Genomic DNA, 72,089 nt, shown 5'->3' on the forward strand with positions numbered 1-72,089 from the left:
TGATAGGTTTGAATTCTGACCATCCCACATTATTTTTGGGCTTTTCCAGAACTGGAGTGCTCTTAGTAATACAAGGGTCTTCAGCTGTTTTTTTTAGCTCCGCCTCCATTGATTATTAACACCTGCTTTGCCTCTGGGTGTGCCCCTGACTCCCTTCAACTTGGGCAAATCACTCCCATTCTTAAAAACCTAAAGGCCGACCCTAATGATCCTAATAACCTCCGTCCCATCTCTAACTTCCCACTCCTAGCCAAAACCATGGAGAAATGTGTCTTACATCAACTCGACAGCCACATGGGAAAATGCAACTTACTTGACTAATTTCAATCTAGTTTCAGGAAAGGCTGTAGTACCGAAACTGCTATGCTGAACATTGTCGACAACATTCCCGCATTCTCTCAATTGTTTTGCAGGCTCCATGCTCTTCAGGCTTGTATAAAATTGATCTGATGATGATCCTAATATTGTTGTAGTAGGATCTGTAGTGTAGTTCCTATATTCCCAATAGGCTCTGCACATTGGAATAACATAAACAATAGTTTAGACGTGGGACTTAGGTCGACTAGGTCTCTATTGAATATGTTAGACTTAATTATGAATGCCAGCTAGCTCAGAGGTCACTAGAAACTTTCTCGAGTAAACAAGAAGGTGTTAACTTTCCTGAATAGACAAGAAGGGATTAGTTTCTGACAACCGCATAAACATGACAACTTTGCTCCCTCCAGAATAAGGAGTATATCTCCAGAGTCGCGGAAACAATAGATAACTATTTTACTCAGTCAATCGTGCATGCTTAGTTTCACCAGAAGTGCAGAGAAACAGAGAGACGGGCATCATACTTTGGACGATATATAAAGTGACTGCTAAGAGATAGAAAAGATTAGAAGGTGTAGTTACCATGCCGTTATATCCGATTAGATCATCATGTTACATATAACTTTTGTAATCAGTAGTGTCCCATGCTACACCACCAGGTATAGGAATGGCTGTGATGTTTACAGATGATAGTTCTCTTTTTTCAATGTGAAAAGATTTGTGAGACTTTAGAACCAAGTTGATGTTCTGACTTGCTGTGTCCATTGTACTGTATTTTCCGTCAATAAATCTTCCCAAGCTTAAAACCAAAATGAGCCAGAGTAGGAGGAAAAGTACACCTAACACAATCCACAATTCAATCCACGGTGAAATCAGATATGTTTCTCCAAGTTGATGAAAGAGTTCAGTTATTTTTTCTTTGAAAGTTTTATTTGCTGGCTTTTCTTCATGTTCACTTGGATCTTCAGAAAAGTCATCGAAATTGATGAAGTAGCCAGATGCAGTTCGGTCAATTGCTGGAATTGTTTCTGGATTTTCATGAATCTTTGGATTTGTATAGTCAGAGGCTACATCATTGTATATTGGTGTTTCTTGACGAGCTGTTTCAATTTGGGTCTCAAGAGGCACAAGTTCCATGGCTTTGTTGCATAGTCCTTTTTTATTCACTGCAGGTTTATCAAATGTGATTAGTCTCTCAGTTTGAACCTCTTGAATTGTAGCAAGGTTTGGTCTTCTGCTACTTCTTGGGAGTCCACTGGGCCTACTACTTATTATTGGCCACATGATTGTGGTTTTACCAAGTCGATTGATACAACTCTGTTCTCCTTTTTACCAGCAAGGGGCGATAGTACTACTGATCTTGTTCCGCTGATAGCTAAGACAGGTACTGCTTTTCTGTAAGAAGGCCCAAATTCCTTCTTCAGCGCCATCTTTTCTCTGACCAGATCCCCAATCTTTGGAATCCAGACAGGTCTTGCTGGGACAGGAGGTTTTTCTTCAGTGGCCGTTGGCTTTAGCTTTGTGTTACTTAGACTTCTTCTTGTTTCATTTAAGTCCTGTAAAACAGCCAAACGATCTTTGATATCAAAGGTTTCTTGTTCCACCACTGAAGTCTGACAATCGAGATCTTTGATGACCATTCCAGTACCAAACAAAAGTTCATACGGAGTGATTCTGCCCAGAGAATGTCTTGGCAGATTATTAAGACTACGTTGGACACTTATTAGATGTTTGACCCACCCGTCACCCGAACCTAATACCCTCGCTGTTATAGATTGTTTTATGTCACGGTTTTTTCTTTCCACTACCGCATTTCCCTCGGGATGGAATGGACTAGAGTACCGCAATGCAATGCCCAAGCTGGCCATGGCCTCCTTGTAAGCTCGAGAGCTAAACGTAGGACCCTTGTCAGAATGTAGCATGCCAATTGCGTATGTGCCGATAAAGACTCGCAAATCTTTTATAACAGTTCTGGCGTCAGCCGAGCGCTAGGGCCACATCCTAATGAATCTCGTGCAGGAATCCACTGCGACCATGGTATATTTATAGTTGCCATACCTTTGTAAGGGACCACAGTGGTCCAGGTAAACACATGCTAATGGTTTATCTGAGATTAGAAGGGGTGTCTGTGCCGGTCATTTCACTGTTGATACTTTCATTCTTTGACATATTTCACATTCTAGAACATAGTTTCTAGTCTGTTTTCTCATGCGTGGCCACCAATATCTCTGTTTTAATAACAATACTGTGGCGGAAACACCAGCATGTGCAGAAGCGAGCCCTTCACGTGCCACTAAAATTAGTCCTAACCTGTGTTCCATGTTTGGAATTGCCCTATCCCCCACTCCAGGGGTTACAGCAAAAGGAACATTATTCGCATCAGTTTTGTATGAGTACTTTACTGGAAAGCCTTTCGGGAGTGTCTTACCACTGTCTTTTACTGAAGCACTGACAGCTTGCATTATCTCGCTGTCTATTTTTGTTTTTGACAGGGTAATGGCAGCTACGGAAGCCGTTTGCATAGCTGCCTTCGCGGCCTTATCAGCCAATGAATTCCCTGCAACGTGAACGCCATCACGTTGATGACTCAGTGTATGTATCACGTGAGTCTTCTGTAGTTCTTTCTGTAAAAGAACTACTTGTTCCCAAAGCATTTTATGCTATATTGTGCCACCTTTTGCATCTTTGAAACCGTTTTGAACCCAGTTCTGCAAGTATTCATTGTAAGACTGGATGCAATAATACGAATCGCACACTATTAGTGTGGGGAATTCGCGATCTGTATTTTCTTGCGCCATCTTGAAAGCCTGTAGTTCAGCTTGCTGAGCATTACAATCTCCGAGTGATTGAGTTTTAGTGACCAGGGGTCTACACTTTCCTTCATGCCACCGACCTTTAACGATCGCGCACGCAGCACTATATGCTTGTTTACCCCCAACTGCGGGTTGTGCTGAACCGTCTGTATATATTATACAGCCGTAGGGTTCTAGAGGCAGGATCTCAGCCGGCAGAGGACATTCATATTCATATTGGAGAAATTCTTGTGTTTTTAAGTTAGGGTCAAATTCGTATACTACGTTTGATGCAGCAAGAGAATTAACCCATTGTATCCATCTCGGATGTAAAGCTTTAGCATTCGGAATGCTGGCTCTTGTTACTGCCTCTAGGGCAGGTACCGGTGTAGCGATTATTATACGTTTACCTTGTGCCAGGGCTCTTTCTTTTGCTACAGCAGTTTGTACTGCAGTCAGAATTTTCTCAGTAGAACTGAATTTCATTTCAGCTTGTGTGTACAAGTGTGATTTATTAGCTATTGGCCCTGTTTCTCCCTCATTTGAGGTCAGGTACGTAAATCCGCATCTTCCTGGGATGACTCGGATTACAAGCTTGCGTTCGTTTGCGCGTGTTTGCAGTTTTGTTTTAGTTAACAAGTCTGTTTGTATTGATCGGAAATTTTTTGTGTGTTTCTGTGTCCAATTAATTGGTTTGAAATCAGGTTTTATTAATTCGTAGAGAGGTTTAACCCTCTCTGCATAGTTTAGAATGTAAGTTCTTCCGAAATTCAGGAAACCTAGAATTGATTGTAAGTTTTTCAGCGTTTTTGGAGCTTGGAGTACTGCACACATCTCTAAGAAGTTGTCTGCTAGGCTTTTGCCTTCACTTGATAACTCATATCCTAAAAATAGGACAGTGAGGTGGGCAATTCGTGACTTTTTAAAGTTGAATTTATACCCTTCAGATGCGAACCCAAGTATTATGGTGTTCACTCTTTTCAAGGTCATCGTCTGTAAGATAGATGTCATCGACATAAGATAATGCCTCATCATCATACATTTTTAGTATTTCTGTTACCCTGGCTGAAAATAATCCTGGGCTGTTCTTGAATCCCTGGGGAGACGACAGAAATGCCCTGAGCCCCCATACTGGAGAAAGCGGTCAAATACCTGCTTTCTGCTGCAATGTTTTGACAGAAGAAACCATTTGAAATATCTAATGTCGTTTTATATTTTTTGCGCACAATGTTATTCATTAGTGCTGCACTGTGTGAGTTTTGTACTGCAAATGTTTTGCAACAAGAGTTTAGGTGTCTGTAGTCCAAAACTAGACGATATGAATCGTCTGGCTTGGAGACAGGAAACAAAGGATTGTTCATTTGTGAGGTGCATGTTTCAATCACCCCCTGATATTCAAGTTGATCTAAGATCTCCCTGACTTGTTTTTTAGCTTCTTGCTTAACAGAATACTGTCTTAGTGCAGTAGGTTGATTTTTTAACTGAATTTTATGGTGAGGAGAATCCTCATCCCATCCTACATGATTTTTATATAATGCAGGTGCTTGGGTCACTGCCCATTTTCCAGCCTATGTGTATTTCTTATGAATTAGAATGTGATTTGAGAAGGCAGGCATAATCATTTCTTCGCCATGTGGGCACTCCCTGACAAATTCTGGTGGGAAGTCTTTCTCTGCTAGAAGGATATCATAGCCTTTAGATAGATTCTCCCAAAAGAGACCTCTTATTTTCCTAGTTTTGTCCTCCTCTATACGTAATGTTATTTCATATAATTTATGGGGTACACTAACTCTGGTGTCTGCAGTTTCCACTTGAATGTATTCATTCATGTCCACTGTCTCCAAAAGATTCATCAGGATCTTGCGAGCTATGGTCACTTCTGCTGCGCTGTCTAGCATTGTCTGGGCCCATTCTCCGTTCTTGAGTTGTGTCCCCAGAATCCTCGGCATGTTTTATTTTAATACTGGCTACCTTCTATTTGGGCAATTGTAATTTTTTACTTTGATGAGCAGGTTCCTTGTCTTTGGACTTGACGCGCTCTTCTTTATGATCTGACCGTCCTCTTCTTTCCGATTTCTGTGAGGAAGTCTGAAAAGATCAAGAGGGACGTGTATCATTATCTTGATATCTGTCAGGTTTTCTTAAATTCTCACTATATCTAAGGTTGTATCTTTTTTCAGCGGGCTCCCGTTGTGGAGACCTGCCCCCCCCTTCTGGAGATCTATTTTTCCGTTTGGGACTGGAACTGTTTTTCTCTGGGAGTGGTTTGTTTATTACCCTCCCACTTCTTTTTTGGAGTAATGAGATTATTCTTAATAAAGCTTTTTTCAGGATTTTCAGTTAGTTGTGGTTTTAGTAAATGTAAATTGATACTTGTATAGCGCACTACTCACCCGCAAGGGTCTCAAGGCGCTTGTACGAATACCGCTGTGGAACCCTTCCTGGCTTTCCCTGCGAGGTGTCCACTCCTGGGCACCCCCAAGGTGGAGGCCAGGCATCCTTAGTGTTGTGGGGGCCGTTGTGGAGATTAAGCAAGCTATTGCCCAGAGTTGCAGAGTGGGACTCCATGATTGGAATAGACACCGAGGCGAGAATTATCAGGTCCGTGGAATTTTGAGCCCAAGACCCGCCGAGGCGGGGAATTGAACCCTGGTCCCGGGCTAGACCTCTGCATCAGGGTCTGCCGCTCTAACCATTGGGCCACACTTCTCCACTGAGAAGGTTTCCCACCCAAACTATCTCTACCTAACTCTTCATAGGATTTTTCAATTATTCTGGCAAGTTCAAAAGGTTGTTCTGCTATATCTGTTTCTTTCAATTTTTGACGGATCACCACAGATACTGCTTCTCCTTTTATGTTGGCTAATAGTATAGCTGAGACTTGCTGTCAGGAAACATATCGTGGCTGCAGTTGACAATTCTGGAGGGTTTAGGCATTCTCGATTTCTGGTCAAACCCAGGACTGTCAATATATGGCATTATCTTAAGCAGTAATTGTCCTTCCCAAGATGGCCGCTAAAGTCGCCAGGGAGCTGAGAGTAGGTGTGTGGCTAGGCGGTATAGTTAATGTGGGGGGCGCGAGCCTGGCAAGCTGCGCACTTCAATTTAAATTGTTACCTGAGTAGAAGCCTGTACCCGTTCCTCCGTGCTTATATTCCTAGCGGGAGGAAACGGAATTCGTAATTTTGGAGTAGCGTTCATTCTGAGGTACGAGTAGCCTCTCGTACTATGTAGTTGAGAGAGACGTTAGAAGCAGCAGTTTATTTCCCGGTTTCGTTCTGAGGCTTTCAGTGGGGCTGTTGAAATCTTGGGGGGACCAGCTAGGGTTATGCAACCGTACTCGATCTTTGAAATTACTAGTGCCTGGACTGCAGTTTTACAGTCTGTCTTATTTAGGAAGGGTTTCAGTTTTCTACGGTAGCTTAGGTGGAACTGGGCATTTTTTGCCATTGCGTTGATATGCAACAGCATATTCAGATTTTTGTCTAGTATAGTTCCCAAGGATTTGGTAGAATCAACAATCCTCGGCATACAGTTTTGTGCTGTGATCAGCTTGGTCCACTCTAGGTCGTTCTTGTCTCTTTTCTGTGGGTGAATCATCGGGAATTCGTTTTTATGAGGGGTAAGCTCTAAGTGATTACTGGCTAGCCAACAATGGTAGTCTTTAGAGCTTGGTTCATGATATCTATCTCTTCTGTCAATGTAATCTTGATGCACAGTTGTGTGTCATCTGTGTACATGTGGAAAGAGATGTTAGCTCGTAATGTTTCTGTGAGTGGCTCTACCTACAAATTGAATAGTGCGGGTGATAGTGTTGAGCCCTGGGGCACCCCGATCGCATTTCTGGACGAAGCTGATAGTGTTTGGTTAACTGTAAATGTTTGGGTTCTATTCTCTAGGAAAGATCTAAACCATTTCAGGACTGTACCTTCTAAACCCATCCTATTTTTCATGCAATCAAGTATTTTGGCATGAATCACCGTGTCGAATGCCTAAGAGAGGTCGAGCAGGATTAAGAGACAGGTTTTGTTGCGGTCAAGGGCTAGTAGAGCATCCTCCACGATGTGCAGAATCGCTGTTTCAATACTATGGTTTGGTCTAAAACCTGATTGGCAGTCATTCAGCAGTTGAATTCAGCGATATGATGGCTCAATTGTTGTTGTACGCCTTTTTCCAGGACTTTGGCTAGCATGGGGATGTTTGTTACTGGTCTAAAATTGTTGGGGTCAGAAGGGTTCTCTGTTGATTTTTTTAAGATTGGGGTGACTTCCCCTGTTTTTAGGCAGTCCGACATTGAGCCTTGTGCCAGTGACACATTGATGATCTTTGTCCATGAGGGAATGAGCAATTGATTTATTGAAGACCAACACTTTGCAGGTAAAGGATCGTTGTAGTGATTGTTTGGTTTAATGATCAGGATGATCTTTGCAATGTCTAGATCACTGATAGGTTTGAATTCTGACCATCCCACATTATTTTTGGGCTTTTCCAGAACTGGAGTGCTCTTAGTAATACAAGGGTCTTCAGCTGTTTTTTTGAGCTCCGCCTCCATTGATTATTAACACCTGCTTTGCCTCTGGGTGTGCCCCTGACTCCCTTCAACTTGGGCAAATCACTCCCATTCTTAAAAACCTAAAGGCCGACCCTAATGATCCTAATAACCTCCGTCCCATCTCTAACTTCCCACTCCTAGCCAAAACCATGGAGAAATGTGTCTTACATCAACTCGACAGCCACATGGGAAAATGCAACTTACTTGACTAATTTCAATCTAGTTTCAGGAAAGGCTGTAGTACCGAAACTGCTATGCTGAACATTGTCGACAACATTCCCGCATTCTCTCAATTGTTTTGCAGGCTCCATGCTCTTCAGGCTTGTATAAAATTGATCTGATGATGATCCTAATATTGTTGTAGTAGGATCTGTAGTGTAGTTCCTATATTCCCAATAGGCTCTGCACATTGGAATAACATAAACAATAGTTTAGACGTGGGACTTAGGTCGACTAGGTCTCTATTGAATATGTTAGACTTAATTATGAATGCCAGCTAGCTCAGAGGTCACTAGAAACTTTCTCGAGTAAACAAGAAGGTGTTAACTTTCCTGAATAGACAAGAAGGGATTAGTTTCTGACAACCGCATAAACATGACAACTTTGCTCCCTCCAGAATAAGGAGTATATCTCCAGAGTCGCGGAAACAATAGATAACTATTTTACTCAGTCAATCGTGCATGCTTAGTTTCACCAGAAGTGCAGAGAAACAGAGAGACGGGCGTTTTCAATAAAAGAGGTTATTTATTGAACAGTCTTCTCTCTCATGCAAGAGAAGTGAGTTGCCACAATTGCAATACTTGTTATAGAGTAAAGTGCGTACAGTAAAAGGAGTATTATGAAATAATACTGTAAAAGCATGGTATGGTTTCTAAGCCATACAGTATTTAAAATAGATAAAATATATACATAGATAAAATCATAACTAAACGTACTCAACTGGTGCTTCTAAGAAACGCCTACCCCGGTGTACCTAACCTAAGCCTAATACGTGGGAAGGAGTAAGTGAGCTGCAGTTTTAGTTAAGATAGTTTCTGCCAAGAATCTGAATCAAGAATTCTCTAAGGGTCTAATCAGCTCCGTACTTTGGTTATAGAATGAAGGAGGTCTTGTATCTCTCTCTCAGGACTCGATCTTCCAGCAACCCGCAAGGGTGACAGGGAAACACTGGAGCTGGATTTCTCGGCAGGAGAAAAGACAGCGTCTCTCTCAGTGCGTCAATGGGAGGTTCGGCTTCCTTCGGCACTCGCTTCAGCAGGGCGTCGGGCAAGTAGATAGCCGATCTGCTCCAAACCTCCGTGTGTTTTGCTAAGGCAGATGCTGGTATATTTATACCTGGAAGGTGCCGAGTTTGACGTAAGGTTGGACATAAGACGTCACTAAGAACTCGCAGTTCTTTCAGGACTCCAGGAGTTCTAGGACAAATCAATACAGAAGCAGGGGGAATTCCCGGGCTGCTGGAGGCTTGGTTTGTTTCACCTTGTGCTGTCTAGGAGTCTATGGGAGTAGCCTTGCCGTATTTGGACTGCATTGGCTATGACTTAATATGAGTATGATTCTTATGCCTTTATAAGGATATGATTTGATATAACCGCATAAGGGCATAAATCGGGAATATTTAAATAGAGTCCTAGATACGTTTACAACACCCACTCCACGTATAATGTCCACCATTACTAAGTACTAAGCAATTTTAAACATAACTATGCATGTGTTTTCCATCCCACCCCAAAATACATAAAATGCATTTGAAATGGTATATACACGGAAATTGAGTATTATACTGTACGTTTTCAAGCAGTGGTATCATTCAGATAATGCATATATTGTACATTGAAATGTTGACTGAATGGATCACGAAATTTACATTTATGAAATGGCTCTGAATACAGAAGAGAAGGTCGAGACCATTTCATCACATATTTATACAAGACTGTACAAGTCAAAATATTGTCTCTAGAGCTTTCAAAAATAGAAATCTTGTTCTCTAAGAATAGTTCTACTTTAAGCAAAGTATCATGTGCCCAAAAAAGTAATTATTTTGGGAACGGGAAAAGAATTTCCCTTTCAGGGGAAAAAATAGTTCCAAAAGTTTTTATGAAGTTCTGTTTATCAAAACTGAAGACCGAATTCAGAGTTCAGGGAACGCTGTGTGCTTGTGTTTTTCAAAAGTTATTCTCGTTGTTAGGAGAGAACATTAACTCAGATAGGCTGGCAAACAATTTGTCTACAACAGTAGGTGAAAGTTGGACCATGTCCGAAAAAGTAGAAATAGTGCATATGTGAGAAGCATTGCCGTCATCGGTGTCTAGATCAGCAATGGTCACAAAAGGTTGTACCTGTGTGCCGTTTTCATCTCGTACCTCACCACCACCTAATCGTAATGGTGAGGTCTCAACGAATGTCGTCATCAGAATAGGTAGCCGCTGGGGACAACACGGTGCATGAGCTGTTACCGAAACAAGCAAAGTATCGATATCCATAGGTACTGCTGATGGTAGTGTGAGACAGACGTCCAACACGCATTCTTCTCCGTAGAACAGGTAGGATGCAATCTTGCCAGATTGGTCTGAATGAAAGAAACCTGGTAGTATTCAGATCTCTTGGCCGAGCCAAGCAGAGTACTTTATTTATCCGGTCTCTGTATCTCATCGCTAGGAGCGTTTCTTCCATGGTAGCCTGAGTTTTGTTTGTGGCTAGACTTGCCATATCAGAGCAGAAGGAACAAAAATAAAATTCCTGCTACGAGTCCCAAGATGAGAGGCAGGCCGCCGAACACAGAGTGCACGAAATTCAGGAAGATGCTCAGGACTGCTTCAAAGGGTGCTAATAGTCCCACAAAAAACTGTCTTAAATACATGTGCAATGCCATTGGTATCAGACATGTTTAAGATTTGGCTTAACATTTCTACGAAATGTACGGGGCAATTTGTTGATAATAATGCATGTATCTCTGCTGCTGTCCTTGCAACTTGCAGATCATTTGTTTCTCTAGGCGAGGTTAAAGGCACAGTTGTTTAAGCAGAATGAAATCCATTCTTTTACAAAGTATCAATTCGAATAGAAGAGATATTCAGAGAAGGCCATATCGTTGCCTCCTTGTCTGGTTTGCTGTTTGGATACAATACTTGCATACAGCAAGTGACCATGGAAGTTACACTGACGATATAGGCCCTTCCTGGCACCATGCCACAACAGCTGCGGTCACTTATTATAACGTAACTGCCGTTGGAAAGTTGTCTGAAAAAAGGCTCTATTTGTGTAGTGGGGTGCCGTGCAGGTGGCATGAAAGGTTATTTGATGAACCTTCGCAGGCTCCATGTAAGTTAATTCCTTGACCCAGAAGTGTGCCGCTTAGTGAATTTTTACAGTTGTTACCACTAAGAAACACCTTTTTCCCCCCACTGTAACATCTATGTGTATAAGGAAGATTCCAGGTCGACTTGATGTAACCTTTACCCAACCTTTCATACAGGCCTGCTGGTATGTGCTTTTGGCAATATTGAAACTGAAAAGTCGTTATTGGAATTGTGATTGTGCCATGTATTATCCATTCAATGACAGGTCTTTCAGAGACTGTCAATGGCAATCTTTCTAGTTTTTCAATGCTCAGCAACGTATAGTCTGATCCTTTTTGTGCCAAAGAGCTTTGTTTATCAGTAAGGTTAAAGATAGAAAATAATGATGTTGTGTTGATTAGACGCCATGGCATGTAGCCTGAACGGAGGTTTTGTAACGTCCAGCCTAACTGTACAATAGAACGTAATTGGGATTGGCCATGTAACATTAGCATATCCTGTTTTATTATATCAATAGCAGATGATACAATGCTGTCCAGTGAATAAATCCCGGAGGACAGAGTCGTTAACCCATTGTCCATTACAGACAGTGATTTTTCCAAATTGATACGATCAATTTCTCGTATTTTTTCAGCAGTTTCAATTTATGTTATTTTCCAAGCTTCGTTGTAAGCAGCGTATATACCGGCGTATATGAAACGTTTTTGACACTGTTTGCGAGGTCCCAATAAGAAATCTCGCAAGTCAGCACCTTCTTTAAGTAAATTCAAGTGTTGCTTAATTTCAGGTAGTGTGGATTTCAGTAGCCATTCGAGGCATAGTTTTCCTACACTGTATGTTGTTATTATCGCTGGATGTTGTCTCTGGGAATATCTTGGGTCTGGCCTGTTCTGTTTGAACCCCTGTTTGTTGTTCAGGAATCTATCTTGACAATTATGAGTGTCTGTGGGCCAGATAAACCATTTTCTCCAATCAGGATTTGTTCTGTTTTGGTGTAAAAAATGGGGTACGTCTATCTCTACATCTGTAGTGCTATTACTATCAGGTATGGGCTTTGGTATAGACGGTTTGTTTAAGTCCTTTATTTTGGCTAGGCCAAGACAGGTTGTTTGTTGAATGGTGTCATTCAGGAACATTATTTGTTCTAGGATCATGCAGGCTCTGAATAATGATTCTAGACCTTGTACCTGCCAATCTTTTGTACCCCAGATGGTTTTTGTCTTAATGTTGTTTTTCCAAAATTCAAAAGCAAATGTAGACATTCTTTCATAACATTTTGCAGAATAAATCAGTTTAGTATTTGTCAACATGTTTTTCATTCCTGTCTTATTTAAAATCTTAAAATAAAACGTTTCTGGATCAGTGATATTAAACCCTGAGAAGTATGGGAATTTCTCATAAAATGTTTTCGAGCTGCTTTTTGGTGGTGTTGGACAATGTTTCCATTGATAATAAGTAAAAACATTTCTAGGATTAGCTGATTTATGCAAATAGTGGTGACCATAATGATTATAGCAATACATTTCTTCATAATTTGATGAACCTTCTAAATAATCATGTTCTGAAAATTTTGCTGACATTTCTAAATCTGACATCATATTATTAATATTTTCAATGTCCCAATCATCAGGGAAAGTACTCGGTGATACAAAGTCACTTAATGAAACCTTGAACTGATGTAGATATTTCAAGAGTTCAACCGGGCCATAGATGTCGTAATCAGTAGTGTTAATGTATAGCTATCAAGGACCCCCTGATTGTATGAATTTTGTGATTCCTAGGTCAGGGATAAATAAACAATCAACAAGAATCAACCTAGGCAATCATAGCTAAAGATACAAAAATGTTAAATGAAGAAGAGCTACCAAAGGATTCACATACTGATATTTATTAACATTTACATTCAAAAAGACATTAATTTCATATACATAAAAAAATCCTAATCAATTCAATAATTCCCTATACATAAAAACCTAAATACAACCCACATTTGTTGACTTAAAAAATAATTCATAAAATAAGAGTGGCACAGTTATTCTCGACGCGCGTTTCGGCAACCAGCGTCTTCTTCTGGAGGAGCTACGTGATTTTTAATAAATGAATTTCTAAAAGAATACAGAAAAAACACAACAATTACATACAATTGTTAAAAATAATAATAATGTCATCTATAACTACGAGGTAGCTTCACATGAATCTATTATTATCAAAAGATAACTTCAAAGATATACATTTTATTTCAATTCCTTGTGCATCACTATAGCTAAACCAATGAAGGCCCGGGGGGGGTAAGGGGGGGAAAATATTTTTATGTGGATCTGGGCGAGAAAGGGGTAACCAATTCATCTTTATATTTTCAATTTTTATATTAACAACCCAATTCCAGTTAATGAATGGGAATGGAAGGGGAAGGAAAAGCTGGGGGGCCGTCGGTATTTAAAGTTCTTAAAGTTGCTAACCAAGATAGAAGAAAAGAAGAGTTCTATCTATGTGCTCACATGAGAGGACGATATCAATAAATTAAGAGCACGGATGGCTTTTCCTCTGTTTAAAAAGGATTGGAATGCTGGACAGTCTATCTGGTCTCAGAACTAAGGAGGATAAATGGTGGTTACAATTTCCTAGTTTACGAAACACAGTCCATGTCATTACTAACCGCTAATATTAGACATTTGCCATATATGATGAAATGAATTTTACTCCTTATTTTTAAAGACAGATGATATCTTGCTTATGTGCGTATTCGCAAAAGACATTGAATCCTTATTCACAAAAGCAAGACAAGACTACTATCTGCTTATGTCTCTTATCGTCCTACATCATTACATGAGGGGGATGTTAAGGCAGGAACCTTTCTTTATTTCAAAGGCAGCATCATACTTTGGACGATATATAAAGTGACTGCTAAGAGATAGAAAAGATTAGAAGGTGTAGTTACCATGCCGTTATATCCGATTAGATCATCATGTTACATATAACTTTTGTAATCAGTAGTGTCCCCCCATGCTACACCACCAGGTATAGGAATGGCTGTGATGTTTACTGATGATAGTTCTCTTTTTTCAATGTGAAAAGATTTGTGAGACTTTAGAACCAAGTTGATGTTCTGACTTGCTGTGTCCATTGTACTGTATTTTCCGTCAATAAATCTTCCCAAGCTTAAAACCAAAATGAGCCAGAGTAGGAGGAAAAGTACACCTAACACAATCCACAATTCAATCCACGGTGAAATCAGATATGTTTCCCCAAGTTGATGAAAGAGTTCAGTTATTTTTTCTTTGAAAGTTTTATTTGCTGGCTTTTCTTCATGTTCACTTGGATCTTCAGAAAAGTCATCGAAATTGATGAAGTAGCCAGATGCAGTTCGGTCAATTGCTGGAATTGTTTCTGGATTTTCATGAATCTTTGGATTTGTATAGTCAGAGGCTACATCATTGTATATTGGTGTTTCTTGACGAGCTGTTTCAATTTGGGTCTCAAGAGGCACAAGTTCCATGGCTTTGTTGCATAGTCCTTTTTTATTCACTGCAGGTTTATCAAATGTGATTAGTCTCTCAGTTTGAACCTCTTGAATTGTAGCAAGGTTTGGTCTTCTGCTACTTCTTGGGAGTCCACTGGGCCTACTACTTATTATTGGCCACATGATTGTGGTTTTACCAGGTCGATTGATACAACTCTGTTCTCCTTTTTACCAGCAAGGGGCGATAGTACTACTGATCTTGTTCCGCTGATAGCTAAGACAGGTACTGCTTTTCTGTAAGAAGGCCCAAATTCCTTCTTCAGCGCCATCTTTTCTCTGACCAGATCCCCAATCTTTGGAATCCAGACAGGTCTTGCTGGGACAGGTGGTTTTTCTTCAGTGGCCGTTGGCTTTAGCTTTGTGTTACTTAGACTTCTTCTTGTTTCATTTAAGTCCTGTAAAACAGCCAAACGATCTTTGATATCAAAGGTTTCTTGTTCCACCACTGAAGTCTGACAATCGAGATCTTTGATGACCATTCCAGTACCAAACAAAAGTTCATACGGAGTGATTCTGCCCAGAGAATGTCTTGGCAGATTATTAAGACTACGTTGGACACTTATTAGATGTTTGACCCACCCGTCACCCGAACCTAATACCCTCGCTGTTATAGATTGTTTTATGTCACGGTTTTTTCTTTCCACTACCGCATTTCCCTCAGGATGGAATGGACTAGAGTACCGCAATGCAATGCCCAAGCTGGCCATGGCCTCCTTGTAAGCTCGAGAGCTAAACGTAGGACCCTTGTCAGAATGTAGCATGCCAATTGCGTATGTGCCGATAAAGACTCGCAAATCTTTTATAACAGTTCTGGCGTCAGCCGAGCGCTAGGGCCACATCCAAATGAATCTCGTGCAGGAATCCACTGCGACCATGGTATATTTATAGTTGCCATACCTTTGTAAGGGACCACAGTGGTCCAGGTAAACACATGCTAATGGTTTATCTGAGATTAGAAGGGGTGTCTGTGCCGGTCATTTCACTGTTGATACTTTCATTCTTTGACATATTTCACATTCTAGAACATAGTTTCTAGTCTGTTTTCTCATGCGTGGCCACCAATATCCCTGTTTTAATAACAATACTGTGGCGGAAACACCAGCATGTGCAGAAGCGAGCCCTTCATGTGCCACTAAAATTAGTCCTAACCTGTGTTCCATGTTTGGAATTGCCCTATCCCCCACTCCAGGGATTACAGCAAAAGGAACATTATTTGCATCAGTTTTGTATGAGTACTTTACTGGAAAGCCTTTCGGGAGTGTCTTACCACTGTCTTTTACTGAAGCACTGACAGCTTGCATTATCTCGCTGTCTATTTTTGTTTTTGACAGGGTAATGGCAGCTACGGAAGCCGTTTGCATAGCTGCCTTCGCGGCCTTATCAGCCAATGAATTCCCTGCAACGTGAACGCCATCACGTTGATGACTCAGTGTATGTATCACGTGAGTCTTCTGTAGTTCTTTCTGTAAAAGAACTACTTGTTCCCAAAGCATTTTATGCTATATTGTGCCACCTTTTGCATCTTTGAAACCGTTTTGAACCCAGTTCTGCAAGTATTCATTGTAAGACTGGATGCAATAATACGAATCGCACACTATTAGTGTGGGGAATTCGCGATCTGTATTTTCTAGCGCCATCTTGAAAGCCTGTAGTTCAGCTTGCTGAGCATTACAATCTCCGAGTGATTGAGTTTTAGTGACCAGGGGTCTACACTTTCCTTCATGCCACCGACCTTTAACGATCGCGCACGCAGCACTATATGCTTGTTTACCCCCAACTGCGGGTTGTGCTGAACCGTCTGTATATATTATACAGCCGTAGTGTTCTAGAGGCAGGATCTCAGCCGGCAGAGGACATTCATATTCATATTGGAGAAATTCTTGTGTTTTTAAGTTAGGGTCAAATTCGTATACTACGTTTGATGCAGCAAGAGAATTAACCCATTGTATCCATCTCGGATGTAAAGCTTTAGCATTCGGAATGCTGGCTCTTGTTACTGCCTCTAGGGCAGGTACCGGTGTAGCGATTATTATACGTTTACCTTGTGCCAGGGCTCTTTCTTTTGCTACAGCAGTTTGTACTGCAGTCAGAATTTTCTCAGTAGAACTGAATTTCATTTCAGCTTGTGTGTACAAGTGTGATTTATTAGCTATTGGCCCTGTTTCTCCCTCATTTGAGGTCAGGTACGTAAATCCGCATCTTCCTGGGATGACTCGGATTACAAGCTTGCGTTCGTTTGCGCGTGTTTGCAGTTTTGTTTTAGTTAACAAGTCTGTTTGTATTGATCGGAAATTTTTTGTGTGTTTCTGTGTCCAATTAATTGGTTTGAAATCAGGTTTTATTAATTCGTAGAGAGGTTTAACCCTCTCTGCATAGTTTAGAATGTAAGTTCTTCCGAAATTCAGGAAACCTAGAATTGATTGTAAGTTTTTAAGCGTTTTTGGAGCTTGGAGTACTGCACACATCTCTAAGAAGTTGTCTGCTAGGCTTTTGCCTTCACTTGATAACTCATATCCTAAAAATAGGACAGTGAGGTGGGCAATTCGTGACTTTTTAAAGTTGAATTTATACCCTTCAGATGCGAACCCAAGTATTATGGTGTTCACTCTTTTCAAGGTCATCGTCTGTAAGATAGATGTCATCGACATAAGATAATGCCTCATCATCATACATTTTTAGTATTTCTGTTACCCTGGCTGAAAATAATCCTGGGCTGTTCTTGAATCCCTGGGGGAGACGACAGAAATGCCCTGAGCCCCCATACTGGAGAAAGCGGTCAAATACCTGCTTTCTGCTGCAATGTTTTGACAGAAGAAACCATTTGAAATATCTAATGTCGTTTTATATTTTTTGCGCACAATGTTATTCATTAGTGCTGCACTGTGTGAGTTTTGTACTGCAAATGTTTTGCAACAAGAGTTTAGGTGTCTGTAGTCTAAAACTAGACGATATGAATCGTCTGGCTTGGAGACAGGAAACAAAGGATTGTTCATTTGTGAGGTGCATGTTTCAATCACCCCCTGATATTCAAGTTGATCTAAGATCTCCCTGACTTGTTTTTTAGCTTCTTGCTTAACAGAATACTGTCTTAGTGCAGTAGGTTGATTTTTTAACTGAATTTTATGGTGAGGAGAATCCTCATCCCATCCTACATGATTTTTATATAATGCAGGTGCTTGGGTCACTGCCCATTTTCCAGCCTATGTGTATTTCTTATGAATTAGAATGTGATTTGAGAAGGCAGGCATAATCATTTCTTCGCCATGTGGGCACTCCCTGACAAATTCTGGTGGGAAGTCTTTCTCTGCTAGAAGGATATCATAGCCTTTAGATAGATTCTCCCAAAAGAGACCTCTTATTTTCCTAGTTTTGTCCTCCTCTATACGTAATGTTATTTCATATAATTTATGGGGTACACTAACTCTGGTGTCTGCAGTTTCCACTTGAATGTATTCATTCATGTCCACTGTCTCCAAAAGATTCATCAGGATCTTGCGAGCTATGGTCACTTCTGCTGCGCTGTCTAGCATTGTCTGGGCCCATTCTCCGTTCTTGAGTTGTGTCCCCAGAATCCTCGGCATGTTTTATTTTAATACTGGCTACCTTCTATTTGGGCAATTGTAATTTTTTACTTTGATGAGCAGGTTCCTTGTCTTTGGACTTGACGCGCTCTTCTTTATGATCTGACCGTCCTCTTCTTTCCGATTTCTGTGAGGAAGTCTGAAAAGATCAAGAGGGACGTGTATCATTATCTTGATATCTGTCAGGTTTTCTTAAATTCTCACTATATCTAAGGTTGTATCTTTTTTCAGCGGGCTCCCGTTGTGGAGACCTGCCCCCCCCTTCTGGAGATCTATTTTTCCGTTTGGGACTGGAACTGTTTTTCTCTGGGAGTGGTTTGTTTATTACCCTCCCACTTCTTTTTTGGAGTAATGAGATTATTCTTAATAAAGCTTTTTTCAGGATTTTCAGTTAGTTGTGGTTTTAGTAAATGTAAATTGATACTTGTATAGCGCACTACTCACCCGCAAGGGTCTCAAGGCGCTTGTACGAATACCGCTGTGGAACCCTTCCTGGCTTTCCCTGCGAGGTGTCCACTCCTGGGCACCCCCAAGGTGGAGGCCAGGCATCCTTAGCGTTGTGGGGGCCGTTGTGGAGATTAAGCAAGCTATTGCCCAGAGTTGCAGAGTGGGACTCCATGATTGGAATAGACACCGAGGCGAGAATTATCAGGTCCGTGGAATTTTGAGCCCAAGACCCGCCGAGGCGGGGAATTGAACCCTGGTCCCGGGCTAGACCTCTGCATCAGGGTCTGCCGCTCTAACCATTGGGCCACACTTCTCCACTGAGAAGGTTTCCCACCCAAACTATCTCTACCTAACTCTTCATAGGATTTTTCAATTATTCTGGCAAGTTCAAAAGGTTGTTCTGCTATATCTGTTTCTTTCAATTTTTGACGGATCACCACAGATACTGCTTCTCCTTTTATGTTGGCTAATAGTATAGCTGAGACTTGCTGTCAGGAAACATATCGTGGCTGCAGTTGACAATTCTGGAGGGTTTAGGCATTCTCGATTTCTGGTCAAACCCAGGACTGTCAATATATGGCATTATCTTAAGCAGTAATTGTCCTTCCCAAGATGGCCGCTAAAGTCGCCAGGGAGCTGAGAGTAGGTGTGTGGCTAGGCGGTATAGTTAATGTGGGGGGCGCGAGCCTGGCAAGCTGCGCACTTCAATTTAAATTGTTACCTGAGTAGAAGCCTGTACCCGTTCCTCCGTGCTTATATTCCTAGCGGGAGGAAACGGAATTCGTAATTTTGGAGTAGCGTTCATTCTGAGGTACGAGTAGCCTCTCGTACTATGTAGTTGAGAGAGACGTTAGAAGCAGCAGTTTATTTCCCGGTTTCGTTCTGAGGTAACGAAAATAGCACTCACCCAGAGACGAACTTCCCAGAGACTTTCAGAAGGAGTTGCTAGCCAGCTCTTAATGAGAATTCCAGTCAGAAGCAGCGTTGCTCTTTTCTGCCACGAACTTTGGAGCACACGTCATTGAAGAAAGCAGCAGGCTCTGAAGGCAGGTTTTTGAGCCTTCCGTGGCAGTATTTGGTTTCCTTGAGCTTGTGCAGAGATCGACGTCAGCGCCAGCTGTCAGGAGATTTTGGTGACTATTCAGCAACCTTGAGAACAGTAAGACTCCTGCGTGTAATATACTGTTAGCTGTTGGCGAATCCTCCCTTCGTTGCGCTTCACCTTGCTTTCCCTTTTCCCTTCTTACCTTCCTTTATCCTTTTTGCGCGATACGGATGGTCAACGTCAACACAGCTTGTAAATAGTTCTAGTAGACTGTACAGTCTAAAAAGGAACTGACAATTATAGGCTTACCCTGGAGGTTCAACAGGTAGGCCCATTCCGAACAGAGCATTCCAAATATCTCTCTGCTGACTAGAAAAATGTCTATAATGTAGCCTTTCTCTTTTAGACAGAATCTCCAACCACCATTATATCACAAATATACAGAAGAGAGGCGAAGACTCTGCCGTGAGCTGGTAGGATAAGAGCTATATAGAGTATTGAATGCTTAGTGATTCTGTGTGTAGTGTTCTCAAAAAACCCCACCCCTTTATGTGCATTAGACACCCACAAGAAGTCAGAAGAAGCTGTAGAAGATTCCAGAACCTGACCTGGGTGCCAGCAACAGAGTGTCTCTTCTTTCTCACTCCACTTCCCCTTTCCCCCTCTTGGTGGTCTAGTAGATTAATTCGCTGCGACACCAGTGAGTGGGGAGTTTGGGCCTAGCAGCAGGTCTGTCTGCGCGAAGCATCTGGAGCCTTTGACAGATTGAAGTGCCCAAGAAGTTTGCTTCGCCCGGGCAGAATGGCTGAGGGATTAAATTTGAAGGCCTTGGGAGATATGTTGGTAGGAATCCAGAAAGAGATAAGAGCAGTCCGTGAGGAAAATAAAATTTTGAAACAAGAATTAGGGGCGTCTAGACAGGAGACTCAAGTGTTAGCTCAGAAGGTGGATGGGTTGGTCATGGGAAATCCAGCGGTTGGGTCTTCTTCCACAAATGTTCCAGTTCCTAGTACGGACCCTAAAACAGTGGCACAGGTTATCCATTCCGTCTCTCCTCTTATTCTTTTAGCGGCCCCAGAAAGATTTCAGGGGGATCCCCAAAAGGCTCAGTTATTTCTGACCCAATGTTCTTTACATTTCATGTGTCACCCAAACCTATTTCCTGATGCTAAATCGAAAGTAGCTTTTGTTCTTTCGTATTTGGGCAGAGATGCTGCAAATTGGGCTATGCCTTTAGTAACTCGAGATGACCCCTTTCTTTATGATTTTGTTCTGTTTGAGAGGGAGTTTTTGAGGATTTTTGATAGGAGACGGGTTTCTAAGGCCACCGACAATGAACTGTTGGAGTTGCGTCAAGGAACAAAGGATTTGCTGACATACCTAACACAGTTTAATAAGTTGATTATTGAGACAAATTGGCCTGAAGAGAAACGAGCAGCCTTGTTCTACCGAGGATTGCGGGACGAGCTCAAAGACATTCTGTCGCAGATACCCAATCGGCCCAAAGAATTATCTACTTTAGTGGATCTAGTTTTGGAATTAGACTTCCGTAATTCAGAAAGAAAAGGTGAAAAGAAGAAGGACTGGAGAATGAGTTTTCCCCGTTTTGATAGAATGAAGGCTGACAGTGGAAAAGGTAGTAATGAAGCGGTACCGATGCAAATTGGAGCGGTCCGTGCACCTTTGAGTAAAGAAGAAAAAGAGCAAAGACGGCAGAAAAAGTTATGCTTATATTGTGGAGGTCCGGGCCATTTTGTAAGAGAATGTACCAAGCGTCCCAAGACTCCCATGAAGGGAAACGACTCCAGCCACCAGTAGACGGAGTCGCTCTGGTGGTTGATGAAGTGAAGACGACTCCTAAAGTTCACTTGATCATGAATACCTTGCAGACCATGTCGCCACATGTTATTCTTCATATGACCTTGAAATTCAGAGAACATGAGTTCCCTAGTGTAGCTATTATGTTGGACTCTGGAGCTACAGGCAACTTTTGTGACTTGAAGTATGCACAAAGGATGGGTATTCGGGCTATTCGAAAAGAGAGAGGTGAATCAGTACGAGCGGTGGATGGCACCAATTTGTCATCCGGTCCTATTATTAGTCACACTGAATGTTTGGAGTTAATTCAAGCAGATGGACATCCAGAAATCCTCCAATTTAACCTTATCGATGCCCCTCAATTTCAATTCATATTAGGATTGCCATGGCTGTCCCAGCATAATCCAACCATCGATTAGGAGAATCGGACTGTGAGGATGCAGTCTTCATTTTGTCAGGAACATTGCTATCAGGATTCAAAAAGGATGGAGGTTCCATCACAAACCAGCTTGTTATCCTTTGGAGGGCAGTCTATTGGAGTTATCAATTCTGTTGATATTCCTGTGGAGTATCAAGGGTTCAAAGACGTCTTCAGTGAGTTGGAAGCAGAACACTTGCCTCCTCATCGCCCAAATGACTGCACAATTGAACTTGAACCTGGAGCGGTCCTTCCTTGCAGCAGGATCTATGCGCTAACGGAAGCAGAAAACCAACACATGAAGGAGTATTTAGATCGCTATCTTGCTAACGGGTTTATTAGACCTTCACAGTCTCCAGTGTCCTCTCCTTTGTTTTTCATACCTAAGAAGGAAGAGGGAAAATTAAGGACGTGTATTGATTATCGTGCTTTAAACCAGATGACCATCAAGAATCATTACCCCTTACCTTTGATTTCGGTTCTTTTAGATCAGGTAAAGGAGGCGCAGATCTTTACGAAACTGGATTTACGAGGGGCTTATCATCTGGTCCGTATGAAGGAGGGACACGAATGGAAGACGGCTTTTCGTACAAAGTTTGGCCTTTTTGAATATAGGGTAATGCCATTTGGCCTTTGTAACGCTCCAGCGGTGTTCCAGCATTTTATCAATGATGTGATGGGAGATCTCATTGATAAAATTGCCATTATCTATTTGGATGACATATTGATATATTTCAAGGATCCCCAAGATCATCCCGAACATGTACGAAGAGTACTGGAACGTTTACAACAACATCGTTTGTATGTCAAATTGGAGAAGTGTGTCTTCAGCACTACTCGAGTGGAATTCTTGGGATTCATCCTTTCCCCACTAGGTGTGGTTATGGATCCAGGGAAAGTGCGCGCTGTGGAGAACTGGCCATCTCCTCAAGATGTGATGGAAATTCAGAGATTCCTGGGCTTTGCTAATTTTTATCGGCGCTTCATTCAAGGATTTTCTCAGCTCATCGTGCCAATTACTCGTCTACTCAAGAAAGGAGTGAAATTTGAGTGGACAGCAGACGCCGAGCAAGCCTTTCGTCTGTTAAAGGAAAGATTCACTTCGGCTCCTATTCTCCTTCACGCTGATCCTTCAGAACCTTTTTATGTGGAAGCGGATGCTTCAGATCAGGCGATCGGAGGAGTACTTTCTCAAAGGCATCGGAGTACGGGGCAGCTTCATCCAGTGGCCTACCGCTCACGGAAGTTAAGTCCAGCAGAGCTGAATTATACGATTGCCGAAAAAGAACTGTTGGCGGTGAAGGATTCCTTTGAGGACTGGAGACACTATCTGTTAGGGGCTAAACACACTGTTACGGTGTATTCAGATCATAAAAATCTACAATTCCTCAAATCCGCCAAGACGTTGACTCCTCGACAGTTAAGTTGGTCACTTTATTTTGCTGACTTTGATTTTGTGATCACTTACCGTCCAGGTCCCAAGAATGGAAAAGAGGATGCATTGTCACGCATTGACACGCAAGAAAGTGAACATTCAGTGGAATCTCAGCCCATTTTTCCAGCGTCCAAGATTATTTGTACCATTGCTATAGACAATTTCCAAGAGGAAGTAGGAAAGAGCTTGTCCGCCGAGGAAATTCAAGATTGGATAGCTCAGGATAGTGACCGAAGATTACATCAGCAATTGCCGTATCACAAAGAAGCCTTGTACCTTCCGACGGTTGCTTTACAATTGAAGGCTCTTCAGAAGTGTCACGATTATCCGTTAGCTGGTCATAAAGGAATCACAAAGACTTTGGATTTGATGCAGCGGTACTTCTGGTGGCCTGGGTTATCCTCTCATGTCAAAAGTTACGTCCAATCCTGTGAGTTATGTGCAGGGAGTAAACCTAGTAGACAGGCTCCATCAGGGTTGTTGCAGCCTCTTCCCACTCCCACTCACCCATGGCATACTATTTCTATGGACTTAATAGTGGAACTTCCTAAGAGCAAGGGTTACGATACCATGTTGGTTGTGGTGGATACCTTCATTAAGATGAGTCACTTCGTTCCTTTAAAGGGGTCTCCATCTGCCCCAGAGTTAGCCAGAGTATTTGGTGAACATATTGTCAAGATTCATGGGATTCCAAAAGTGGTAGTCTCCGATAGGGGTCCCCAATTTGTGCCACATTTCTGGAAGGCCTTCTTACAGGGGTTGGGAGTGGAGAGAAGATTGACCACTAGCTATCATCCCGAAGCAGATGGGCAGACACAGCGCATAAATCAATAACTAGAGCAATATTTGCGCTTGTTTCTGGTGGATGGGGGAGGTGATTGGGCGGCCATGCTTTGGATGGCAGAATTCGCAAATAATAATGCGAAGAGTGCTTCTACTGGGTACTCTCCGTTTTATTTGAATTTTGGTCGTCATCCCAATCCATTTCTAGTTAACGCTGATTTAGATGTTCCTGCAGTGGGGACCTTAATGAAAGGCATGGATTCCTTACATAAGTCGGCAGAGACAAATCTGATCAGAGCTAAACTGTCTTATAAGAAAGGTGCAGATAAGCATAGGAAACCAGCCCCGCCATATAGTGTTGGAGACCAGGTGTGGTTATCTTAAAAAAATTTACATTTGAAAGGGAACAGGAAGTTTCAACCAAGATTTGTAGGCCCTTATGTTATTGATAAGGTTTTGGGCCTAGTCACTGTCAGATTAAAGTTACCGGCCAAACTAGGTATTCACCCGGTGTTCCATGTCTCTCTTCTAAAACCGACTGCTCCTCAGCTGCGATTGTCTAAGCCACCTGATCCTTTACTTGTTTCAGGTCATCCGGAGCATGTCGTGAAGGATATTTTGGATTCTAAGTTTCGAAGAGGGAAATTTCACTATTTAGTGGATTGGAAGGGGTATGGTCCTGCAGACAGATCTTGGGAGCCGGTAGAAAATATTCATGCCCCATCTCTGATAAAAAGATTTCATACACAGAAACCATCCAAGCCAGGACCGATGAATCGGTCATTGAGAGGGGGTACTGTCAGGAAACATATCGTGGCTGCAGTTGACAATTCTGGAGGGTTTAGGCATTCCCGATTTCTGGTCAAACCCAGGACTGTCAATATATGGCATTATCTTAAGCAGTAATTGTCCTTCCCAAGATGGCCGCTAAAGTCGCCAGGGAGCTGAGAGTAGTTGTGTGGCTAGGCGGTATAGTTAATGTGGGGGGCGCGAGCCTGGCAAGCTGCGCACTTCAATTTGAATTGTTACCTGAGTAGAAGCCTGTACCCGTTCCTCCGCGCTTATATTCCTAGCGGGAGGAAACGGAATTCGTAATTTTGGAGTAGCGTTCATTCTGAGGTACGAGTAGCCTCTCGTACTATGTAGTTGAGAGAGACGTTAGAAGCAGCAGTTTATTTCCCGGTTTCGTTCTGAGGTAACGAAAATAGCACTCACTCAGAGACAAACTTCCCAGAGACTTTCAGAAGGAGTTGCTAGCCAGCTCTTAATGAGAATTCCAGTCAGAAGCAGTGTTGCTCTTTTCTGCCACGAACTTTGGAGCACACGTCATTGAAGAAAGCAGCAGGCTCTGAAGGCAGGTTTTTGAGACTTCAGTGGCAGTATTTGGTTTCCTTGAGCTTGTGTAGAGTTCGACGTCAGCGCCAGCTGTCAGGAGATTTTGGTGACTATTCAGCAACCTTGAGAACAGTAAGACTCCTGCTCCTGCATGTAATGTACTGTTAGCTGTTGGCGAATCCTCCCTTCATTGCGCTTCACCTTGCTTTCCCTTTTCCCTTCTTACCTTCCTTTATCCTTTTTGCGCGCTACGGATGGTCAACGTCAACACAGCTTGTAAATAGTTCTAGTAGACTGTACAGCCTAAAAAGGAACTGACAATTATAGCCTTACCCTGGAGGTTCAACAGGTAGGACCATTCCGAACAGAGCATTCCAAATATCTCTCTGCTGACTAGAAAAATGTCTATAATGTAGCCTTTCTCTTTTAGACAGAATCTCCAACCACCATTATATCACAAATATACAGAAGAGAGGCGAAGACTCTGCCGTGAGATGGTAGGATAAGAGTTATATAGAGTATTGAATGCTTAGTGATTCTGTGTGTAGTGTTCTTAAAAACCCCCACCCCTTTATGTGCATTAGACACCTACAAGAAGTCAGAAGAAGCTGTAGAAGATTCCAGAACCTGACCTGGGTGCCAGCAACAGAGTGTCTCTTCTTTCTCACTCCACTTCCCCTTTCCCCCCCTTGCTGGTCTAGTAGATTAATTCGCTGCGACACCAGTGAGTGGGGAGTTTGGGCCTAGCAGCAGTTCTGTCTCCGCGAAGCATCTGGAGCCTTTGACACTTGCTTAAAGTCTTTCAGTAATTTCATACCTAGATTTAAAGCAGGCTCTGGACCGTATTCATTTTGAATCTGTCTTAGTACGTCTGGTATAACCGCCATAGACGGAACACCATGTGTTTTTGTGTATATTGAAGCAAAGACTGTTCCCCAAGTGTCACAGTCCGCCACATGTGGTGAATTTTGTGTTTCTCATTAGGTGTAGTATCAGGAAATACTGCCTCTATCTGAGTAATTTTTTGAGCTAACCAGAACGGAATTTGTTCCCATTTTGCGGGTAGTTTGCCAATGACTGATTGTATAGTCTGTGGTGTAATTTTATTTGTGTTCCCCTGGTGAAGGGTGTGCTGTGGAATTTTTATTGCTGGTTGGACTGTTAAAGTCCGCATGACATATTGGACCAATTGTCTATGTATTTTAATTAGTTGTTTTAGCTGAACTAAAAGTTCTCTGTCTGACATTTTTTCAATTTTTTAATGTCAGGATGTGGTGTATAGCTGGCTAGAACCGACCATGTGGCTCCTGATCTACCTAGTGGACCGAGCCTGGAAATGTGATTTTGATGTTTTAGGGCGCCATTAAACCATATTTTCCCCTTAATTTGGGATACAAAAGTGGTTTCATTCATGCGGGCTGAAGGCCTAATCCTGCCCATTGTTTCCAGCAAGGCTACTGGAAAGGTGTCATTTGGGTGACGAGCTTCCAGTATCTGTAGAATTTTAAATTTAATAAACGTAAGCAAGACCCTTCCTGACTTTCTCCCAGAAGAAAGTATTTGTGGTCATAAGCTCTCCTTGGCAAATATATTGTTTATCCTAAAACGTGGTTAAAGTACACACAATTTTAGACAAACATTCAAACTATACCATAGTTTTTGTCTGAAACAAGTATGGTACACTGGATGGTATCCAAATAGCATGGCAGAAGAAGTGCTCTGCCTTCAAGGCTCAAGTGCTAGAACTCTGGAATTGTATTCCAAACATCTTCTCACCCCCAAGCTTCAGGCTTTCTATTAAGGGAAGAGAGCACGAGTGCTTTCCAAACACTCCTACTGAGGTCATCTTGGAGATTACCATTTAAGCAGCTGTGCTTTCCTTCTGTAAGAGCTACACAATAAATATCACATCTAGAGGAGCCAACACTCATTCTGCACAGCTAAGTTAGTGGTGGGAGAGAGGACTTCAGTACTAGTGTCTCTATAGTGATTATCCTGTACTTGGTTCTAAATCCATCAGCCCTTAAAGCTTTAAGTTTACATGGACAATCCATCTTGCGAGACTAAAAAGTACTGATAGATGATGACTGAACTGGCATGACATTGTCAAGCCAGCACCCAACCAGAGACATGAATAGGAACTCAGAAAGCACCTGCTAAGCTGCAAATTGCAAGCAGCAGTGGGAAGGTCCAGGTATACATTGGGCTAATAGGCCCTACAATATGAGAGAATACACAATGACTAACTGGCAATATAGGCCCATATTGCACATCAAGCACTTCTGGTGACATTTACAAACGCAAGGCTGAAGGTAGAGTTTTATCAATGTAACCTGAACCCTCCTCCCCAGCCCCCTTTCCCCAATGGCTATTGTGAATAGAAACCTGGTATACGGTGTTGACTAATTAAAGTGGGCATCTTGTACCAGTCCAAACAACCCTTATGGTGATTTAAGAGGTCAAAAGATAACCTTTGAAAGCGATTCAAGTGGTAGCTGTGGAGAGCAGCCTTTTGGCTTAATCTTGAAGGAATGTTAAGCATCTATTTTACTAGAATGCAACCTTATAGTATTGGTTAAATGAAAGGAGAACTACACTGTAATTATAAAGTTTCAAGTTTATTTATTATGTTTTGGAACTCAAAAGAGGTCCACATAAAGAAAATACATAAAAACTAGGTATTCATACCTATACAACAAGATAATAACAAATTGTTAACAAAAGACAAAATGAATCCTTGCAACACAATTGATATGATCAACTAATAAATATCCAAAAAACATTTTAAAAAGTTAAAAATACCAGAGCAGAACATTTCTTTTGGTGGATTGTACAAAGCGAAAAGAAAAGATTCAGCAGTTAGGATATTCAATTTTAAACACATCTTTCTTAACCACTTACTACGAAATGGGCGTAATGCTGGACATATAAAAAGAACATGGAAGAGTGTCTGAATAGACAAATTACAAAAATTGCAGATTGCAGAACATCGATACCACCTAGCCTTAAGCTTGTTAAGAGGGAGTAAATCATACCTCAGAAGAAGCCAAAAACGCCGTATGGCGTGAGGGAGGTTCCAAGATACATAGGGTTGCTTGCATATTAATACATAAGATTCAATAAGAGGAGATATTCCCTTCTTTGCAAGGATGGACTCCCTATCCAACCTGAAACTAAGATCCCAAGAGGCCTGTTTCAAGAGTAATTTTAGCTGTAGGGTAGACAAGGTAAAAAGAGTACTCTCCTCCAATTGTAAGAGTACAACAGCCCTCCTGAAATTCTTCACAATTAAGGAAAAATCCCTAAGGCTGCCCAACAATTCTACCTTCATTAGATGTCTTAAGGTCCCCACTTCCCCTCTTACCAATCTGGCTACCCAACGCACTAACCCTGCTAAGCCCTGCACCCAGCTACTTCGAATTCCGTATTCAAGTCTTAGGGAAGCCACTGTGAAGGAAGTGTTAGTGGAGGCTAAGAAACGTAAGATTTTTCCTTCTGTAACATGCAAAAAACCCCATTGCCCTATATCCACTATTTCAACCCCATACAGAAGGGATGATGGGATTTTTGCCCTAAAAACCTCTAACAAATGAGTGAAATGTCTTCTTCCTGTTGCGGAATACAAAGCACCCAAACTTTTACCTTGTGAAAGGGCCTTTCGGGAGTTATTATCAGTGTGGGCCTTGTCACTGAGGTTATCAGATATAATTTTCCCCAGGAAGACATAGGATTTAACTACCTCCAGCCTATGACCTCCTACAGACCAACCAAAATTCTCATATTTTGTTTTTTCCTCCCTGAGATACTCATAATTGTACTTTTATCTATATTTATCTTTAAGAAATGGAGTTCAGCATATAGATGCAAAGCATGTAGACGATTGTTTAGCCCACAAGGTGTTAAATCTAATATAAGGATATCGTCTGCATATAAAAAGCTGGAAATTGGGGATCCCCCCAAAGAAGGTGCAATACGAACACAATCAGATAAAAATAAAGGAAGATCGGAGATATATAAGGAGAAGAGCAAAGGCGCCAGAAGACAGCCCTGCTTTAAACCATTAATGGAGGGAATTGTTCGAGATAGCCCCCTGTCCCCCTCTAGAAGGACTTGGCACCATGTATCTGAATGAAGGGCTTAACCAAATCTAATAGGAGAGGAGGCATGCCTATAGCGGCTAGTTTTCTCCACAGCAACGGCCGATCCACTTTATCAAATGCCGTGGAGAAGTCTATAAATGCCGCATATTCTCTTCCTCCACGTATCTTTACATATTTATCTGAAATAATCTGGAGTGCGGTGAGGTTATCCAAAGTGCCATGTTCTTTACGAAAACCTGTTTGTTCTAAAGGTAGAATATTATTCCTCTCAACCCAGTCATTAATGGAATAAAGGAGACATTTGGAGAAAACTTTACCTATTGCATCAAGAAGGGCAATTTGCCGATAATTCTTAGGTTCATTCCTATCGCCCTTCTTGAACAATGGTACCAATATGCTCCCCTTCCAAGAGGAGGGGACAGATTTATTCAAGTAACAAAACCTAAACACAAAGAATAAGATTTTGCTCCAGGAAACGGGGTCCTGCTTTAGGACAGATATAGGGAGCTCATCAGGCCCCATTGCACCTGAAAGACGGAGTTCTTTTATCGCTAATTCAATGGTTTTCTCTGTAGGGAAATCAGTTAAAAGATCATTATCAGAATACGATATCGTATTTTCATCTGCAGGCCCATTGCTGGCATATAAATTAGTAATATAAGTAATCCAGATTTGCTCCGGAATGGGGATTGGACGAGAACTAAATCTGGTTCCACAGCCTTCTCCAATTATGGACCAAAAAAGTCTAACATGACCATTGACTGCGGCCTCTCGCAAGCTGATCCAGAAAGAGTCTTCTTTTTCTTTTTTTATTTGTGTCTTGGCCCTTCGTCTCCTTTTTAAGAGGGCTATTTTTCGATATCTTTCAGGTGATCTAGATAGATATTGCTCCCTCACTAATTTATTTATTTCCTTATTTAGGGAGATAATAGATCTAGGGAGTAGGGGCTTTTTTTTTACTTGAGTTGGTATTTCTAGCAACAAAGGTAACCTCCTTCATAAAACCCTCCAAAGAAATTAATTCAGCCCCGAGCCAGTTGTGGAGATTTTTTAGGGTCATATCAAGAATGTGTTCCAGATCCCTCATAGCATTGGAGTTCCAGAAACACCTTCCGGTTTTGGTACCAAAATTGACCTGATCACCATTTAAAGTCCAGGGATCAGTCGGGGGGGGGGAGATATAGAAAGGGTTAAGGACATTATCTTATGGTCACTAAAGGCGGACTGTGAAACCACCAAGTCCTGTAAAAGATAAAAAATGCCATATTCAACGATTATATAATCCAGAACTGATTCACTGTGAGAGGATATATGCGTAAAAGACGCAGGAGTGTCAGAGGGTAGTCTTCCATTAACTATAATGCCCTCAGTTTTAGATAATTCTTGCAGAAGCAATTTCCCTCTCTTATTTGTCCTGATTTTTCCAGGAAAAACAGCTTGTGGGATCTGGAGATTTTCCTCTTTGGGCTTATTTCTAAATAGATCCAAGCTTAAATTGGAGACTTTGCAATTGAAATCGCCCAATAAAATTACTTGAGGAGAGGGAATAGTATCCTTAATTTGTTCAATAAAGGCAAAAACAAGTTTTAACAATTCATTAAAATAATCATCAGGAGGGATATAAGCATTTATTATTACCAGGGGTGCCGCTCGTAGTCGTGCTTGTGTCCTGGTGAAAGCGGTGGGACTTTACTGTTCATGAAATTGCCCTGGAGACGGAACCCTTCGAAAACCGAGCCCGAGTGCTCCACCTTACTTGGTCTGAAATTGCCCTGAAGACGGAACTCTGTACAAACTGAGCCCGTGTGCTCCACCCCAGGGTTTGTCCAGCAGCTGAGGGAGTTGTAGCGGTCAGCGGGAGCGGGACTGCGAGGCCCAGATGTGCTTGCGCCAGGTCATCGCGCGCACCTGGTGCCTCTTCCCGCCCCCTCCTCCCTGAAGGCTCTTAACGACTCGCGGCCCCCGCTTTGCGGGAGCCGCTCGTAGTCGTGCTTGTGTCCTGGTGAAAGCGGTGGGACTTTACTGTTCATGAAATTGCCCTGAAGACGGAACCCTTCGAAAACCGAGCCCGAGTGCTCCACCTTACTTGGTCTGAAATTGCCCTGAAGACGGAACTCTGTGCAAACTGAGCCCGTGTGCTCCACCCCAGGGTTTGTCCGCAGCTGAGGGAGTTGTAGCGGTCAGCGGGAGCGGGACTGCGAGGCCCAGAGGTGCTTGCGCCAGGTCATCGCGCGCACCTGGTGCCTCTTCCCGCCCCCTCCTCCCTGGAGGCTCTTAACGACTCGCGGCCCCCGCTTCGCGGGAGCCGCTCGTAGTCGTGCTTGTGTCCTGGTGAAAGCGGTGGGACTTTACTGTTCATGAAATTGCCCTGGAGACGGAACCCTTCGAAAACCGAGCCCGAGTGCTCCACCTTACTTGGTCTGAAATTGCCCTGAAGACGGAACTCTGTGCAAACTGAGCCCGTGTGCTCCACCCCAGGGTTTGTCCAGCAGCTGAGGGAGTTGTAGCAGTCAGCGGGAGCGGGACTGCGAGGCCCAGAGGTGCTTGCGCCAGGTCATCGCGTGCACCTGGTGCCTCTTCCCGCCCCCTCCTCCCTGAAGGCTCTTAACGACTCGCGGCCCCCGCTTCGCGGGAGCCGCTCGTAGTCGTGCTTGTGTCCTGGTGAAAGTGGTGGGACTTTACTGTTCATGAAATTGCCCTGAAGACGGAACCCTTTGAAAACCGAGCCCGAGTGCTCCACCTTACTTGGTCTGAAATTGCCGTGAAGACGGAACTCTGTGCAAACTGAGCCCGTGTGCTCCACCCCAGGGTTTGTCCAGCAGCTGAGGGAGTTGTAGCGGTCAGCGGGAGCGGGACTGCGAGGCCCAGAGGTGCTTGCGCCAGGTCATCGCGCGCACCTGGTGCCTCTTCCCGACCCCTCCTCCCTGAAGGCTCTTAACGACTCGCGGCCCCCGCTTCGCGGGAGCCGCTCGTAGTCGTGCTTGTGTCCTGGTGAAAGCGGTGGGACTTTACTGTTCATGAAATTGCCCTGAAGACGGAACCCTTCGAAAACCGAGCCCAAGTGCTCCACCTTACTTGGTCTGAAATTGCCCTGAAGGCGGAACTCTGTGCAAACTGAGCCCGTGTGCTCCACCCCAGGGTTTGTCCAGCAGCTGAGGGAGTTGTAGCGGTCAGCGGGAGCGGGACTGCGAGGCCCAGAGGTGCTTGCGCCAGGTCATCGCGCGCACCTGGTGCCTCTTCCCGCCCCCTCCTCCTCCTTCTTAGCCCAGTTTCCAGACGCGAACGCGGGACGCGCGCGGATGGAAGCGCGGGCGAAGACCGGGCAAAGAGCGGGCCGTTTGAGGCCGTTCAAGGACGTAAGAGACTGGACTGGGCTATTCTCTTTATCATCCTCTTTCCCTATACGTTTCTTTCTTTTTGTGACTTTTATTCCCATCACTTAGAGGAAATGGTGGTGACCAGGGGAAATAAAATTAAAGCCCCGGGGAGCGTGGGTAAACTGCTTGGTCCAATGGACGAGTTCATCACAAAGGCAAACACGTTCATAGACCAAAGCATTTCGTTAATAGAAGGAAGGGTCTCTTTAGATCTGGCTTTCGCTAAAAGATCCTCATTGGGTAATCTGGCGGAGGCTCGATCACCAGTTTTAGGAAACACTAATGAAGAGGTAATGCCAAGCCGAGAGAGACGTAGTTTGCCTATTACTGTGGATTTATCAGTATCCCAGCTCTCAGACTCTCAGCTTAGTTCCGACCTAGAAAAAACACCGGATCTAGCCCCTCGTACCCCCTCACAAAAGTCCTCCTTGGAAGAAAAAAAATTAGCAAGGGGAAGGAGGGAGGGGGCAATAAGTAAGAGAAGGGACGTCCCTAATCTTCCAACTTTAAATAAATCGGCTCATATACCCAGTGCCCTACAAGACCGATCTGTTAGAGCAGACCAAATAGTAGTCCCTGTCCTAGTTCATCATTCAGAAAATGAAACACCTATCTCGGTAACTTTGGACTCCCCAACCCTTACACAGTCCTATAGGGGCCCAGCTGACAGGTTCGACTCTCAGTTGCTGTTATCAAGGATTGCTGATTTATTCAAACAATCTCTGCAACCCTTAGAACAACGATTAGCACAGTTGGAGTCACAGATTTCTAAGCTTGCAAAAATTCAACAGCCTAATCACTTACCAGGGCCACAAAAAACAGGGGATAATAACATCAAAAAACCACTCCCCACAAAGACAGCAAACGCAAACCCGAATTTACCAAACGCTCAAAAGAAGACGCTTCATATAGCAATTCCCACTTCCTCCACCACTAATACTACACTGAACCCAATCATTCCACCAATCCCAACCACCACACCGATCTCATTTAACATCCCAACTAATACTCGTTTACAGACAAACCCACAATCTCCAACTACACCCGTCCCAAACATAGTTGTAGCCGACAAAACTACAAATAAAACTTCTACTAAAACCGTGGTGTCCCAGTTTTCATCCCCCAATTCCTCGTCCGTTAGGGCTAGAAGAAATACTGTCAAAAGTTCAGGGGTGCCAAGAGCTCCAGCTGACTTCCCACCTGAGGCCTCACCTTATGTGGTGGTCATGGTGGGTGTCCCTGAGCTAACAGACTATAATGCGGAACCCAGTTGGTCTCTAAAAAATAAGGCACAGCATTGGTTACAGACCAATCGCCTCATTCCTTCAACTTGGCGCGGAAGGATTCGATCCGTACTAAGGGTTCCATGGGTCGGCAATACCAGAAAAACGATCCCAGGGGACTGTATCGTGATCACTTTTGAGGATCCTCGCACAGTAGAGTACATTTGCTCCTGGGAAGACGCGGTCGCAAATGGAGGTATTAGAATTAAGCCGCTTTCTTTTTTTTACCCTTTTAGACAATTAAATGGTCCCCCCCAGGAACAAGACCCTCCATGGGCTGTTCCAGTTTCTAGACAGGTTGAATCTCTGAACACTAGAAATTACGGGGCCCCTAGATACTATGAGCCAGACTATTCTTGGCATACAGTGGGTCCACGTTATCAGGGGGGAGGCTGGGAAGATAGGAGACCATACTTACAAAGGCCGGTACCTAGAGAGCCGCCTCGGTGGGATTCTTGGTATAACATCCCGTTGACAAATAGATATAGTGGACTTGAAATGGTCGACTGAGCACTAAATGCAAGTGAATCCATTAAATCCAACGCACGCCCTAGCATTATGAAATTAAATATCCCCGTGACACCCATAGAAGTTGATGCAGAAGTAGATGTAGCCCATTTAAAGGACGTGACACCTTACATACCCATCCTCTATTGGAATGTAGCGGGATTACGCTCTAAAACTGAGGATGGGATGGCACTAAACTTCTTGGAACCCTATAAAATAATTTGTCTCCAGGAAACATGGTCTACAGTAGAGCTTCATCTACCAGGCTATAAAACCTATCTCGTTCCAGCATTAAGTAGGATAATAGGTAGACCCAAAGGTGGATTAGTAACTTACATCGCTAACACCTTATCCCAACTAAAAGTGGCTATAGTGTCCCAAGATCCTAACCATCAAATCCTTTGTCTCTCCCTGGTTAATAAGGAGACAATTTTTCTGATCAACCTATATAACAACTTAAATGAAGACCAATTCATCATCCTCCTTAGAAGCGTACAGGAGAGATTAAAGCAATCTTATCAATGGAGAGTGAGTCATGGGGCAACCCATTTAATATGGGGAGGAGACTTTAATCTTCATCCTTGTTCAAGGACGAATCCACACTGCTGTGGGATAGTGGACGAATTCGAGATCCCATTAGTACACTTTACGCACAGTAAAGCAGGGAATGTTTTAAATGCGGTGCTTTCGGACTTGGACCTGCAAATTGCCAATTGTCCAAGCGCAGATTCAAATTCACTTAATCCGACCTATGTGGGAAGAGGCTACCACACAACAGTTGATTTTATTTTTCTGTCTCCTGCCCTGCTAGGTATAGCTAAAGATTTTCAGGTCATCAGTAACTCACTCAGTGACCACTCAGCGTTAAGGATACACCTTTATTTACCCGAGTATAAGTCCCAAAACTCGGTTATAGTAAACACTCTTGCTCAGAATAACCTAGAGATAGGCAAACAGAATGGCTACACGATCAAATGGGGAAAAATCAACCCCACAGAATTTACAAGAAAACTGATCAAACAGGCTTACCCAAACATACTAAAATGTCTGGACCTCTCATCAAGTCATGAGGAAGTCCTAAATAATTTTAAACAAATTTTAGAGCAGATTAAGGAATTACTTTCATCTAAGCCCAGATCAAAACATTCAGCCAAGAAAGGGTGGTTCACCCATAATTGCACAACTGCCCTAACCAAACTAAAAACGGCCCTACATAACGAACCTAGGGACGTAGGTCAAATCCAACTTCTAAGACGACAATACATTGGGGAACGAAAATTGAGAATGACAGAATTGAAACAGAAACTCTGGGATGATCTCCATAAGAGTGCTGTTTCAAAAAATAGTGAGCTTTTCTGGCGAACAGTTAGAGCCCCATATCTCACTGATAATAATACCCCCAGGATAGAAGTCGCTATAGACGAATATACATGGGTTGTACATTTTTCCGAGATTTTTAAAAACAGTTCACCCACAGACATATTACCCTCAAAAGTACAGTATCCAATCCCGCTCCTGTTTGACATTCCAGATCTTTTGCTAGCATTGCAGACAAGCAAAACGGGAAAAGCTCCAGGCCCTGATGGGGTCCCAGTGGACTTTTTTAAAAACAACTTTGATCTCTGGGCCCCCATAATAACAAGAGTATGCATAGCCGTGGCAAATGAGGGAGTTCTAAATTCGTGGACTAAGTCCATAATGGTCCCCATTTTTAAAAAGGGGGACCGCCAAGACGTGAAATGCTATAGGCCCATTTCATTGCTGGACTCGCTCGGGAAAGTAGTGGGGAGAGTAATCCTAGAGCGTCTCCAGCAGTGGAGTGAGGACCGTGGTATCATTTCCGATCTCCAATTTGGCTTCCGAGAGGGGTTCGGAACAGTAGAACAGGCCCTCAATCTTACCTTAATAATGGGAAAATATACTCAGGCCAAGCCAAACAAGATATATATGGTCTTTGTTGACCTGTCCGCAGCGTTTGACTGTGTATCGCATGCAAAGCTGTGGACGGTCTTATGCCAATTGGGAGTAGAGACTCCTCTCTTAGATTTTCTGAGGGAACTCTATTCAGGAGCATCGGCCAGGGTGCGTTTTGGTCTGAATGGCGAGCTGACAGCCCCGTTTGGAGTAGAGCGTGGAGTCAGGCAGGGTTGTGTCCTGGCCCCCTTCCTCTTCTCACTCTACACTAACGGTTTGGAGGGGGAGATGTTGAGGGGGGCTCAGGACCTCCCACGCATAAATCAGCGCCTGATTCCCGCTCTGCTCTACGCGGACGATGCTGTCATTCTTGCGCACACGGCACGTGAGCTTCAGCACTCTTTGAACAGGTACACTTCTTTCATGGGTAACCTGGACCTACGGGTAAACGTGAAGAAAACCTTTGTCATGACATCAGGTAATGGGAAAAAAAAAGAGTTAAGGACATATACCTAGATAATCAAAAGCTTGAGGTAACTCCCCAATACCCATACCTGGGCATCATGATAGATGAACGCCTGTCTTGGAAGCCAGCAGTTGAAACAAGAGCCCATCTCTTCAAGAGATCAATAGCGGCTTTAACAAGTTTCTCTCAGAGATTAGGAAAAAGGGCTCCAGTAGAGCTAATGAAAATTTATAACGCCAAATGCCAGGCTATTGCTTTATATGGCGCGGGAGTCTGGGGATATATAGATACCAGCTCCATATAGAAAGCGGAAAATGTTTTCTTTAGATTTCTCCTAGCTACCCCTAAAGGAACCTCAACCTATGCCATACATTTGGAATTAGGAGCACCTTACATTGAGGATTTAATCAAAACCGAACCATTGATGCTGTGGCGGCGTATTTGGACTTCTGACAAGAATACGCTGACTCAGTCCATTATAGCTGACACAATGGCCCTTGATAAATCCTCCAAAGTAAAATGGCTTTCCTATGTAAGAAATTTTCTCAAAGATCTTGGGTTGGAGAAATACTATCTTGAACCAGAGACTATAATGGACCTCTCGAAGAGAGCCCTTAAACAATTAGCCCTAAGACACTTGGAGACCTTAAGACTGGCATTGGAATCACCAAAAACAGCGGTTGTCCATGCGAACATGGTACAAATAGCCTACGGCATTCATCCGTATCTAACACTTCAGATACCGACCTATGAGAGAATGTTAATGACTAGATTTAGGCTGAATAAATTTTTCAGATTAGTTGCGTTCCCACTGAAAAACGGTTGGGAAGCAACTTTTCCACCTTGCCCGTGCGATGGAATATCAAAACAGTCTAATTTACATGTGAGCATGCTCTGTAAATTCCATCACCCTCACAGAAAAATTTGGTTACTCCCAATTCTGAGGAGTTGGGGGCTGAGACAATGTAGGCCTGCATTACTCAGACTCCAAATGTTGGACTCTGAAAACGTTTGCTACCTTGTGCTTAATTTTTTAAAATGTATTATGAAGCACAGGAAAAATTTATAATACTCGGAAAAATTATCTGTTAACCTGACCTTCGATGAAATGGCTATTTAAATAATTCCTTTATGTCTAACTCGATATTTTTATGAATTTGCTAGAAATTATGTGTTCTTTTCACTCGCTAACAGTTTTATTCATGTAAAAATGTAATGTATTTTATTAATGTCTCTTTTATGGTTTTTCCTTTGTGAATAAGCCGAATAAAGAAGTTTATATATATATATATATTACCAGGGGATTCTTCTTTTCCACGTTATCAAGGCTAAATAGGGTTACAGCCTGAAAGAGCTTACTCGGATCCAAGTGGTGAGAGTAATCCCACTTTATACGATTAGACAACAGGCATGCAATTCCCCCTTTAGCATGTCCTCTCTTGGAAGCCACAGCCCCTCCTTCTAGGACAATATAATCCCTCCCCGCAATCATATTATCTACACACCAAGTCTCTTGGATACAAATCACATTGGCCCCCAGTGAGTCGAGATATTGCATTTTTTCAGGGTAATTGTTAATCCCAGCAACATTCCATGAAACGATTTTTAAGCTGTTGCTAAAGATGAGAAAACAATTTGGGATTATCGGAAGTTTTATTAGATAAAGCGCCAGGTAGCCAATTCCATTGCTGACTATTTTCTACTTTATTTCCAAAAGGAGATAAAGAGGAGGGATTTATATGCGTCACTAGGCGTTTAGATTTAGAGAGGGAGATTTTTAGATCTTCATAGGTAAATAAAGAACCAGCTTGTCTCGAGCCTGAAGACCTCCGATCAGAGACATCAGCTCTACAGAGGGGGAAAAAAGGCATCACATCAATCCCTCGGCTCTGAAAACTCTCAGCATGCTTCAGGATAAGGTTCGTAATGAGTTTAGAGTAGAACCTTACCCTAGTACAAGAATTTGCCTCAACTCCCAGAATTGATACTAAATCAATATCGCTGGTTTGGATTAGTTTTAAACTCTCCATCTCCTTGAAACACTTGAGTAACCAAGATCTATTCATTATTAATTCGGTATCAAAGAGAGGGAGAAAATCCAACGTCAGCGTATCAATACTATCCTCTATTGCAAATATCAAAGATTTGTTAGGGTATATTGCCTCATTTACCAGGGACAAGAAGGGAGGAGCAGTTGGATTAAGAGCTGAGGTAGGCTCTGCGGCGGTTTTTATTATCTTCACAGCCGGAAAAGGGATCAAGGACTTCCCAACTCCGATATTGGGGTTTTCAGGATTAGGATTCGTCCAGCTGGAGATAATATCATTATGCTCAACGGCAGGGAGAAGAGCATCATCACCTAGCATATTGGAGCCTTGTTTACTATTACCAACTTCAATCCCAACAGTAGCTGGCAAAAGGATCTTGTCATCCCTCTCAGCAAATTGATCTAAAACTTCATCAAAGATTATTTGTCTCTGTCTCTTTTTTTTGATTCGACGTAAGGGTTTCCTCTTTTTACCTCTACACTTTTTTTGCTTTTCCAAAGTTTCCTTTTCCCCCTTCTCCTTAGTTTCTTGGGCGAAGATAGGAAAGAACTCTTTAGTAGAGTTTGAATCAACTGCTACATCAGTATCTTCAACAACTTCAAGATCTAAGTCCGCAATACAATTATATGCGGAGGACTTAGGGATAGATAAAGGCTCACTCGATTTAACCTTGTTACTAGAGGGAACAGGCGACGATTTCGAGTCTGAAATGAGGGGGAGATTTAATTTTAATTGCCCCGATCCTAATGGGGCATCACCAACAACTTTAGACCCTAGCAAATCTTCGTGGATAACTGTCCCGGGGGATTTTTCCAGAGAATTGTCACGATGTCCTGGTGCTCCAACGCTTCGCAGGGGCAGTACTGACGAATGTCCCGATCACCCCTCCACCGGTACCCCCGCTTCAAGAGCAAGACCACCAGCAGAAGGGAAAGGGGAAGTGGACAGAGAAGAGAATACCTTAACTTCGACTGGCACCTCTATCTTCTAGTGACTGCTATATTTCTTGCCGTCTACTCTGTGGGTGCCTAATACACAGAAGGGAGAGAAGAGAGAATATACCACAAACCTTTCTTCACTACGCAGACTGTTCTTAACTATAAACAAAACTTGTCCTACCAGTTTTTGCCCAGGTATTTGCCTCTCTTCTATAAAGTGAATGGTTATCTGGCTGAGCTTCCTGCTGTGAAGACATACACATATATTAGTCTTTCTACCCAGGAAATTACTTCCACTCGCTATCGCACTCTCTAACTAAACTTGTACCTGTGAAGCCTTTTGCCAGACTTGGTCTTGGGAGTTCTGTGAAGGGTGGTAATTCTCGGCAGCTGTACAAGGAATTGTTCAACAGTTCTTTCGTAGCACGCAAAAAGGAAACAGGGAGGTAGAGAAGGGAAGGAAAAGGTAAGGAAAAACGCAAGGGGAATGTCCGGGGGGGAAGATACGAATGTTGGACAATCAAGTTCTTGTGTTTGAAGGCGTGACGTGAAAATAACACCTTACTTGTCGAGTTCTGCCACCTCTTCTGCTAAATCCTCTAATTCGTCGAGTTTTCTTGGTAGAGAGAACTTCTCAGGAAACTGCGAAGAAGTCCCGTTGACCACTTACTGACGTCCTGAGGATAGCGGTCGGAAACTCTGTCAGGGGAGCAGTGCCACTCTGAGCTGTGAGTGCGCACTGCGAGAATTTTCTTCTTCTATTAGTCTCTGTAATACTCAGCTACTATTGACTCTCTGAATTCTTGCTATTCTGAACTACAATACTCCCGTCATGAATTATTGACGCGGAGCAGCGACAAGGAGAAGCTTCTTGAACGGAATCTTCGTTGAAGTGCGCAGTTTGCAGCGCGTGACTTCCAGAAGCCCACTAGAGGGCGCACCTCTCCAATACTTTACACGGAACATTGCGCGGCCATCTTAGGGAGGGGAACTATGTACAGTCTTAACAGTTTTTCTGTTTAATAACCCTGATTACCTCCGGACTTTCTCAGCTTACCGGAGGAGCAAGGGAACCAAACATTAGCTCGTGTAGCACGGGGCAGAAACAGGGAGTTAGATAACGGTCTTGAGGAACCTACAGTAGCTACTCGGTGAATCCTGACAGGACCCCCTCTCAAGGACCGATTCATCGGTCCTGGTTTGTGTGGAAATCTGGAATGAAAACGTTTCAGCAGTTGTGGGGCATGAATATTACTAACTGGTTCCCAGGACCTTTCCTCTGGGCCAAACCCCTTTCAATCCACTAAGTATTTCAGTTTCCCCTTAAGGTACTTAGAATCTAGTATATCCTTAACCTCATATTCAGAGTGTCCTTGAATGTTAAGTGGATCAGGAGGTTTAGTGAGTCGTATAGGTGATTGAATCTTTTTCAGCAAGGATACATGGAAAACAGGATGCACCCCAATCCTGGTCGGAAGTTTCAACCTCACGGTAACCGGTCCCAACACTTTTTCAATGGTATACGGACCCACAAATCTGGGTTGGAACTTCCTGTTTCCCTTCAAATGTAAATTCTTAGTGGACAACCACACCTGATCCCCTTCCTGATACTGTGGGGGCTTTTGTCTATGTGAATCTGCAAACTTCTTATAAGACGCCTTAGCTTTCTCTAAATTCTTCTCAGCTGACTTATGCAAAGAACTCAGATCTAAAAGGGCTCTCTTGGCTGCTGGGACTTCTGACTCCTCTTGTGTGACCAGAAAGTTGGGATGTCTGCCAAAGTTTAAATAAAACGGAGAGTACCCAGTAGACGCACTCTTCGCATTATTGCAAGCAAACTCTGCCATCCACAACTTTTCTGACCACTCCCCACCTTGATCCAATAGAAACAATCTTAAATACTGTTCTAATTCCTGATTTACCCTTTCTGTCTGCCCATCGGATTCTGGGTGGTAGCTAGTTGACAATCTACTCTCAATGCCCATTCCCTTTAGGAAGGCCCGCCAGAAGTGAGAAATAAATTGGGGACCTCGATCCGAGACCACAATCTTGGGTACACCATGAATCTTGACTATATTCTCACTAAATACTCTAGCTAGCTTAACTGCAGTTGGAGTTCCTGACATAGGGATGAAATGACTCATTTTGGTGAAGGTATCTACAACCACTAGGATGGTATCAAAACCCTTACTTAACGGCAGATCTACTATGAGATCCAAGGAAATGGTATGCCACGGAGAAGTTGGAGTAGGCAAGGGCTGCAACAAACCTTGGGGAGCTTGTCTATTTGGTTTACTTCGAGCACAAGACTCGCAAGACTGAACGTATTTCTTGATCTGATCGGACATCCCAGGCCACCAAAAATAACGCTGCACTAATTCTTGATTCTTAGCAATTCCTTTGTGACCCGCCAGCGGATGATCATGGCAGCTCCGTAAGGCCTTTTCTTGAAGGCCTATTGTAGGAAGATATAAGGCTTCTTTAAAATAAGGTAGCTGATGCCGACACTGTCTTTCTGCTCCTTGTTGGACCCATTGCTGAATCTCTTCTTGGGTTAAACTCTTTCAAACCTCTTCCTGGAAATTATCTAAAGAAAGTGCACACACTATCTTTGTTTCTGGAATAATCGGTTTAGGTTCAACAGTATGCTCGGATTCTTCAGTATGGAGTCGGGACAATGCATCTGCTTTTCCATTCTTGGGACCTGGTCGATAGGTGATCACGAAATTGAAGTCTGCAAAATAAAGAGACCAACGCAACTGCCGTGGAGTTAAGGTCTTAGCAGTCTTTAGAAACTGTAAGTTTTTGTGATCAGAATAAACTGTGACAGTATGTTGAGCCCCCAGCAAATAGTGTCTCCAATTCTCAAAGGCATCCTTTACTGCTAATAACTCCTTCTCCGTGATGGTGTAATTTACTTCAGCAGAGTTCAGTTTTCTTGAGTGATACGCCACCGGATGAAGCTGCCCAGTTGTTGGGTGGCGCTGTGAAAGAACTCCCCCTATGGCCTGATCTGAAGCATCAGCTTCCACATAAAATGGTTCAGCAGGATCTGCGTGTAGAAGAATGGGAGCGGAAATGAATCTTTTCTTCAGACTCAAAAAAGCTGTATTAGACTCATCTGTCCATTCAAATTTTACTCCTTTCTTCAAGAGACCAGTGATGGGAGTTATCAGTTGAGAAAATCCCTGAATAAATCGCCGATAGAAGTTAGCAAAGCCCAGAAATCTTTGAATTTCTTTCACGTTCTTGGGGGCAGGCCAATCCTCCACTGCTTTCACTTTTCCAGTATCCATCGTAACTCCCTGAGGTGAGATTACGAATCCCAGAAACTCCACCTGGGACACATGAAATACACACTTTTCCAGTTTTACAAAGAGATGATTGGCTTGCAATCGCTCTAGAACCATCCGTACATGCTGAGTGTGCTCCTGAGTGTCTCGAGAGTAAATCAAAATGTCATCCAGGTAGATGATAGCAACCTTATCGATTAAATCACTCATGATGTCGTTGATGAAATGTTGAAACACTGCAGGATCATTACAAAGGCCGAATGGCATGACACAGTATTCAAATAGACCAAATTTGGTTCGAAAGGCGGTCTTCCATTCATGCCCTTCCTTCATGCGAACCAAATGATAAGCTCCACGCAAATCAAGTTTGGTGAATATTCGAGCTTCTTTTATCTGATCCAAGAGGACAGAGATCAACGGTAATGGGTACCGATTCTTGATGGTGACCTGATTTAGTGCACGATAATCTATACAAGTCCTTAGGCTACCTTCTTGCTTCTTCGGTATAAAGAATAGAGGTGACGATACGGGAGACTGAGATGGCCTGATAAAACCATTAGCAAGGTATCGATCCAAATATTCTTTTAAATGTACATTTTCAGTTTCGGTTAGGGCATAAATCCGACTGCATGGGAGAACTGCTCCAGGTTCCAGATCTATTGTGCAATCATAAGCACGGTGTGGTGGCAACAATTCTGCTTCTTGCTCACTGAACACAGTCTCTAGATCTCGATACTCTGGAGGAATTTCTTCAGTAATAACTGCTCCAATGGATTGACCCCCAAAAGACAACAGCATAGATGGTGTAGGTTCCTTCTCAAGAGTTTTAGGACCATAACAGTGAGATAAGCAAAATTCTGAATGCAAACTGACAGTCCGATTTTCCCAATCTATGGTCGGGTTATGAAGGGTTAACCAAGGTAAACCCAGAATCAATTGAAATTGCGGAGCGTCGATTAAGTTGAATTGCAACACTTCTCGATGCCCATCCCCCTGGGTTATTTCCAATTCCTCTGTGTGATTAGTGATTGGTCCGGAAGTCAGGTTAGTACCCACTACTGCACGTACGGGCTCTGGGCGGTCTTTAGCAATTGCTTTGATTCCCATCTGTCTAGCATATCGAATATCACAAAAATTTCCAGTGGCTCCGGAATCGAGCATGATAGCCACTCCAAAAATCTGATGTTCACGAAATTGCATAGTCACATGGAGAATCACATGAGGAGTCATGGTCTGCAGGGTATTCAGAATTAAATGAGATTCTGGAGTCGTCTTATCTTCTTTCACCACCAGAGCGACCCCGCCTACTGATGGCTCGTCTCGTTTCCCTTAAACGGAGTCTTGGGGCGCTTAATGCAATCCTTAACAAAATGGCCGGAAGCGCCACAATATAAACACAACTTCTTTTGCCTACGTTGTTCCTTTTCTTCTTTACTCAAGGGACCCCGAACGGATCCTATCTGCATTGGTTCCGATTCCGAATTCCCTCCAGATCCTTTTTCACTCTTTGCTCTGTCAAAGCGCGGAAAATTTATCTTCCAATCTCTTTTCTTTTCGCCTTTTCGCTCTGAATTCCGAAAATCCAATTCAAGCACCAAATCCACCAGAGCCGATAATTCTGTGGGTCTATTAGGAATTTGTGCCAAGGTATCCTTGATTTCATCCCTTAATCCACGATAGAATAAAGCTGCTCTTTTTTCCTCCGGCCAGCTAGTTTCCAGGATTAATTTGTTAAACTGCGTGAGGTAAGTAATTTAATCTTTAGACCCCTGACGCAGCTCCAACAATTCGTTATCGGTGGCCTGAGATATCCTTCTCCGATCAAAAATTCTAAGAAACTCAGCCTTAAATTTGGGAAAATCACTAAGTAAAGGATCATCCTCACTAACCAAAGGCATAGCCCAATTAGCAGCATCTCCACTCAAATATGATAAAATAAAGGCTACTCTAGATTGAGCATCTGGGAAAAGAGTGGGGCGGCACATGAAGTGAAGGGAACATTGAGTCAAGAAGTATTGGGCCTTTTGAGGATCTCCAGAAAATCTTTCTGGAGTGGCCAAAGGAATCAGTGGTGATACAGAATGAATTACTTGAGCTACGGATTTTGGATCCGCAGCAACCCCACTAGTGACCGGGACAGAGGAACTCTGCACTGGATTTCCCATAGCTAACCCATCTACCTTTTGTGCTATCAGCCTGGTCTCTTGACGGGAAGCCACTAACTCTAATTTTAAACTTTGGTTTTCATCCCGAACTGCTCCCAAATCTCTCTGAATCCCTACTAAAATAGCGCCTAACTCCTTCAAGTCCATTCCCTCAGCCATACTACCCGGGCGAAAAATAAATACGTGGGCACTTCAATCTGTCACGATGTCCTGGTGCTCCAACGCTTCGCAGGGGCAGTACTGACGAATGTCCCGATCACCCCTCCACCGGTACCCCCGCTTCAAGAGCAAGACCACCAGCAGAAGGGAAAGGGGAAGTGGACAGAGAAGAGAATACCTTAACTTCGACTGGCACCTCTATCTTCTAGTGACTGCTATATTTCTTGCCGTCTACTCTGTGGGTGCCTAATACACAGAAGGGAGAGAAGAGAGAATATACCACAAACCTTTCTTCACTACGCAGACTGTTCTTAACTATAAACAAAACTTGTCCTACCAGTTTTTGCCCAGGTATTTGCCTCTCTTCTATAAAGTGAATGGTTATCTGGCTGAGCTTCCTGCTGTGAAGACATACACATATATTAGTCTTTCTACCCAGGAAATTACTTCCACTCGCTATCGCACTCTCTAACTAAACTTGTACCTGTGAAGCCTTTTGCCAGACTTGGTCTTGGGAGTTCTGTGAAGGGTGGTAATTCTCGGCAGCTGTACAAGGAATTGTTCAACAGTTCTTTCGTAGCACGCAAAAAGGAAACAGGGAGGTAGAGAAGGGAAGGAAAAGGTAAGGAAAAACGCAAGGGGAATGTCCGGGGGGGAAGATACGAATGTTGGACAATCAAGTTCTTGTGTTTGAAGGCGTGACGTGAAAATAACACCTTACTTGTCGAGTTCTGCCACCTCTTCTGCTAAATCCTCTAATTTGTCGAGTTTTCTTGGTAGAGAGAACTTCTCAGGAAACTGCGAAGAAGTCCCGTTGACCACTTACTGACGCTCTGAGGATAGCGGTCGGAAACTCTGTCAGGGGAGCAGTGCCACTCTGAGCTGTGAGTGCGCACTGCGAGAATTTTCTTCTTCTATTAGTCTCTGTAATACTCAGCTACTATTGACTCTCTGAATTCTTGCTATTCTGAACTACAATACTCCCGTCATGAATTATTGACGCGGAGCAGCGACAAGGAGAAGCTTCTTGAACGGAATCTTCGTTGAAGTGCGCAGTTTGCAGCGCGTGACTTCCAGAAGCCCACTAGAGGGCGCACCTCTCCAATACTTTACACGGAACATTGCGCGGCCATCTTAGGGAGGGGAACTATGTACAGTCTTAACAGTTTTTCTGTTTAATAACCCTGATTACCTCCGGACTTTCTCAGCTTACCGGAGGAGCAAGGGAACCAAACATTAGCTCGTGTAGCACGGGGCGGAAACAGGGAGTTAGATAACTGTCTTGAGGAACCTACAGTAGCTACTCGGTGAATCCTGACAAGAATTATGTAAGAGGACCTTTAATATCTGGGTAACTGTGTCAAAAACACAATCACTGCTGCCCACAAATTTACCCAGTAGCAATAATATAGAGGACAGCAGATGTTCTAAAGCAATAAGGGACTCTGAAATGGGTTTATGAGGGTTCTCTGGACATGGGAGAAAAGTGGGATGAATACCAGATAAATTCAGCTCGGGGCTATTTGTGAATTTAGAATGGGAGGAGATATCTTGATATACAATAGAAGGTGAACTAGTATACAGTCGAAGACCCGAAGGAACGGATACAAGCGGGGTTTTTGAGGACTCGAATAACTTCGGAGATCCTTCCATAAGATAGCGCCCACAAAGTTCCAGGTCGATATCCAACATTTGAGAATCTTCATTTCCTACTTCCCTTATAGGGAACTCTCCTATAAAATTGTGAGTCCGATTGGCCCCAGGAGTTATAAGGGTATTTTGCTGCTGCACACATATAGCTTTAGGAGAGGAAGATTTAGAAATAGGAGACACAGTAGGATTTGTCGGATTAATTTCTACACAGGACTGTGAATTCATATCGGGTTTAACTTCAATTGGAGGACCCTCTAGGGCCGGTTTAGAACCCCCCAGTAGAGCTTGATACCAACATTTCCACAGGATTGTTCTTATCTTTAGGTTTTCCCATAATTGAAATATCTGACTCTGGCCCTTAAGTTGCAAATTTTGGACCTCCTTATTTCTAAGTGGGTTAGACCTAGTTTTAGCGCAAGACCTTCCTAACAAAAGCCTTCCTGAACGAAGTTTTTTAGCTGTCATTATTATAAAATAGATGTAAGAGGAAATATCAACTATAAACTGTGAGACAAGGAAAAATATCAGGTATATATAATTTTGTATAATTCAGCAAGACGAATGTGCAAAGTGAGAACGAGCCAACAAGAAGACACAAATTATGTACAACGCCAACAAAAAATGACAATGCCGTCAGAAAGTAGATGAAAGAAATAGGGCCCAGCCCAGCCTACTTCGGCCTCTGAGGGCCTAAGAGGGCCCGCCCTTGTCCCGGGCTTCTCCCGGGATGCTCCTGCGCGCTCCCGCGCAGCGGAGAGACGTACTGAGTTTATAGGGGAGTAAAGGGAGGTGGGCGTGGCGAACAGGGAGAGCGTCCCAGGTGACTCGGGTGAGCAGCAGGGACTCCTGGGATCCGGAGTCCGTGCACCGCCTCGCTCGCAGCCCTGCTTCAGCCAACGCCCACAGCAACAGTGTCCAAAGCACTACAATCCTCAACACCCACAGGGAGCAAGCGCCGCGAAGCGGGTCCGGCGAGATGTAGCAATGTGCAGGGGAGAAGGCGCTCAAAGTTCCTAAATAGCCACACAAGCAGCGAAGGTCCAGGTCTGGCAAGTAAGCGCTGAGAAGAAGAGAATCCGCCGAGGGATTGCAAACCGGTGATTTTAGCTGTCAGAAGGGGGGCGTGGCGAACAGGGAGAGCGTCCAAGGTGACTCGGGTGAGCAGCAGGGACTCCTGGGATCCGGAGTCCGTGCACCGCTTCTCTCTCAGCCCTGCTTCAGTCAACGCCCACAGCAACAGTGTCCAAAGCACTACAATCCTCAACACCCACAGGGAGCAAGCGCCGCAAAGCGGGACCCGCGGAGCGGGTCCGGCGAGATGTAGCGCTGTGCAGGGGAGAAGGCGCTCAAAGTTCCTAAATAGCCACACCAGCAGCGAAGGTCCAGGTCTGGCAAGTAAGCGCTGAGAAGAAGAGAATCCGCCGAGGGATTGCAAACCGGTGATTTTAGCTGTCAGAAGAGGGGCGTGGCGAACAGGGAGAGCGTCCCAGGTGACTCGGGTGAGCAGCAGGGACTCCTGGGATCCGGAGTCCGTGCACCGCCTCGCTCGCAGCCCTGCTTTAGCCAACGCCCACAGCAACAGTGTCCAAAGCACTACACTCCTCAACACCCACAGGGAGCAAGCGCCGCGAAGCGGGACCCGCGGAGCGGGTCCGGCGAGATGTAGCGCTGTGCAGGGGAGAAGGCGCTCAAAGTTCCTAAATAGGCACACCAACAGCGAAGGTCCAGGTCTGGCAAGTAAGCGCTGAGAAGAAGAAGAGAATTATAAAAATATGCAAGTATTAATATAACACTAGTACGATAAAGTATCTTCTACACAAAGATAATCACAAAGCACACAATACTGTAGCACAGAAATAATAGTAAATAGCACTAATACACAGTCAATCAATCAATCAATCACGACATTTGTATAGCGCGCTACTCACCCGGGCGGGTCTCAAGGCGCTGGGGGAGGGGTGGGTCACTGCTCGAACAGCCAGGTCTTGAGCTGCTTCCTGAAGGAGAGATGGTCTTGGGTTCGCCGAAGGTGGGTGGGGAGGGAGTTCCAAGTCTTGGCTGCCAGGTAGGAGAAGGATCCTCCTCCGGCAGTGGCTTTGCGGATGCGTGGTACGGTGGCGAGTGCGTGGCTGGTCGATCGTAGCTGGTGGGTGGGCGTGTAGAAGGTCATGCGGTCGTTGAGGTACTTGGGGCCCAGGTTGTGGAGGTTGGGTGAGGAGTCTGAACGGGATTCTCTTGCTGACGGGGAGCCAGTGCAGGTCTCAAGTGTCCGGGTATGTGGCTGTGTCGGGGGATGTCGAGGGTGAGTTGTGCGGAGGCGTTCTGGATGCGTTGGAGTCTTTTTCGGAGTTTGGCGGTGGTTCCGGCGTAGAGGGTGTTCCTGTAGTGTAGTCGGCTGGTGACGAGTGCTTGGGTGACGGTCTTCCTGGTTTCCGTGGGGATCCATCTGAAGATCTTGCGAAGCATGCGCAGGGTGTTGAAGCACGAGGATGAGACGGCGTTGACTTGTCTGGTCATTGACAGGGAGGAGTCCAGGATGAAACCCAGGTTTCGTGCGTGGTCCGTTGGTTTGGGAGCGGTGCCCAGGGCCGGGGGCCACCAGGAGTCGTCCCAGGCGGAGGGTGATGATCCCAGGATGAGGACTTCCGTTTTGTGAGCTCCAAGGGGAGACCAAATCACATACTAAAATAGTAGTACACGCATGACAACTCGAGTCAAGGCAGTGTCCAGGATGTAGAATCACTGGGACCCCAAGAAACCACCCACTGTGAGCTAATAGGGACCCAACTGAGGCCAGGGTGCAGTGTGGGAACACAAGCGTGTTCACTGTACAATTCTATGGGAGAGTCGTGGTTGGAGTTTTAGAGTTTAAGTACCCATTCCAGTGGACTTTGAAGAAACCCAGGGAAGTTAGGATGTTTGAGAACCCGTGGATACAGAGGTACACAAGTTACCTATCCCAAGGAAGCTGGGTGCATAGGTCTGCAGTGGCGTCGGAAACTGCTGTTGAATTCAATGGAGGACTTTGAAGGAGAGCTGCTGTTGGAGTCCGTAGGAGCTCAGGATCAGCTGACCAATCCATCATGATGTGGTGCCAGTGGTTGCATAGGAGTGACTCCTTCATTCCAAGGGAGATATCTTCAGTTGTCCTGAATGTTCCACAGGTCCTGCACAGAGCCTATATGGTGCACAGACGATGCTTCAGACTGAGGGGGAGATGAAGTTGGGCCCAAATGAAGTCCAGACTGTCTAAGCGCCCTGGTATCTGCTTCAGGATCTTTTCCACATCGAATCTAAGGTCATACAGCTAGGTAAGCTTATTTATACCCAGAAGAGAGGGTCTGGACAGTGGGCAGGTCACTCCCATGTCATTTGTCCAGTTTCACGCCAGAGCACAAGCCTATGGCTCCCAGAACTGGTTTGAACGAACAATGCACAGGGACACCAAATGTTCCACTCATGCAGACTTTGTCACTGGCAAGCGCACCCACCCAGGCCTTATACACTAAATCCTGTCTGGAAGATGGGCATACCTCCCTGTGACAGAATGCCTTTGGTTCTGCTGCTGAGCCAAGCTCGAGCAGGGGAAGGCAGAAATGTGACACTGACCGGCAGCAACCATTTTGGGCAGCCCGGGACTAGACAGCTGGTACCAGTAACACCTCGGACCTCACAAATCTCTTTGAGGGGTGGAATCATACCTTCTACATCGATTACCGGTGTGGGGATATGATTCCACGATGTTTGACACCAAACACAGTAGGGTTACATGCAGCCGTTTTAGAGTTTGTCATCACGCGGTTGCATAATGCTGTAAATGGCGGCGGCACTGACAACTGGGGAGAACACACGCCGTAGGCTGCAGGGGTGTCCTGCTCATGCAGTGGCACCCTCTCACGTAGAACCAAGCACCCTGCCTTCAGGATTGTTAAGGCCTGCTTAAGGGGTGACTTCTAGGTTTTAAGTGCAGTGGCCCTTAGATATAGTAAACCTAAATCTTAAGTGAGACATGCACCAACTTACACAGGCTGCAATGCCAGGTCTGTAGGTTCCATTTTGCATGGCCTCTCATGGATGGCATAATATATGCTTCAGCCCATGGGAGGCCTCTGGGGGTACCTATGCCCTGGGTTCATGCGTACAATATACTAGGGACAGACACGGGTACCCCAGAATCCAATCTGGAGGGTACCAAAGTGACTAACATTACAGGTTAGGTAGAAAGCAGATAAACTGGGGTCATGAGTAGCAGGATCCCAGTCAGACTAGTCAAAAACAGTATCACATTTAGCAAAAAGTGGGGGGTACCCATAAGAAGCAGATTCCTACTTACAGCTATATTGGGACATATTACTTGTTACTCTGTGTACATTTTTTACATTAGAATTAACTTAGTGTCACTTTAGAAAATTGGTTCAAATAGGCATCCTTTGGCACGATTCCCCTGAGTTCTTGCTTTGACCTACCGATTTTGAATCAGTTTTTGCGGGCTTAGTGTCTAACACTAATCCGCAGTGAGTGTGCGCAAGGTGCCCCTGTTGCAAATTGGGTTATGGATAGGTGTTTCCTTGATTGGCATATATGATTTACTAGTCAGTCCCTAGTAAAGTGCACTGTGTGCCAGGGCCTGTAAATCAAATGCTACTAGTGGACTGCAGCACTGATTGTGCCACTCACATGAGTAGCCCATGAAATTTAACTCAGGCCTGCCATTGCAGTGAGAGTGAGAGCAGCGCAAGTCAGGCGCTGGTGGCGAGTGATGTTGTAGCGATATTGCAGGTATCTGTGTGGTTGAATCAAAAACCGACTGGCTTTTTAACCTTTTTTAAAAAGTACCTGTGTATCGACTTGAAGCTATTTTTGTGTGTTTTAATGAATTGGGGGGTGAATTGGCTCACAGAACTTTGCACACTCTGATCTGCATTGTATTCCCCTCTGTACCTACCCGGTCGGTCCCCGTTCCGTCACGGCTATCTGTGCCGCTAGAACGGAGGGGCCGACTCCTCCCCCTCGTTGCCTACAAAGGCCCCAGCTGCAACAGCCGCGTTAGTGAGAGCAGCGCGAGTCAGGCGCTGGTGGCGAGTGGTGTTGTAGCGATATTGCAGGCATCTGCGTCGTTGAATCAAAAACCGACTGGCTTTTTAACCTTTTTAAAAAAGTACCTGTGGATCGACTTGAAGCTATTTTTTTTTTTTAAACAAATTTTATTGTGTGAACTCACATGTTATGCAAAGCTCTGACATCCAGAGACAAATGCCACCATCAATGCATCATCAACGTTCTATGGTCACATGTAGGAAATAAGATTTTGGAACATTTCTAACCCCCCCCGCTAAGATTGAGCTGCAGAATATAATCAACGTGTACCCCCCCCTGTCCCCCCTCCCGCGCCCTTCCTGCGTGCTAGTCCGCCCATCTGACGTATAAAATAATCAAACATTACATGCCATGAATAGTCCATACCAACTGCCACTGTCCATAGTCTATGACCTCAAATCATCGGGAGGGTGATCTCCTCGGGCGGTGGATCCAGATCCAGACCCCGATAGTCCACCCAGCGTTTCCAAATTTTGAAGTGCTTCCGGGGGCAGCCCCTTGCTAGGAATACCGCCTGTTCCAGGCCCATGCAGTAGTCCATTCCATTCTTCCAAGCCGTGAGTGACGGAGCCTGGGGGCCTTCCACGCTTTTGCAATATCACGCTTCGCCAGCGTGAATCCCAACAACATTAAGTGGCGTTTATACCTGTTACCCCCGACCCCTGCCATAACATGCATCAGCGCCATTTGGGATCCCTCTGTAATCTCCAGGCTAAGGCTTCAGCCAGGCATCGGTGGACCCCATCCCAAAACCTCTGCAACGATACACAGTCCCACACCGTGTGCAGCAGTGGGCCTACCTCTGACCCACAGCGAAGGCAGTCGGGAGATGCCACCAGTCCCGCCTTCCACAGCCGCTGCCTAGTGAAGTATGTGCGGTGCAGGTATCTAAACTGAATGAGGCGCAAGCGCGTGGATATGGCTGCCCCCCTGGGACTCTCAAGAGCCTCAACCCAATCCTCCTCGTCAAATTCTCCAACATCTCGCTCCCAGTGGGCTCTAAGGCCACTCAGATCTGTGGAACAATGGCGCACCAGCATCTGGTAGATACGCGATAGTTTTTTATCTGGCAGCTCCCCCATAAAAATGTTCGCTTCTATGGGACTGAAATCGGGAATCTGCTCCAGGCCGGCCAAGGAGGGCGCCAGAGCATGGCGGAATTGAAGATATTTATAGAACTGGGTGAGTGGCATTCCAAAGTCCTCCTGTAAGTTCGCAAAGGATTTGAGGGTGTCGCCAGATAGCACGTCACCCAGGGTGGAAATGTCAATGGCATCCCAGACCCTAAAGCCCATCAGAGCGTCCAACTGCGGGAGCTGTCCATTGCGCCAGAGGGGGGGTCTCCCGAGTAAGGACATTCCACCAGCCTGTCCACCGCAGCGCCTGCCTCCACACATGGAAGACCACTTGCATGGCCGATGGGAGGGGCCTCCGGAGGGGTGCCGTATACAACAGCGTATGTACGGACGCTGAGCCCATTAAGTGTCTTTCGACGGCGTAAGCCGGGTCACCCCGATCACCGTACCACCAGTCGTTTAGCACCAGGAGATGCGCCGCCTGATAGTACGAGAGCACGTCCGATGTAGCCAGACCGCCTGTGTAAGTTGACAAAAAGCACGTCCGTAGAGCCACTCGGGCCACGCCCCTTCCCACAGAAATCCGCTCAGAGCTGAGTTAAGCTGCCGAAACCAGCGAGGGGGAATCACATGTGGGTGATTCTGTAATTGGTACACCAGGCGTGGGAGCGCCACCATTAAAAAAATCGCAGACCGTCCGTGTATAGATAGCGGCATCCGCGCCCAGACCTTCAGGTCCTCAGGTACCCGATCCCACACCGGGGTGATGTTGCGCTCCTGGGACAGATCCGCATCCTCCGATAGGAAGACTCCCAGGTACTTCATACCATCCGTCACCAGCCGGAGTCCCAACGACCAGTCTCCAACGCTCCGCTGGTAGCCCGGCAGCCACAGCGTGGATTTGCCCGGATTCATGTACAGGCCAGAGGTCTCACCAAAAATCTGTAGAATGCGCAGTAATGGTGGGCCCGAGCGATCTAGAGCGGTAAGGAAGAATAGGACATCATCAGCGTACAGGGCTACTTTGTCAGTAAGCCCCGGCGCCCATCGGAAACCCCGGAGTTGAGCATCTATGCGCACCCACGCTGCCAGAGGCTCCATGGCGAGCGCGAATAGATATGGGGAGAGGGGGCAGCCCTGTCTTGTCCCCCTCCGGACCGGGAACGAGCGAGACGCCGCGCCCCCGACGCTCACCGATGCCGTGAGACCCGTGTATGACAGGCGTACGTACGCTAGAAATCACGGGCCAAGATTCAATCGGCTCAGCAGGGCGAATAGATACGTCCAGCTGAGGGAATCAAAGGCTCTGTCCATGTCTGCCAAGGACAGCGCGGCCGGCTCGCCCAGGTCTCTCCAGGCCGACACCGCCACTTGAGCCCGCCTGATGTTGTGGCGGGTAGCCCGCTGCAGCATGAACCTGGCCTGATCCGGATGTATCAGATCCGATATATGCGGCTTGAGTCTGGTGGCCAGAGCCTTCGCCAACATTTTTATCTCAGTGTTCAGGAGCGATATTGGGCGGTAGGACACATGGCTCTCTGGGGGCCTCCCGGGTTTCAGGAACACCACCACCTCAGCATGACACCAGTCCGGGGGAAGCGACCCGCTCTCGCGCGACTCCTCAACCACCGGTTGAAGAAGCGGGCCCAGCTGAGTCGAAAATTTTCGAAAGAATTAGCTCGGGATTCCGTTAGGACCCGGCGCCTTGCCCGAGCTCAATTCGCCCAGGGTGGCGTCCAGTTCTTTATCTGTCAGGGGCTGATCTAGCAGGTCCCTAACCTAACCTCATCCGAGAATGTTCTTGGCGGGAGGTCATCTATAAACCGCTGAACTGTATCAGCCTCTAAGCATTCCCGGGGGGTGTAAAGGGCCTCGTAATACCCGGCGAAACTCTCCGCGATCTCCACTGGATCCAGCATTTGTTCCCCCTCCGGGGTAGTTATCCGAAGCAATGGCTGGGCATGCATGATGCCCTGGCAAAGGCGGTGTAGCCTTTTGCAGGACTTATCGCCCCACTGGTAAACCCGACTACGGGTCGCCAGCCAGGCCTGTCGTGCCTCGTCTAGCAAGACCGAAGCGTGTTGTTGCTGCAGCAGGGCCAACTGTCACCACGCCAGCCCGCCATCCGCCTCCCGGGCTCTGCGTTCCAGGGCTACCAGGTCTGCCTCCCGGCGCACTCCCGTGCGGCTAAAACCACAACGTCGAATCGTCAGCTTAGCTGCAGGTTTAGAGCTGGCCTCCTGAACTGTAGGTCTCTGGCAAGGCACGCAGATGATATCTGGCTGCTGCTGGAGGGCCAAGAGTGGGATGCCTTGGTTTTGACAGAAACTTGGTTAAATGTGGACAATGTGACTGCTATCGCCTTAATGGTGCCACCAGGCTTTAAAATGAGTTTCTCAAACCGGGATGACGGCAGAAGAGGAGGGGGGTGGCCCTGATTTTTAAGGATCGGTACACACTGACTTCCTCTCTGCCGACCACGATCCCAGGTTTGGAGGGACTGCATTTTTGTCTTCAAATTGACCCCCATCAGTCGCTTGCGGGGTTAGTTATTTACCGCCCCCCTGTTTGTGCAGAAACTAGCTTAGTGGCACTGATGGACGTTATTGTCCAGAGCTCCCTCCTTCATCCACACTTCCTTGTAGTAGGAGATTTTAATATACATGTCGATAAGGCGGACTGCTCACTAGCGGAGCTACTGATTGCCACACTGAGCGCCGCCAACCTGACACTATCTACTACGGGTCCCACTCACAAAGCAGGCCATACGCTTGATTTGATTTTTTCTAACATCAGGGATCTGTTAGTTGAAGCATCACAGCCGCTGATCTGGTCGGATCACGTGTTAATTCCTTTTGAAATAGTGTTATTGGGTGGAGTTCCGGTGGCGGGAAAACGCTCGTTCATGCGTAGACAATGGAAAAAACTGATCCCTGACACTATGGGCCCTGTTCTGGTTCAGAATACTCCAACCCTAACTTTGAACGCTAACAAGGATGTGCAGGCGTTGAATCAATGGATTGGGGATATGGTGTCGCACATCGCACCGGCAAAACGAGCGATGTCCAAGAGGGAATCTCCCTCAGCTCCCTGGTTCTCTTTGGAGCTTAGAGTGGCTGTTCTTTGCGGCCTCTATTCAGCAAGCAGAGCACTCAAGCAAAGAAGTCTTCAAGATAGTGCAGTCTTTCTTCAAACCAAGGTGTATTGAGAGGGAGGTCCCCCCTTCACTAACACTGTGTGAAAGCATTTCAGAGTTTTTTGACTGCAAAATACAGAAAGTTTATGATTCCTTTGGCCCGGCAAGGCCGACGGCGAAGGCGGATACATCAGAAACTGGTGCTTCCTGCGCGATCTTAGGCCAATTTCAGCCAATATCATTGGACATGGTCACGCAGGAATTAAGGCGCTGCAAATCAGGGTCCCCAGATGACCCCTGTCCTCCAAAGCTGTGGAGCCTGATGGCGGACTTTGTTGCGCCTACTCTCCAGCATATCTGGAATACTTCCATTTCCACCGGGGTGTTCCCGGGGGGGTGGAAGCATGCCACTCTCCTCCCTCTGAAAAAAAGCCTAATGGGGACCCGGAAGACCTTAGCAATCTCCGTCCTATTTCTTTATTGGCGGCCCCTGGCAAAATGTTAGAGAAACTGATCCAGCGGCAGCTGAATAAATTCACAGAAGATAATAAGATCCTGCACGAAACTCAACCAGGCTTTAGACCTGGTTTCAGTACCGAGACCGCTCTGATTGAGGTGGCCGAGTCAGTAAGGTGGTCGATGGATACAGGGGACTCAGCTATGCTGGTGCTCCTGGATCTGTCGGCCGCCTTTGATACGGACGACCACGGCAGGCTACTTCAGCGGCTGACGGAGATCGGCCTACAGGATCAGGCGCTTGGGTGGCTACATTCGTATCTGTCCAATAGAACTCAGAAGGTGGCGCTGGGTGCCGTCTCCTCAAGGCCGAGGAAACTAGGTTGCGGAGTTCCTCAGGGTTCGGCACTCAGCCCGCTCTTTTTTAATATCTATCTGGCACCGCTCTTTACGCTAATTGCCAATTGGGGGGTCTCCGCAATTTCATATGCTGACGACACCCAACTGGTGTTCCCGTACTCTGTGGTGTCGGAGGCAGCCTTTGTGAGTTTCAAGGGTTGCCTTCGCGATGTGGCATGCTGGATGAACACAAATAAACTAAAACTAAATGCGGGAAAAACTGAGGTAATTTTCTTCAGAAAAGGCTCCCCCCCCCTTCGGTGGAGTTTTGGTGGCCTGCGGAGATGGGCCCAGCACCTCTGCCTAGTCAAAAGGCAAAAATTCTAGGGGTCAGGTGGGATGATAGCTTATCCTTCTCCTCCCACATCCAGCAGGTGGATGTAAGCTGCCTGAGTAAGCTGAGGAATTTGCGAAAAATCCTTCAGCTACTACCAGAGGGATGCCGAAAAACGGTTATCCATGCCACGGTCACTTCCAGGCTGGATTACGCCAACGGCATTTATCTAGGTTTGCCGAAATATTTAACTCAGTGGCTGCAAACTGTCCAAAATGCGGCTGCGAGGCTGTTAAAACGTATTCCATTTAAACACCATGTCTCTCCGCATCTTCTCTCGCTACATTGGCTACCAGTTGCGTGTCGGATAAAATTTAAGGCGCTCACTCTTGCCTTTAGAGCCCTACATGGCACATGCCCGAACTACTTGAGATCTCGGCTGCCTAGATATAAGCATGCCCGCTCCCATCGTTCCAACTGTTGTGTCCAGTTACTCGTTCCACGAGTCAGAAGGGCGTGTCTGGGGGGCAGAACCTTTTCGGCCAATACCGCACTGCTATGGAACGCCTTGCCACCGGCGCTCCAGATGGCACCCTCTGAAACCAGTTTTAGGAAACAATTGAAGACGTGGCTATTCGCTCAGGTGAGCTAAGTCATTGACCTCACTTTCCCCTCTAGGCTCAGTCTGCTCACATAGCGCCGGGACACCTTCCAGTGAGGTAGCTGTTCGCGCTCTAGAAAAGTCTGCATTATTATTATTATTATTATTATTGCAGAGTCTGCACGCAGTTTGTAACTACCATGTCGACTTGGCAAGTGCACCCACTTACCAGGCCCTACCCTTCCCTGACATGCAAGTCCCCCGAAGGTAGGTCCAAGGTACCCCTGTGGGCAGGGTATGTGAAAGGTAGGACATGCCCAGATGTATGTGGCATGTCCTGATAGTCACTATTGAAAGGTTATCTGGCCCATAGGAAAGCATGGGAGTTAATTTGCAACATCTTACAGGTATAACTTCCCATTGGGACCAGATGGCAAATTATACTTTAGTAGGCCTGAACTCAGAATATAAAGATGCATCTTCTAGTAAAGGCCATTTTTACATTCTGTGTTTAAAAATACCACTTTTAGAAAGTATGTCTTTTCTTGCTTAGCCATCCTGTGTGCCTCTGCTAGGATGTGTAAGGACTGTACGGCTTTGGAGTGACAGGGGTTGGGGAGGTGCATTCTCTCAGATGGCCACCAGGGGTTTAATGGGTGTCCTCCCTTTCCTGAATGAGTCATGGCTGGGCTGAATAGACCTGAGTCAGGGCTGGGCTGAATAGACCAGGGCTGCATTCAGAGTAGTAGGAGGAGTTTTCACTAGCACCTGAATAGGCCCCGCCTGCCTCTGACAACATGGTCTGCATCTTGTGCCAGGAAGCTGCACCAGAGGACAGAACTGGTTCTGGATAGGCACAGTCAACTGATCTGGGTTTAATCCATCACCATTCTTTAGCCCACTCAGCCACCCCATTTCAGACATGGCTATATGCAAATCAGTCTGACCCTGTGCCTCTTGGGAACAGTCCAGCCCGAACTGCCAAGCCATGTCTTCCATGGACCGGAAACAAGCATCCTGGGACCGGTTTCGGATTCAAATAAGTGTGGCAGGGTATGCTCAGACGTGAGTCCCTTGCTCACTTTGCCACTGGATTCAAGCAAGCCGGGCTGAAGACGGCTGGAATGCCAGAAACCGGTCCTCGGAAGCTTGTTTCCGGTCCAGGGAAGGCATGGCTTGGCAGTTCGGGCTGGACTGTTCCCATGAGGCACAGGGTCAGACTGATTTGCATATAGCCATGTCTGAACTGGGGTGGCAGAGTGGGCTAAAGAACGGTGATGGATCAAACCCAGATCTTTTGACTGGGTGTGAGTGTTTGATTGGTTCAGATGCTCCGTCCATCACCACCCCCTTTTGTACCGCTTTTGGCCGCCATAAGTGTGGCAGGGTATGCTCAGACGTGAGTCCCTTGCTCACTTTGCCACTGGATTCAAGCAAGCCGGGCTGAAGACGGCTGGAATGCCAGAAACCGGTCCTCGGAAGCTTGTTTCCGGTCCAGGGAAGGCATGGCTTGGCAGTTCGGGCTGGACTGTTCCCATGAGCTACAGGGTCAGACTGATTTGCATATAGCCATGTCTGAACTGGGGTGGCAGAGTGGGCTAAAGAACGGTGATGGATCAAACCCAGATCTTTTGACTGGGTGTGAGTGTTTGATTGGTTCAGATGCTCCGTCCATCACCACCCCCTTTTGTACCGCTTTTAGCCGCCATAAGTGTGGCAGGGTATGCTCAGACGTGAGTCCCTTGATCACTTTGCCACTGGATTCAAGCAAGCCGGGCTGAAGACGGCTGGAATGCCAGAAACCGGTCCTCGGAAGCTTGTTTCCGGTCCAGGGAAGGCATGGCTTGGCAGTTCGGGCTGGACTGTTCCCATGAGGCACAGGGTCAGACTGATTTGCATATAGCCATGTCTGAACTGGGGTGGCAGAGTGGGCTAAAGAACGGTGATGGATCAAACCCAGATCTTTTGACTGGGTGTGAGTGTTTGATTGGTTCAGATGCTCCGTCCATCACCACCCCCTTTTGTACCGCTTTTGGCCGCCATAAGTGTGGCAGGGTATGCTCAGACGTGAGTCCCTTGCTCACTTTGCCACTGGATTCAAGCAAGCCGGGCTGAAGACGGCTGGAATGCCAGAAACCGGTCCTCGGAAGCTTGTTTCCGGTCCAGGAAAGGCATGGCTTGGCAGTTTGGGCTGGACTGTTCCCATGAGGCACAGGGTCAGACTGATTTGCATATAGCCATGTCTGAACTGGGGTGGCAGAGTGGGCTAAAGAACGGTGATGGATCAAACCCAGATCTTTTGACTGGGTGTGAGTGTTTGATTGGTTCAGATGCTCTGTCCATCACCACCCCCTTTTGTACCGCTTTTGGCCGCCATAAGTGTGGCAGGGTATGCTCAGACGTGAGCCCCTTGCTCACTTTGCCACTGGATTCAAGCAAGCCGGGCTGAAGACGGCTGGAATACCAGAAACCGGTCCTCGGAAGCTTGTTTCCGGTCCAGGGAAGGCATGGCTTGGCAGTTCGGGCTGGACTGTTCCCATGAGGCACAGGGTCAGACTGATTTGCATATAGCCATGTCTGAACTGGGGTGGCAGAGTGGGCTAAAGAACGGTGATGGATCAAACCCAGATCTTTTGACTGGGTGTGAGTGTTTGATTGGTTCAGATGCTCTGTCCATCACCACCCCCTTTTGTACCGCTTTTGGCCGCCATAAGTGTGGCAGGGTATGCTCAGACGTGAGTCCCTTGCTCACTTTGCCACTGGATTCAAGCAAGCCGGGCTGAAGACGGCTGGAATGCCAGAAACCGGTCCTCGGAAGCTTGTTTCCGGTCCAGGGAAGGCATGGCTTGGCAGTTCAGGCTGGACTGTTCCCATGAGGCACAGGGTCAGACTGATTTGCATATAGCCATGTCTGAACTGGGGTGGCAGAGTGGGCTAAAGAACGGTGATGGATCAAACCCAGATCTTTTGACTGGGTGTGAGTGTTTGATTGGTTCAGATGCTCCGTCCATCACCACCCCCTTTTGTACCGCTTTTGGCCGCCATAAGTGTGGCAGGGTATGCTCAGACGTGAGTCCCTTGCTCACTTTGCCACTGGATTCAAGCAAGCCGGACTGAAGACGGCTGGAATGCCAGAAACCGGTCCTCGGAAGCTTGTTTCCGGTCCAGGGAAGGCATGGCTTGGCAGTTCGGGCTGGACTGTTCCCATGAGGCACAGGGTCAGACTGATTTGCATATAGCCATGTCTGAACTGGGGTGGCAGAGTGGGCTAAAGAACGGTGATGGATCAAACCCAGATCTTTTGACTGGGTGTGAGTGTTTGATTGGTTCAGATGCTCCGTCCATCACCACCCCCTTTTGTACCGCACTGTGGGCAAGGCACTATGCACTGCCTGGCTTCACAATGCCGCCTTGGTATACTAGATGACACTCCACGCCGAAATAAACGCCGCTGCTTGCACTGTGGTTAGAGGGCACTGCTTGTAAGTTACACAACACCGTCCTCATTCCACACCACAGCCTTTACCTACTGGCACCATCGACACCAGTTTGTCAGCAGACAACAGTGCTTCAGCAACAGCGACACCTGCACCGTGATCTGCCAGCACCACTGCACTTACCAACAACACCACCTGATGCCGCCACCAAGCCGCTGCTCGCACCATGATCTGAGGGAATTGCATGCCACACCTCTGCACTTTGCACTGCAGTCCCCGATGCCTGCCAACGTCAGTGCTCTGTACTTCAACCATTAGGAGTTCGATCTACAACGTGTGTGACTTCAAGGGCCCGACGACTCTCGCACCGATGCCTGCAGATGTCAAGACCACCCTGGTGCCATCACCTTTTGCCCCTCTACCAGGTATAAGACTGAAGAAGTTTCCCTGGTTCCACTGTTCTCATCTTTTGAGAAAGAAGTTGTTGGCATAAACTATGTAGGGAAAAAGACCTTCAGTATTTGTGCCACGCTAGCATGGAGGTTGGCGTTCTAGTCTTTCGAGTTTGCAGCGGCCATTTCGTGTGCGCTCTTCCTGAGCGCTGCGCACTTCAACTGCCGATTTCAGATATGGCGGTTGTTTCCTGGGAGTCTCCGCTGAGACGTCTCAATTCCTGTCAACCGTTATCATTTTGGTTCTTCGTTTTCGAATGAAGAAGAGTTCAGAACCTGTCTCATCGTACTGGTAGCAGTGAGAGGTATTTCGGCGTTTTGGTGAATCTCCTCCGGCTTAAGTTTTCTCTCCGGAGTCGAGGTAAGACGTTCCAGAGCTCGAATTCTCATTCGAGCTTTTCAGCAGCAGCAGCAGAGTTCTTCTGTTTGTATCCTTTTATTAGCGCTTGAACTGTGAATTTGCTTCGCTAAGATGTCTTATCGAAATTAGACATTTCTAGTTGGGAACATGTTGCAGAAATCCATTATGGTTCCTGAGTCAGAACTGAGTCTGAAGGTACAACTCTCTGCAGTGAATTGAAAGGCTACCTGTTAATTTGAAGTTATTCCAGAGGGACTGCTATTGTCCTTTTCGAACTAAAGACATTGTTCCTTTAAATTACGAACTCTTAGCACACGAGTCATTTCAAGGGACAATTTGAGAGAAGGCGAGCAGCCCAGTCTACAGTATCTACAAACATTCTTCGTGTGAGAACTATCAGTTGGAATGCAGCAAACCAAGAGTCCAGTGAAATAATATTGAAGTTCAGTTCCTTCTTCTATCAATTGACTGGCATACCATTGTTGTAGTGTCTAGGGGTATAATGTATGCGCATATAGTTTATATCCTTATTCATGATTGGTGGTTTGTAAATTGAACTTCAGCGGACCTACTTCATCTCTGGATTTGTGTTTCAACTAACTACAAAAATAGTATATTACCAACTATACAGAGAGAGGCTAATTCACACCCATTGCAGGTATTCATTGAGTGGTTTAAACTTAGTGAAGCAACGCCAGTTCTTGTGGGAATGTATTAATGATGTGCTAATTCTTACAGGTCTTCAAAGCAGCAACTAATCGTGAAGGCACCTGGGTGTGGCAGTCTCTCTTGTTTGTTATCCACTTCCCCTTTCCCTTTCATTCCTGAGCTCAGAGTCCTCTGGGAGCAGGGGTGACGGGGAGTTGGGAAATTATCTTCTGAAGACCCTCTCCAGATCGTCCCCACAGAATACCAGAGTTCAGGTACGGTCCTCTTGACAGCAGATGCCGTGCTTTCAGAGCTCAACGAGAGGCCAGCGACGCCCTACATTTCTAAAGGTATTGTTTTGCGGGCCTTTCCGACACCGCAGTTGGCCTGTGATGCCGCGGTCAGCCAGAACAGTAAGATTGGTTTGTTCACGATGCTGTGATAGACCGGGACGTAACTATCGACTTCAAGGAACTGTATTTCAGTGTTATTTTGATAACTGAAGATTTCCAAGTACTGTATTGTGGATTTCTATAGTTTTCAGTCTTGTCTTAAGTATATACAAATATTGGATATTTTCTAAACTGGTGTGGTGTCTTTTTGTAGTGCTTACACTGTATTACTGTTGGTTATGTGCAAATTACACTCTGCCTCCAAGATAAGCCGGACTGCTTGTGCCAAGCTACCAAGGGGGTGAGCTGGGGTTATTTTAGGAGTGTAAGTCCCTTAGCTTGACTAGGAAGAAGAGTCCCTATTTGGACAAAGGTACCCACCTCTGCCAACTAGAGACCCATTACTAGGCACCATGGAGGAAAATGGTGGCTCAAAACTACAGCATATTTGAGAAAGGTGCACAAAAGTGCTCACAGAAGGGACTTGCTTTTGTCTCCCTGCCACATAGATGGACGTTGTGAACTCTGAAAACGTATTTTATTTTATTTATTTATTGCATTTATATAGCGCTGACTTTATCCGAAGGTGTCAGAGCGCTGTACAATAGAAAGTTACAAAAATAAACTGGAGACTAGAAGAGGTAGGGTAAAACCATAGAAGGCAAGAACACAATATCAAACACATCAAGCAAGGGTGAGGAGTGTACTAGGAAGTATTAAACATGTACAATGAACAAATTTCCTAGAGGGGTCTGAGAATGATGGTATTAGTTCTGAAAGGGTCTTTGGAAGAGAAGAGATTTGAGGTCAGCTTTGAAGATCCGGATAGAGGTGGTGGCACGGAGCAATGGAGGAAGCGAGTTCCAGATTCTCACTGCATTATCTGAGAACGATTGAGCCATCGATCTTTCCCTTTTGAAGGAAGAGAGGGCTCAAGCAGAAACTTTTCCACATTGTGAGAAGGTCGCGAGCCTCCAGGCATTCAGTTTATTCGCCAGATAAAAAGAGGAGGAAGTGTGCAAGGCTCTATGGGAGATGCAAGCAGTTTTGTAAATAGATCTTGCCTCGATGGGAAGCCAACGTAGAGAAGACAGGATACGATTACCAATGAAAGGCGAATACCTCGTAAACAAGCACAGACTATTTGCGGTGGACGGGGCGGAGGGGGGAAGAGAAGATGTTAATAGAAGTACTGAGTAGGAGGAGAAGAAGAAAACAAAATGGGAAGGACCTGAATCACAGCTTGAGCAGTAGAGCGAGACTAAGCACACGCTTCTCAATAGAAGAAAACAGGAAGTGGTGCTTGCCTGGGCTGTCCAATTAGGAGGAAGCATATAAGAAGTGACACTGAAGCCAACAAATGAGAAGTACTGGGCGGGCTCCAAGCCCTTATAAGCTATAGTGTCTTCAAGTGAGATGCATGCTCAAATCTAAAAAGGAGAAAAGGAAGGTAAATATAGGGGGTACAAACTGAAAGTGAGAAAGAAGGGTTTAAAAAGAACCATCAAGAGAGCTAAAGAGGCAAGCAGAGCATGATTGTGGATACAAGAGGCATGAGGGGGGGAAATCAAGACAGCCTTGGTATTTAGCAACCCTTACATTAGACAGGGAGGTTCTGAGAGAAGCTTTTTGCCTCAGGCCTTATTCTTTTCAGAGTTGAGCAGCGTCACCCTCAAGCTCTCCGAGATGCAGATACCACAAGAGAACATGTGGGTTGAAGACGTTCTGCTGTTCCGTTCTAGCCAAATACCACCGGAGCGAGTTACACCAAGTGACCTTCCAAGCTGTCCATGTGTCAGTCAAGTTTTTTTTTAAATTTTCATTCTGAGACTAGTCCTCTTGCTGATTCAGTCATTAAAACCTGCTTACAGTACGAAAATGCAAAAAAACTCCAAAAAAAACATACACGAACTAGAGCAGCTAGTCATGTATGCACCTGTGGAAAATAGCAATTATACGCAAAATTGGACGGATGAATATATAAATTCTATCAAGTCCTGGACCGATGAGGCCTTAAATTGCATCCATGCAAAGCTGCCAAGTGGTCAACTTTATTTTTCTTGTAAGCTACACTCAGTCATGGTCATTTCATAGCGGCCAGGCTTTCTGATGCACGCATAATCAGCTGTCCCACTCCGGTGGTTTGCATTCTGGGACTTGTTAAGTGTGTCACAGCCCCATAAAATATGTACCCAAAGTATCAAAATGTGTAATAAGTATGTGGACGGGACAGCATACGACACGGCTTGGACGTGGGAAATTCAAAAGCTCTCCATTCGGTCCATAATTAGTTATTCTCAGGTATAGTAAGTAAAAACTACAAGACCCAGAATGCTCTATACAACACCACAACGGGCTGATGCACAGGACACAAGGTGGAACTTGCCAAGAATGGCCACACCCTCACTGGAGCCATTCAAGTGATGGGTCTTTACTTCTAGAATTGACTTCTCATTGCTGGTCATTTAATTTGACTACAAACTTTGACTTGCCCATCTTGAGACCGCTCTAGGCCTATCGAGGAAAGCTGGCAGAATCCAGTGTATGCGTGTCGACTCAGAGACTCTATGGATAAACTGTGGTCTAAGGGAAGCTTCTACAATGCCATCAAGAACACACTCCGGAACAACGGATGTAGGAAGTCATCGATGAAAGAGGAACCGTTTGTCCAAGGTGGAGATATAAAACATTCTCCAAATGAAAGCCTCAGCTTATTTTGACCAGAAAAAAGGAAACAATTTGGCATTTATCGATACATACGTTTGAAGACACTGAGTATACATCCATCACAGAAGAAGAAATATCTTTCACAAGAGTGATTGAGTCACGTTAAAGAATACAAGATTACACCGTGGTCCAAGCCCTGATGATAATCCCCTAAGGCAGAGGGGGATTGGAAACGCGTCGGCTCGTCCATATCAACCTACGAGGGACCCACATTAATTGGGACTCTAATGAGGGTGTTACACGAAATATACCCGGAGAGAACCCCCTAAAATAGGTTCATCCCCGTGGCCTCTTTGTCCTTGCGCCCTATGCACAATGAAAATAGTCTTAGCGCTGGCAGGCATCTCACAGTATTGACTGGTGTAATTAAATGATTTGATGTTATTGTTTATAATTTTTTGGTTATGAGTTTATGAACATATGTTTGCTAAGAGTTCACAAAGGTATACAATGCAGAATGATATGTGTATTCCCTTAATGCATCAAAAATGAACAATTGGAGTTTTAAAAGGATTTGAATCTAATACAATTGTTGAAGTATAATACAATGACTAAATGTATTGTATGTTGAATCTGCTGAATAAATTAGCTGCACACAAAATGGAGGCCAGGTAATTCCTTTTGATAATAGTTGTAAACGTCCTACCAGGCCCCCGTAATGGACGTAACCCCTATAGTTTAAAAGAATCCAGTGCACGGCAGGATCTCCCTCTCCAGGCTCGTCTTTGCATTCTGGAGGACGACAGCCATGTGCACCCCATCCTAGGGCGACAACCCCAAAAGGGCAGAGAGACGAGACCTGGACCGGAGCAGCTGATCACCCCTGGGCCTCGGAATCTAAGCGGCTATGACAATGTATCAGTGGTGCAGTCTGAAACCTTAACGTGATCCTTAAACACTCGTTGAGCCTCGGAGCAGTGCCTTAGAGTCCAGCAGAACAGACCACAAACCACGCATACCGCGGAGAATCACGTCTGTGTCACCCAGATCAGACCACACACACCTCAGGGGTGACACCCAGAACAAGCCACACACCGCAGCTAATCCCCCCCAAAGAGACCGCACCAAATCCCGCTGTCATCACCCAGACCAAGCCACAGCCCCGTCTCCGAGCCCCTTACCGTGAGCCTCAGGCGGTGAACACAGGATCCTGGACGAGAGAAGCGAGCAGACGCCCCTCTCACCGGCCTCTTTAAAGGCCCCGGCCCCGCCCCTTTACTCCAGGTGAGGCCGCCATCAGGCTGCTTCACACAGGGTCGGACTCACGTAAAGGGCGGTTATGGGCCGCCCTATAGAATGATCTATTGGCTCTAATTTTAAAACACGCATTGTCTGCAGCGACATCAAATCCATGCAGTCTGCCCTACATTGCAAAACGCTAACACAGCGCGTCTTTTTTATACTCTGAAAACTGTCCAAGTTTGCAAGTAATATGGGAAACTTATTTAGCTACCTAATTCGTAAATGAGGGCAGTTTTATTTTGGTGCCCGGGCCAATTTTATATCTCAGTCCGATCCAGTTTAACTTCAACTGGTTTGAAGCGACCCATTAAAAAAATATATAAGAAACCACGAAGCCGATTCTTTGGCCTTCCAAGGCCTGGTTGACGCCTACTCAGAACACACACCAGGGGGCATATTATCAACAAATATCGATATTTATCGCTAACTAAGCTTAGCGAAATTTTTTCTATCACCGTGCTTCGCCTGATTTTATCGCAGAGATAACGTGCTATTAGCAACGATTATCTCAAATGTGATAACATTTTAGGCGTTAGCGGCGAAATGCGTGAATATCGCTGGCAATCCAGCGATATTCACGCATTATCGCCAATAGGGACTTAGCCAGAATATCTACCTCCCATTGGATATAATGGCTAAGAACTGGTCTGAGCAGGCGTTCGTTTTCAGTGATATTCTCGCTTAGCGCAAAAAAATTTATCGCTACGCCTGCGTTGATAATAGGCCATAGCGATGTTAGCGACTGCATTTAAGTCAGGTTAGGTACGCCCACTTTGCATGTCATTAGCAATAAATATAAGGTTCAGCAAGGGGTTATGGGAGTGTTCAGAATTGTGTAGGCGCTCTACGGGTAGTGGTCAATGGGTCACTTGAAAAATTGGTGGTTGGTGCTACTTGCTCTGAGATAACCCTTGTCTCAGAAAAGGGAAGGTAGAGGAAACCTCTTTCTTCTGTATATTTGAAAACAATGTCAAGCGCACACAACCTGCATATATGTTCAACAGTTAAGTTTGGTCTTCATTTAATGGAAAGGAAAGGATCAAACTCCAATGTCTTTGACTCGTGAAGTGTTTATTCATTCAATTTCAGTAATTGTTTCATAAGAAAAACCAGCCGACACGTGTTTCGTCAACACCGGGGTAAACCCGTGACTCTTCAGGGCTGTCGGGTATAATGAAATGAGCTGTGTCGTCGGACCGGTGATAGTTCCGACCCGGTCCTGATCGGGTATGAGCGAGGGGGGACGCGTAGAGGAGGTGCTTCTGAGCGTCTCAGTAGTAAGATATTTAGGAAAGTCCGACGCCGGATAAGCGATCGGAGGGCAAAGGGAAGCAAATCTGCTATCCCTAGCCTTTGAGCTTGTGGTCGTAGTATTAAGGGAGGACGATATCTGCGCGTCTGCGAAGGCTAGGGATAGCGGATTTGCTTCCCTTTGCCCTCCGATCGCTTATCCGGCGTCGGACTTTCCTAAATATCTTACTACTGAGACGCTCAGAAGCACCTCCTCTACGCGTCCCCCCTCGCTCATACCCGATCAGGACCGGGTCGGAACTATCACCGGTCCGACCACACAGCTCATTTCATCATACCCGACAGCCCTGAAGAGTCACGAGTTTACCTCAGTGTTGACGAAACACGTGTCAGCTGGTTTTTCTTATGAAACAATTACTGAAATTGAATGAATAAACACTTCACGAGTCAAAGACATTGGAGTTTGATCCTTTCCTTTCCATTAAATTAACAATAAATACCACTGACATACAAAGCGGGCCCCAAACCACTCGCTATCGCCTACAAACTGTCGCTAACTGCTGTTAGCGACAGCTTGCTAATAGGGCGATGAAATTATCGCCGCTTAGCGCCCGAAAACGGCCGCTAAAGCGGCGATAATTTCATATCGCCCACCTTGATAATATGCCCCCAGATTCTCAGATTTAGGTTTTTTTCCGGGAAAGGCCTTTTAGTTCACTAAAGTCCATAATCTATATATATAAAAACAAATATATGTATGTCTGTCTGTCTGTTTGTCCTTTATGCATTACTACACCATTCATCCGATCGCCATGAAACTTTGGGAAGTTGTTGAGTACACTCCCGCGAAGGTTTCTGGCATACATATTTTTAAAGATCGGCCCCCCAGGGCCCTCATAATCTTTCGAATACTGAATTTGCAACCACGACTTTGCAACGGTACAAGACTTTCGGTGAGAAAGATGATGAACAATGTCATTGAAGCTACAATTGTGAATGGAAAAAATGGAAGATGTACTGTTACCACGTATTCCAATGATCCCAACAGATATGCCATTTGAATTCAAATGTTTACAGTTTCCGGTGCGACTCGCTTTTGCAATGACCATCAACAAAGCACAAGGACAATCGCTGCAAGTGTGTGGACTAGATTTGGAGAATCTGTGCTTCTCACATGGACAACTGTATGTGGCCAGCTCACATGTCGGAAAACCTTCTGATTTATTCGTGTACGAACCAGATGGAAAAACAAAAAATATCGTGTATCCACAACCACTCGAATAAATAAATAGAGTTAAAACGACACTTTGAAATGTTTTCCGTATTTAAATGAATAAGTTTCAATAAAAATGACACAATGTAAATTGAATGTTATCATAACAAGTTTACTTGAATTTCCTTTCTTCTGAGATCGCAGCAATGCGCGATGGGTAAGCTAGTTAAAAATATTTTTTCCCTCTGTAGATTGAGACATATACAGAAACTACAGCCTTGGATGCATCGCTTTTCATCAACGTTTCCTCCCTTTGTTTCAAGCATGAGGAGGCTTGTTCGGTTTGTCATCACTCACCACCTTGACACAAGAAGAAGGATTTCCAGGGCTCCCCAGTTCCCGTTTCCATGCTTAACTCACCTCGTTCCTGTTTGTACTGTGCATTGTGGGATTTGCAGTCCCGTTTATCCCATTAGAATAGAGAGATTACAAACTTCAGAGTGCAGAGAATAGTCCTGGACTGGATGAGCCACTGAATATGGACCTGGGAAACTCAGGAGCTCCGGGATTTCCTGTCTATGCCTTATTACAGTGGTTCCCAAACTGTGCGCCGTGGCTCCCTGGGTAGCCGTCAAACCCAGCCAGGGGAGCCACGCACCAAGACCTTTAATGCATTTAATGTTGAAGTGTCTGTTGGCTTCAGTTAAACTAATTAAACCTAAATGCATGATGTTTATGATTTGTAAGTGACATTCCTAAAGCTGTAAATCTAGTGCTTAGTTGATGGGATGTCGCAGGAGAGGACCTCCATATTTCCCTGGATCCCCATGTTCCAACACTTCCAAAGTAAGCGGAAGATACATGATTTATTTTGTTACATTCGTTAATAGTTTTGTTTCTTTCCAAATGCATTTTACACCAATGCAAATTATCAGTCTATTAAACGCACTAAGTATTGACATTTGTACTTAAATCATAGGTACTTCGAGGACACATTTATTTCAGTATACACACATTTCCAGACAGGCCTAGTCTCTCCTTGAACACAAGGAAGTAAAGCAGCATATACATTTGAAAGCACAAAAGAGGGACGTTAAAAAAAAATCTGAGGAATTTATTTGGCTTGCATTGATTTGGAAGCAATTGTAGAGAGGAGACAGCAAAAATAAAGCTGTATGTGTTTAAATAATCGTGAGTCATCCTGCGGAGACAGGTGTGTTGGCACGTATGATATGGTTGGAAATGGAAGTGCATGCAGATATTCTTCAAGCGCACAAACACTGTGTCACTGTCAATGGGGCCTACATGCATAGGGGTGCTATCTAGCATTGTAAGTGGGATAAAAAAGTTTGAGAGGTACTCTAGAAAAGGCATGGGCAAAGAAGTGTAATTAGGAATATTTTATTAGAGGCGCCAGCTTAATTATATGGAACACCCTGCATATATTATTATAATACCTTTATCAGCTTCATCCCAATTGTTTTCAGGGAGAAAAATGAAAGTACTCCTGAGGCTGAGCTTACATCCACACCACCCTTCAAAAAAAGTAACAGTGGGGAGACACGGCCAATGGCCAATGGGTTAAGGGAGCCGAGGGTCGAAAAAGTTTGGGAACCATTGCCTTAATATACACACAGTAGAATTGGTTGTCCTTCTGGACCTTTTATTGTTTTTCTAACAACTATATCTCATAGATGCTTGCTAAAGGATTGCATTACCTTATTTCGCTGTGGGAGTAACTAAAACCCTCTGTAATGCGCGTACGGATATATTTTATGAAGCACATACTCTGAACTGAATGGCTTCCAGGCACTTGAGAGAACATTGTGTGTTTGTATATTTGGATTCTGTGTAAAGGCAGCACCGGATCCTGAAGTCATTGACATAAAGACTATCTTCTCACTCTGCCCAACACAGATCACCGAGGTCCACAGGAAGTGCTGGAGTCCAGACTGACAGACTCCCATGCCCATTCAGTATTTGACCTCTCCGCAGAGATGTTTGCTGGGGTTGAAGGTTTGAATCAATTGCTTTGTAAGAGATCCGAGATGGTGCCACGTCAGGTATACGATGAACTGCCAGTT

This window comes from Lissotriton helveticus, chromosome 12, assembly GCF_964261635.1.
Source record: "Lissotriton helveticus chromosome 12, aLisHel1.1, whole genome shotgun sequence".
Taxonomy (NCBI): domain Eukaryota; kingdom Metazoa; phylum Chordata; class Amphibia; order Caudata; family Salamandridae; genus Lissotriton; species Lissotriton helveticus.